Raw genomic sequence first — 72,089 nt, forward strand, 5'->3', positions numbered from 1 at the left:
AGTCACACTGTACCATTCTCTGTCAGTTTGCAGTTCTCCTGGTTTTTATTCGTTATTCGAACGTTTTGTCTAAGTCTAACCAACCTTTTCATTGGTCTTCATTATTTATTTTGGATTGTTTTTAAATTATTATTGTTACTTCTTCCAAGTTATTTTTTCTATTCAGGCCCTTTCCTATTTATATACCAGTCTCTCATTTAATTTGGACCCTAGCTACCAGATAGTTGCTGAAATTCTTAACTGGAGAGCTGCTAAACAAACAGCTAAATAAGTCAAAAAACACAAATAATAACAAATGAAGACCAATTGCAAATTCTCTCAGAATAGCACTCTCAGTGATCCCCGAGTTTGTAGACTTGAAAATTCAACATATCAGTAACGGGAAATAACTGGGGATGATGTCATCATGCGTTACCAAGTTGAGACTGCATACCAAGGAGAGAAACAACACAAAAATATACAATCCAAAATTAAACTCAACGTAAAACAACACAAGTGCCCAATATCTAAGTATTGGCTCGGGGACAACATGTTGCTCACTAACACCTTGGATGCTGCTCTCAGTGCCCCCAAACCAGGTAGTTATTTTTGAATTCCTGGCAAGTGTAGGTTGAAGAAAAACAAGATTTACTACCAAATAAAGCCAATAGTGTACATAGAGGCTGCCTAATAGCCAATCTTAGCCCTTATTTGGCACCTCCATGAACCTTTATGATGCTTGTGTTGCTCTCCAAGTCTTTTTACATTTGACTGTGGCTCACGAGTAAAGCTGGACATACACGCACCAATATTGTTTTGTACGATATTCGGTGCGTCTGCAACAGTTACTTTAGCTCTGAATGCCTAGCCCACAACAATGTTTCACGCTGGATACTTAGATATGGGGCACTTATGTTGTTTTACTTTGAGTTTAATTTTGGATTGTATATGTTTGTGTTTCTCTCCTTGGTATGCAGTCTCAACTTGGTGACGCATGATGACGTCATCCCCACTTCTTTCCCGTCACTGATATGTTGAATTTTTGAGTCTACAAACTCAAATAAAATTTGAAAACTTAATCTCGATTTGAAAATATGGCTTGACTTTGCCGAGGACAACTCCCATTGAAACTTGCAAGCTTTTAGATAACAAATATTTACATTTCAGTTTTTTTTGCACTTATAACTACATACATAAACAGTTCTCTACAAAAAATCTAGATGCTAGACTTACTAAAATAAAGTTTAAAAGACATGTATTATCCTGCTGCCTGTACCGACCTATTGCCTGCCTGACCATCCGATTGCCTTCCGTTTTTGCCTAAGACGCCTGGTTCGGCACTCCTGCCACTCCTTCACTTGGCTCCAGTCCTGTTTCATCCCCAGCGGCTGTGTTCCTTAGTGGGAGGTGTAGGAGAGGTCCTTCCTCAACGACTTCTTCCAGTGACGTTTCCTGCTTAGTCGTGACAGTTACGCAATTTTATAATTTATGCAAATGTTAATGGGCTTAGTTCTTACTTGCATTGCCCCGTTGTTGTATAAATTACTAATTACTAAATCTGCTTACCCTTTTGGGAAATGTAGGGGTCGTGTTATAAACAGTAGCTTATAGCTCATATATACTGTATCATTACAATAAAGAGAGAATTGCTGAAACTCAACAAAAATTGCTGATTGACAAACACATCCATCAGGCACAAGTTAAATCTTAGTATTTTCTTTAAAGAGTCCAGTATATTATTCCTTATTCATTTCTTCTTCACAAGGTGGTCTGATTAGTATATATTGATAGTATTGGCAAAGTTTGGCAGATCATGTAATCCATGCCAGTAAATTATGAATTAGATTTCATTAGTCTAGTGCAGAGGCAAGCATTTATACTGGTTTCTCTGGGTTAGTGGACTTAAAGATCTTTCCTATTATACTACGTACACAGATATGGTACTGGTAGTCAATGGAGGTGCACAGAAAGCAGATAAACTTAATTCCTAACCATTTTTCATTTTATGGTTATTGTCAATGTAATGACCTACTTTGTGTAGATGTCTGTATTGTGCAACCATTGTAAGACACCCTCATGTTTATTCACAGACAACTTGATATTGCCACAGGCACAATCTATATGTAATATTGTGTAAGGACCATTGGGTTTGGGGGAATTGGGGGCAACACTACTGCATTATTGGATGAAAGTGAGTATTGTGTACCACTATGAACTACTATGATCATGAAATGTACAGGCAGATGTCAGGCAGGCTGGTTTTTATCTGCCTGGGTTTATGCAGTGGTCCAAGGTTTACACAATGCATATTTGATATGTAAGATTTATTTTTGTCTTTTCATGTTTAGACAGGGAGGATATACAGTAGTTATTACAATAGTGAGATTAAACTAGAGTAAATGGGAAACAATTACATGTCAACAATTACATGTCAAGCATTAACCACAACCACATCCTAAAATCTCCTTGTGGTAGGTACCTAGTGGTATGTAAAAAAACTTTATATATCAATACATATTTTTCTTTCATTTAATTTTTTTATACTGGTTAAATAAATGTTTCCTGTCCAGAGAGGCCCTATTTATATTTCAGAGGCACAACCTGAAAATACACAAACCATTATTATAAATGTGTTTGTTCATAAGGCATCATATTATTTTTATGTTGAGCAGTAGCTAAAAAAAAATCTGTGGAACGGACATGACAAGGGCTGGCATGTTCACTCTCTGTACTCAGGTTACAGGTGTTGACACAAGGTAACAGTCTTCTTTAAAAGGAGGTCATCCAACGTCCTGCCTCAGTGTAATTTTCAGCCAGGTTCACAGTCAGATCTTGCTCTGGGAGGAATGGAGAGCTTCCAAAGAATGCAATGACAAACTATCAAGTGGTACTTCAACAGGGTATCTAGAATATACATGCTGAACAAAATGTATGGGTTTGCAAGTTTGATTTTACTCAGTTTCCTTTATCATTAGGTTCCAGAAAAAGTACATTTCCAGATATTAATTTCTCATAATTGCTAGGGATCTTTTTGTTACACAGACTAAAATTTTGGAGTACTATCAAAGTTTTATTCAACTGTTCTGTACAACTAGGAAGTTGCTTTTTACACACAACATCTGTAGAGATATCAGCAAATTGTTAGTTTGAACTAGTTTCATAATACAAGAATGACTGATATTCATTTATTAGAAAACAGTTAAACTCCCATAGGAGTTAAAGTACAAGAACCTGATATGGTCTTCAGCTGTTTTCTTGTAAGCTTCAAGGATTAGAACTAATGACAGTGCGTGTAAACATGAAGTGTGGACAACCTATAGAAGATATAATGAAGTCAGCATCTATTAGACATCTGTGAAATTAGATAGAGACACTATATATGCAGTGTATTAATAACAAGCTGTAAAAGCCATCAAGTTTGCTAGAACTGGGCTATAGTCTATGATTAAGTATCTTGTAGCACAAAACATGAAAGGTTTTTTTATATGTAAACCTTTTTGGAGTGCTTGCTTATATCTTTGTGAAAATGGTTTGATCCACTACCCTTGGCTATAGGTTTGTGGCCTGGCACCCAAATCCAATATTTCAATTGCTGAGTCCACACAATGTTGGGCCTTTTGTTTTCCCTTGACCCCAGATACCATTATAAGGTTCTCCTGGGTGAACACACAACATATATCAAACATACAGTATACTGTATTTTTCCTTGATTTCTTTACTTAAATTGGTCTCCCACAATACCCAGGGTATTAATTCTCCACATAAATAAGCACGTGCTCAACCACTATCACAGACTTCATGCCAATTAGTCCAAGAAACACATTTCTCCGCACATACTCCATTCTTTAAAATCAAAGGAGTAGCCATTTGCTTCCAAAAGGGGCTTCACTTCCATCCCATCAAACAAATTCCTGACATACAGAGCAGATTTTTAATTCTAGTAGGGGAACTGAAGGATATATTAATAAGGTTAGTGTGTTATTATGCAACAAAAGTCAAAATTTTGTTGCATCAGCAAGATGAATTGATACTTGCTGTTGACACAGAAATTAACACATCTAACTCAACATAATAACATAGTAACATAGTAAGTTGGGTTGAAAAAAGACATACCTCCATCATGTTCAACCATAATGCCTATATATAACTTGCCTAACTTCTAGTTGATCCAGAGGAAGTCAAAAAACCCCATCTGAAGCCTCTCTAATTTGCTCAGAGGGGAAGAAATTCCTTCCTGACTCCAAGATGGCAATCGGACCAGTCCCTGGATCAACTTGTACTAAGAGCTATCTCCCCTGTATTCCCTCACTTGTACTGAGAGCTATCTCCCATAACCCTGTATTCCCTCACTTGTACTGAGAGCTATCTCCCATAACCCTGTATTCCCTCACTTGTACTGAGAGTTATCTCCCATAACCCTGTATTCCCTCACTTGCTAAGAATCCATCCAGCCCCTTCTTAAAGTTATATAATGTATCAGCCAGCACGATTGATTCAGGGAAGGAATTCCACAACTTCACAGCTCTCACAGTAAAAAATCCTTTCCGAATATTTAAACAGAACCTCCCTTCTTCTAAACGGAGTGGGTGCCCTCGTGTCCGTTGGAAGGACCTACTGGTAAATAAAACATTAGAGAGGTTATTATATGATCCCCTTAAATATTTATACATAGTTATCATGTCACCTCTTAAACGCCTCTTCTCCAGTGTAAACAGACCCAACTTGGCCAGTCTTTCTTCATAACTGAGGCTTTCCATACCCTTTACCAACTTAGTTGCCCTTCTCTGGACCTTCTCTAACTCAATCATGTCCCATTTGAGTACTGGAGACCAGAACTGGACAGCATATTCTAGATGGGGCCTTACCAGCGCTCTGTAAAGGGGAAGAATAACCCCCTCCTCCCGTGAATCTATACCCCTTTTAATACAGCTCAAACCCTTGTTTGCCCTTGCAGCTGCTGCCTGGCATTGCTTGCTACAGCCAAGTTTATTATCTACAAGGACTCCAAGGTCCTTCTCCATTATGGATTTGCCTAGTGCAGTCCCATTAAGGGTATAAGTGGCTGCATATTTTTACATCCCAGGTGCATGGCCTTACATTTATCCACATTAAGTCTCATCTGCCACTTAGCCGCCCAGATTGCCAGTTGGTCAAGATCCTGCTGCATGGATGCCACATCCTGGATAGAATTGACTGGTCTGCAGAGTTTTGTTTCATCTGCAAACACTGATACATTACCTTTAACACCTCCCCCAAGTCATTTATGAATAAGTTAAACAAAAGTGGACCCAGTACAGAACCCTGAGGGACCCCATTGAGAACCTTATTCCAAGTAGAGAATGTACCATTAACAACCACCCTCTGTACCTGATCCTGTAGCCAGTTTTCTATCCACATGCAAACGACTTCACTAAGACCAATAGACCTTAGTTTAGAAAGCAGTCGTTTGTGGGGAACGGTATTAAATGCTTTGGCAAAATCCAAATAGATTATATCAACTGCACCCCCACTGTCCAGCTTCTTACTTACCTCATCATAAAAAGCAATTAAATTGGTCTGACATGACCTGTTCTTCATAAAGCCATGCTGATTACTGCTCATAATGGCATTCTCCAGTACATAATTTTGTATGTGATCCCTTAACAAGCCTTCAAATAACTTGCCCACCACGGATGTGGGCAACAACTTTTAAACCTAGAAGAAACTCACAAAACAAGCCCTACTCCTGTCATGGCCATTCTCCTGTCATTCCTCATCAAACCGGTGATCTAACCACAAAATTAAAAGCATTACAGCTTTGTGAACAGATACACCAGATGAGCTAATCAGAAATTTTATACAAAATGTAAGAAAGCTGATAAACTATTAGCAAAAAAACTTGGCATCAAGTATATTATCCCACCAAGATTAAGACAAGCTTGGGCAATTTAACAGCCTATCCATACAACATTCAAATATTTTCTGTGATTCGAATTATGGTTTCAAAACTCTAATTTAAAAAATGTGCATCTAAAAGCTTGTACGTTCATGTAAAAGTCAATGAGAGTTGTCCTAGGCAAAATGTATACATTGAAAATGATCAGCAGAATGCAAATTTGGTGGATTTAAGGTTTTTTTCACGGTTTAATTCAATTAATTATATTAAAACTTTTCATAAATAAACATTTGAGTTTGGTAAAATTTTAAGTTTATTCAAATTGGTTTACTATCCTTGCTATATTGAATATTTGGGAGTTTAGAAAACTCTTTGTAAACTATTAGAAACAAAATTCTTACAGGCCAGTAGGAATTTGAGCAGACTGAAATTAAATTCCTTAGAAACCAACATTTGTTAATATAGATGCCAAAAAATCAAAGATATTTATCAGTTTATAATGAGAAAATATCTAAGATGTCTAAGAGATGAGGTCTGCAGTTTTCTATAGTTAAAAAATTATTGACAGCAGCTACTAAGCTCAACATTGCTTTAAGTGCCAATAGGATTTAGACTAGCCATCTAAGCTGCCACAGCCATCAAAGTTAACAACTGTGGGAAGAATAAAAAAATCCATGTGCTCTCAGAAAAATATTTCATAAAGCCTCCCTTACATATATTTGCAATCGAGAAAACAGTAGGGCACAATAATTTGTGGAGCTAAAGTCCCTGTTCCCAGCGATTGAGACTAGAAAGCAGGGGAAACTGAAGAAGCTGCTCGGATGAGTAGTGAAACGTGTTCAATGATTACCAAACAAGTCCAGTTGCTTTAAATTTATTTATACTAGATACAGGGGAAAGAAGAATTTTGACATGGGAATCAGCATTTCTGATGGCAGTATGTAGCGCTACTTATGTAGGCAGCGCTGTACAGTAGAATACATTAATACAAACAGGGGGTTATTAAGATAATAATGGATAAATACAAAGTATAACAATAAATACAGATAAATACAAGATAAATACAGTTGCAACAAGTTAAGAGGCAAAGACACAAGAGTATGGAGGTCCCTGCCCCATAGAGCTTACAATCTATATGGGAGGGTAACTTACAGACACAAATAGGCAAATATAAGAGCTGTAGGTCACAGTGGGTGACACTACAATTTAAGTGCTGGTTCCCAGATCAGGTGCTGGGTGAGTTTAAGTTTAGTTTTAAAAAGACTGGGGGAGGATTCTCTCCGGAGGAAATCAGGGAGGGCATTCCAAATGTAGGGGGCAGCAAGGCAGAAAGGTTTAAGGCAGGAGACAGCAGTAGTAGTGGGGGGCGCAACCAAGCGGTTGCTCTGCGGGAAATGAAGGAGTCAGCCAGGAACGTACAGAGACACAAGAGAAGAGATGTAGTTTGGAGCAGACGAATGGAGGGCTTTGAAGGTTAAGAGAGGGAGTTTGTAAGATATTCTTTGTTTAATATGAAGCCACGATAAGGACTTTAGCAGGGGAAGGGCCTGAACTCTCCTGGATGAGAGGAGGAGAATTCTGGCAGCAGTATTTAATATAGACTGTAGGGGGGAAAGATGGGAGTTAGGGAGGCCAGTTAGTTGCAGGTTACAGTAGTCACGACGGGATAGGATAAAAGCATGCATGAGCAGCCTAGCTGTTGCAGTAGAAAGAAAGGGACGGATTTTAGCAATATTGCGTAAGAAAAAGTGACAGGTTTTGACAGTGGTGTTAATATGGTCGGAGAAGGAGAGACAGGAGTCAAAGATCACCCCCAAACAATGCGCCGAATCGACAGGGTTGATGAGGGTGCCAACAATAGAGATAGTAAAGGGGGAGGGGGGAGGACCAGGTTTAGGCGAAAGAACATTAGTTCAGTTTTTGTTAGGTTCAGTTTGAGGTGCGTTGGTTCATCCAATTGGAGATGGCCAGGAGTAACTCTTGACTCCTAAATGGTTCAGTTCTTAAACTCAATACCCTCAGTTAGGGTATGTTCAGATAATAAAGACAATAAATAAACAATACCTGTCACACCAAACAAGGAACCTAGAAATATTACTGACATAAAAACTGCTTTGGGACATGCCTTCTTGTATTAATGGTGACTGTATAAACTTCTCGGGTTTTTTTCAGTCGATGATTGACAGCTCAGGACAAGAGCATCACAGCTTTTGATGTCTCATTTTACTTATGTTTTTATAAAGGCTAAACTGAAAATGGGAAGCGTTCTAGTTAAAGGAAAATAAAACTACAGACTGTTAAGTGTTTCCCAGGCCTAATGGTGGAAAATATGCCCCTTGGGAGAAAGGGACGTGGATCAAGTACAGTGTACAGGAACCTGACACCAAAGCTTAGAACTTAGGAAAGACTGAGTCATCTTAAGTCTTAAGGGAATACTTTTGGGGAGAAAGAGAGGAACATTCTATTTGAAGGGCTCTTTTCTATTTTTATGTTTATCATGTGGAAGAGGCAGTTATAATCAGCAGATGTATTTCTTTGTGAAAAGATTATTGTCATCCAGTAAATGGTTATCTTTACAAAAAGCGAGTTTAGGGGAATTGCCATGCATTCTTAAAGAGGTTAAAAGAAAATGTTATTCTAAGCAAGTTTCCAATATATATATATATATATATATATATATATATATATATATATATATATATATATATATATATATATATATTCATTAAATGTTTTAAATAATTCTAAATCTGTTTGTAAATGTAATTGCCTTTGAAAGCTGTATTTTCCTATCCTTTTTAGAACTGCTGGTTCTGTCTGTTGAAACAATGTAATAGATGTCAGACTTGCATGCTTCTTCACAGGTCTCTTAATCAGCTGGCTTCTGTGACCTTGTTTCACAAGTGAGAATCACCAGAGACAGATTGAAGTTGTTTAGAAATATAATTTCTTTCATTAGGCTTTCATACAACAGATTTTTTTTATATTTTATTTTAGAATTTAACATAGGACCAGTCATGATGTTCTTAGTTTCCCAGGTTGCCACAGCCATGTGACTTGTGCTGTGATAAACTTCAGTCACTCTTTACTGCTGCACTGCAAGTTGGAGTTACAAAAGTCTGTGTTTATGGGGAGGTATAGTATGTTGGGTTACAGCATTCATACATCACATGACAGTCTTTCACAGGTCACGCTATTTTTTACACAGGAAGCCTGTTAGGTTTTCAGTGTTTTGAGTGGAGTGTCCTACTCATTTGTTCATAGCTGTTTCATAGCTGTTTTATTATCATTTATACATAACAGCGTAGCAGCTAGCATGTTTTATTATCATTTATACATAACAGCATAGCAGCTAGCACGTTTTATTATCATTTATACATGACAGTGAGATTTTGTTGTTAATATAAATTGTTAATGTTATCAGTTGTAAATTGTAATAAAGCAGTGGCCTGTTCCACATCCAATTTTTTTGTATTTTGTAATATTGTTGTTTTATTTAGATGAAGGTGGTATCTGAGTAAATGGTTATATGGATAGAGCAAATTGACATGGTATGATCATGAATGTTATCTAACTATCACAGTGTAAATAGCATTTTTGGCCAGAAAAAGGCTTGTGTTTGTATGTTTTGGATAAAATCTGCTCTCTGACATGTGTATTGCATTTATTACTTTGACTGCACACATGCAATAGGTGCAGGCATTTTTTCTAAATAAGGGTAATTTATGGTAAATAGTGCTATTGCACTCTCACTAAAGTGGAAGCAAATGTTGCTTGTATTTATAACATTCATTAAAGGTACTTTTATGCAGAAATGCTCTTTGCCCTTTTGATGTTTGCACTCAGTGCTATTTTTCCTGTGTAGTGAATTACGTGCAAGTTCACCTAGCGATGCTGTGGAACACTGGATTTACTGCTATCCTGAACTTTGTGGTAGTTTCATGGTTTCCACAGTGCACTGCATCAATAGGCACACAGATTTGCACCAAAAACAAAAACACACTAGTGGTATTTTAATGCTGCATGGCATAAATGACATAATCCCTGCCACTTGCATCCGATTTGTAAAAACACGCACTTGCAGTTATATTCGTTTTGACTCATCAAGCACAATTGCTGGGGAAACTACTTCCCACGTGGCCACAATTATGCTGAAATTCCAGGGAGAAAAAAATCTGTAATGAAGTTAAAAAAAAACATGCTATATGTTCAAAATTGAACTTTGCACACTGCACTTCAGTTCATAAATGACCCTACTCTTGTTTCATCTGCTAAGACTCACTGTAGGGTAAGTAATGGTGTTTTAAAATGAATGAAATGTTTAATATTCTTGTTAAGATATTCTTTTCACTGTCATAAATCATGAATTCATTTTATTCTTAAATAATTGAACAGAAATATGTTGAAACATTTTTTACAAACACTTTTTATAGGATTTGTCCCCTGCTAATTTGTTACATACAGTACCTAGAATACATAGCACAGTTGAAAAACATGTCAGATGCTTTTAGTGTATTCCTATGGTTGCATTTCCCAGGCCAAGGTGACAGCGCACTAACACCAAACATTGTGATTCTGATTCTGTCTAGTGGGTACTGTATAACTGATATTCAAATTCTCATAAACCTGCAATCTCACAAACAATCTGAGAGCACTGAATCCACCATCTCATAGAAATAATCTGATCGCACCAAAGACGCAGGTTTACAACCAACTGTTTATGCCAAATTATAGCTGTGAGTATTTCATAAAGTCTGGTATATGAAAACATTCATTGCTTTACCTTGAGGTTGCATCTGGTTCTTGTTAAGGGATCTCTTTTTCACATGTTGTTTTACTGCTAATCTAAAATGAAGTTGATTTATTAGGGTAGTTAACACACCTCCTCAACACTTGAAGGAGCTCTAAGGGCAGCAGAAAAAAAGGCTTGTGTCTTGTACCTACTCCACACTCAACACACAAAGGGGTAACCTTTTGCCCAATGCCATTTCAGATGGTCTAGGGATATTCCTCTGATAGATGTTGATGGTGATATTATCCCCTCTTACTTAACATCTGTAATTGGTAGTAATGGTGTTCTCATATAATATTGTATCATACACATAACATACCTTACACCAGTGATCCCCAACTAGTGGCTTGTGAGTAACATGTTGCCCACCACACCTTTGATGTTGCTCTCAGTGGCCTCAAAGTAGGAGTCATTTTTAAATTTCTGGCTTTTATAATTTCTGCCCTGGTGCATTCCTATATACATTGTGGTCTTGCCCGCTGATAGCTAGGTTTTGGGGGAAAGTGATACATTTTCTAGTACATACTCTTACCTCCTGGGATTGGTTGAGAACACAGTCCTTGGTAGGAACCACCACACCTTCCTGAGACTTCTATATTTCTGTGCTCGTAAGGAGGTAGACCAGGTAACCATTGTTGATTATGTGAAAGTAATGTAAAGAGAAAATTATGATTGTATGTATGTTTTTAATGGTATTAATTTAAAAGGTTGTCATTTGCCTACAGAATCTAACTTAAAATACGGGAAATCTCTGATAAGCAAAGCCCATTCTCTCTATAAGCTAACTTTTCTGAGCAAAGGTTGCCCAGACAAGTTTAAGTAAATATGGGGTCCATGGATAGATGAATATACTACACCTTTATCCCAGGGCAATACATTACATGATAGAATATGCCTCTGACTGATATATAACAATGCTTAAACTACAGCAGTGATCCCCAACCAATGGCTCGTGAGCAACATGTTGCTGACCCTTGGATGTTGCTCTCAGTGCCCCCAAACCAGGTAGTTATTTTGAATTTCTGACTTGGGGGCATGTTTTGGTTGATTTACTGCCAAATAAAGCCCCCTGTAAGCTGATAGTGTGCATAGAGGCTGCCTAATAGCCAATCTTAGCCCTATTTTGGCACCTCCATGAACTTTTATGATGCTTGTGTTGCTCTCCAAGTCTTTTTACATTTTACTGTGGCTTATGAATAAGAAATGGGGATCTATACATTTGCTGGATACTCTTCTTGCTCTTGGTTACCTTGTAATGATATGAAACTCATATGCAAATGGACATCTAAACTGGTCCTGCACTGTTCCTTTATGTTCAAGTTTGAATAAATAAACCCTTTTAAAATACACAAAACCTATGAAATTTAATGGGTGGAAATGGATTGGCTGTTGGTGGCTCTGCTTTGCAATGTTTGGGGACCTTAGTATTTATATTAAAAGAATGGCAGCAGTTTAAAGGAAAGGAAAGGAAAAATCTAGCTACCCTGCAGGCAGCAGGTTGAATTTCCCCATTGAAAGTCAATAGGTAAAATCTGATTGGCTGCTGGTGACTCCACCGACTTTTCCTAACCTTGAACCGCAGTTACCTGGTGCCTAATCCTGCAAAGTTTGGGGACCCTGATGTTATTACTGTGAGAATGGCAGCAGGTTGGATTTCCGCCAAGGGCATCCAACAATCATCATATTTTAATTTTTTATATATATATATATATATATATATATATACACACTTTATATACACAGTATATATATATATATATACAGGAACATAAGGAGCACACCCTTCAAGCGATCAAATGCCCTAGGTGCTGGTCAAAAATAAGTAATAATAGAACAGAGTACCGCACACATAGGAACTTGTGAAAAAACAAAAAAGTATTTATTGAAAGAAATCCGACGTTTCGAGCACGAACTGTGCTCTTCCTCAGTTTTGTCCCTGAGGAAGAGCACAGTTCGTGCTCGAAACGTCGGATTTTTTCAATAAATACTTTTTGGTTTTTTCACAAGTCCCTATGTGTGCGGTACTCTGTTCTATTATATATATATATATATATACTATTTTCAGTAGTGTGCAAAATCTTGACAGTCAGTTATGTTCCAGTAAGGTCAGCTAGCATGAAATGTGAGTTTCACATTTGTGATATCTAACTGGACATAAATCTATATGTGGCAAACATAAAAATTATTTGGCAAGGACTTAAGAAGTAGACATCAGCAAATAATATATCACAGCAGCTGCTTGTTGAGCTGACTAATATATATACAGATAAAAATTATGTACAGTAGGTAATATGAGAAGATCACATGCTTAGAAGGGACTACCAACTCTCTGCTAGACAATGACAAATGTGTACAGAAGGTCATTCAAGGACTGCAGAGTAATGTAGACTGTCAGTTTTCCCACTAGAAGTGTGAATGCTATCTGCCAAAGAACAGCAACAAAAGACAGTATTACAATTTATGTGCTAATTTTGTTGTTATGTTTTTACTACTTTAAAGGTGCAGAAACATACATTGCTATTATGTTTAAATGTATTACTGGTTTTCAGTGGAAAGGTATTTTCCTGTCATTATGTTGCTTGGGCTGGAACAACAAAAAGTACCATTTGCAATTACAGAGACTGATTGTCATTTACACCAGCCCTTATATCACAGTCCTTATAACAGAGTTTACAATCAAAAGGTGGCCATACACTGCCAGATCTGCTTGTTTGGCAAGGTAAACAAATGTGTAGATCTGGGCACAATTGGGTTATTCCAGGCACTGGCCCTGGGGCCGACAATTGAATCATGCCCTAGGACCTACAGAGGCTGGTTGGTCAAGGACCACATTAATGTGCCACTGCAATCCTCATCTGATGGGATTTTCAAACCGGTTTGACTGGTATCTGGATGATTTTTGGGTGGGCCCATTGGGGGCCCCATAGATGGATCAATAAGAAGCAGGAGGGAGTTCACGGCTTTTATTGGTTTGTGTATGGCCACTTTAAGTTTCCATATTACATTGTAACAGCACACTAGGATCAGTGTTAAAGAGGAACCAATTAACCTGCCTTTATGTTTTTAGAGTGTGGGAAGAAACCAATGGAGGCATGTGTGAAAACCTACAAACTCTTGTGCTCTAAATTAGTCTCACTTGTGTTACTGACATGAGTATCAGAGCAGAAGAGAATCTGACTTTTACCTAAAACATAGCTATTACTTTAAAGGGATGGTTCTTCAAGGTAACTTTTAGTATGGGCAATTCTAAGCCACTTTTCTATTCTTTTTCATTATCATTTTATAATTGCCTAATTTTTTATTTGCCTTCTTCTGACTATTTTTAACTTTCAAATGGGGGGGGGTTACCCCAGCAGCCAAAAAACTATTTCTCTGCAAGGCTACAATTTTACTGCTATGTTTTATTAGATTTTTTTATTCAGATTCTCTCTTATATACCAGTCTCTCATTCAATTCACTTCCTGGTTGCTAAGGTAATGTGTACCCTAGCAACCAGATAACTGCTGAAATTCCAATTAGTGAAATAATTAAACAAACAAATAATAAAATAAATAAAAGGTGAGCAACTCCTTTAATACCAATTATATATTTGTTGCCAAGCTGGAGATGAAACAAACTGTATTCCACATCGTTAAAAACAAATCGCCCATGTTTGGCTGGCCTTTGCTATTTGTGGCCACATGCTACCTATATATAGTAACATTTTTTGTATGTCAACAAAATTACAATCTGCTGACACCCATTTACATGTTAAAATGACAGCCTTTTAATTTCATAGGATGGTACCTGACTGAGAACAGTAAGTCTGACCATGTTGTTAACATGTCCTGAGCTTGCCAGTGATTAGTTCTGACAGTATTGTTATTCCTAGCGAGGGATTTTATATTAGTTCTATTTTAGGAGGAGTGGAGCATTGATTAAATATCAATTCCCATTGCCAACATACTAGTCTCTACAGTTTAACTGTTTTATCATTCACAATTAGTGATGGGCGAAATATTTCGCCAGGCATGGATTTGAAAAAATTTGCCGCACGTCGCGGGCGTCAAAATAATAGCCGCAGGTGACGAAACAATAGCCGCGCGACAAAACAATAGCCGCGGGCGATGAAACAATAGCCGCGTGACAAAACAATAGCCGCGGGCGACGAAACAATAGCCGCGCGACAAAACAATAGCCGTGGGCGACGAAACAATAGCCGCGCGACAAAATAATAGCCGCGGGCGACAAAAGAAAAGCCGCATGCCAAAATAATAGCCGCGGGCGACAAATTTTTTTTGTCACACAACATTTCCGCCGTTTCGCGAATTTTTCGCGGATCTTTTGAAAGATTCGCAAATTTTCCGGCGAAGCGAAACGGAACAGATTCGCTCATCACTATTCACAATAACATAATGCTTAAATTAGTATGTACCCCTCCTATGTTTTATCTTACCTCAGTATTGCTAGTTCTTGTTTCAGGCATTCTTCTACTGCATGAGACTTGGCATTGACACAAGCAGCAGGACACATGTTCCTTCATGGGTTGGCTGACTGTGGATCACTTATGGCTACTGGAAGGCTTCTTCTATCTCCATACACTGACACTTTGCAATCCATACTTGTATTTGAAAGTATAGCTCTAATCAAATGCTAAGAAGAAGATCCACAAACATTTTATATGGAAAATGTCTTATCTGAGTAATATAGCTTTAATATAATTACTGACATATCCCTTCTGCCTTTTATTCATACATAGAATTTAAACTTTCCATTGGGTTGACAAGTTTGAAGCCTACTGCAGGCCACCAACTCAGTACTAATCATCCAGATGCTCCGTAGTATGCATGTCTGGACTGAGATTCAAAATAGGCCCTGGAGTTTCAAGTACACAGATGTCCAAGTACACAGAACAGCCCTTCTTAGACCCTAATAATAGTGATCTATGACACTAAAGTTATAGCTGCAAACCAGCCTGTTGATTTATTATATAGAATCCATGTGGGTAAACAAGTTAGGGTATATTATATAGAATCTCTGTGACTGGATGGCACTAAGAAAGTACAGTACACTGAAGATACAATTACAGTACTAGGGCTGAGTACCAGGCTATAATTTAGAAACTAGCTGGATGTTTTTCCAGGGTTTGTTAGTTCCTGAAAGTTGGCATCTGGCTTATTATAGTGATGTAAGTGCAGCCATATGACTTACACTGAATATACTCACACATACAAAATCCGAATGAATGAAGGTTCATATCATTTTATGTGCATGGAGGCCCTGATCCTGACCCATATCCATGTACTATCTATCAAGCAAGTTTGCACAATACTGTAGCTCCTCTTCACCTCCTGTTGTTCTAATTGTTCAGCTGTTTGCCCAACAGTACAGTAGAAAGGTGACCATATATTGTTTGGCCCCTTTTCCGCTTTTCATCCATAACTTGCATAGCATACCTGAGTGCCTGCCCTTACTGTAGGTGCAGTCTTTGGGAAAATGTTTAATTCAGGTTTTACCTTTTTAACGATCCACTTACCACCAGGCCTGGACTGGCAATCTGTGGATGCTAAAAGATGCCTTACACAGTCACTATCTATTGGGCTGGTGAGAGGCTGTTTGGGCCTCTGTGTACTTGAATTGCCTAGGTTTCGATCCCAGTCCAGCCCTGCTTGCCACCAGCACTAAATACATACAAAAATACAGGCTTCACTGTCTATAAACAGTTTCTTGTTATAAAAATGAAAATGTATTGACAAAAGCTAATGAACTCCAGAGCAGTATTTATTCTTTGTGATTGGCTCATGTCCTGCATGTCCTACAAATGCTGTATATCAGGCTCTATTTACTAATGAGCTTTGTGTTGCTGTCTTTTATCAGCTGATAATAAAAGGGCTATTATCTTATCTCTGTTTTACATTACATCCTGTCCGTAATTTCTGAAACTTCCATAAACAACTGGACCTGCTGAGTCCTGCTTATTTTTGTAGGTTGTGTGCATTAATTTCACATCGTTATTCTTTCAGTTTGATCAGCTTGCATTTAAATAAATTTGATATGCTGTCACGTATTTGTACAATGTCCAAAATGTGTATTCAAATACATATTCTGCTGCTTAAGTAAAATAAAAGTAAAACAAACATATAGCACTATTATGTATGCAGCGTTGTACAAAGAACAAACAAATAACAATACACTAATAAATACAAATAAATGCAATGTATGGTTACATTAAATTAAGTGCTAAAGAAACAAGAGGAACTATGCCTCATAGAGCTTACAATCTAAGTGGGAAGGTACTGTAACTCACAGACATAAATAAAAGGATCTTTGCAAAGGGGAAGAAGCACACCAGTGTGTTGGCAATGCCTTTAAATCATTTATTTGCAGAACTGAACAAACAGCACAAGCTTTTCGGGGGTGACCCCTTCTTCAGGTGCACCTGAAGTACACTTCTAGAATGAATAGAAAATGGATCAATTTTGTTGTTGTGAGCTCTAATCTCACATTTTGATTTTGAAGTCTGCCCCTATGTATGTGCTCCAAGAGGTAGTCTTAAAGTTTTAAAGTTTATTTTTAAAGACAGTAAGGGAAGATTTTCTTTCAAGGAAGTAAGGGATGGCATAACAGATGTAAGAAGCAGCAAGGCAGAAAGGTTAAAATCTGGAAACAGGAGTGGTAGTTGGTGGTGGGGAACTTATGGAGACACAAGAGAACAGATATAGTGAGGCACAGAGGATTGAAAGGTTTTTAAAGGGTATAAAAAGGAGTTTATAAATTATTCTTTGTTTAATAGGAAGCCATGATAAGGACTCACTTCACCATAGGAAGGGTCTGTATCGTTTTGGATGAGAGGATGAGAATTCTACCTTTATCTTCCATACTATGAGGCAAATGATCTTTGTTTTCATCATTGTTACAGAAAGGCAAATCAGTATTAGCCTCCAATCTTATCCTAACCACATTTTCTTCTTGTTCACATCTGCTTGAACTTATTGTACAGCACTGCGGAATATGTTGGCACTTTATAAATAAATGTTAATAATAATAATAACCTACACTAAGGGGCACATTCATGAAATCATGAGTTCGAATCCCGAATGGGAAAAATTGGGATTGGATACAATAATTTCTGAAGATCGCAAAATATCACGAAAATGCCTACGAAAAAATCGTATTCCCTTACGTCCCATACGGCAGCAACCCTGAGATTCATTCTCCTTCCCTTTTGGTAGGACAAGTGGAACAATAAAGTTTAATTTCCCCACACCTATAAAAAAGGGGTTAGTAACAACATGACCTCAGTGTTTTTTTCCTACCTGCGGTAGGCGAGTAGATTCATGTCTAAATTTCTTTTCTTTCTTTTCTTTCTTTAGATTGCAGCTGCCAGATCCCTAGGGGGTCTGTTGACCGTAGGCATAGTACCCTAGGGGTTAAGTGCCGGGGGTGAGGGAAGCCCTTAGGGGATGGTCCGCTATCCCATGTATGCAGCCAAGGGCTGCCAGTGCCCAAGATGGCCGACCTGTTTTTCTGACAGGGAAATTGAGCGATGCTGAGTGTTTCCAGCAAGGAAATCTCCGGTTATGCGCCGAGCATAGCGCTAAAAGCAGAAAGATGTATGCGGCGCGTGTCCCCACCTGTGTCTGAGGGAGCCGGAGCAGCGCCGCTTGTGCAAAGACGCGTTGCAGAGTGCACGCTATTGTGGAGGGGCGGGCGCCTCCTGATGACGTCAGACGCCGCCGAGTGAGCTGCAGAGGCAGCACAGGTATTTAAACCTGGCGTCTGATGCCCGCGCTGCCTGTAGAGACGCGGTGCAAGCAGCACAGTAGCACCAAGGGTGTTGTGCAATCTGTACAAGGCTGCAGCCTCCTGAGTAGGCTTTAAGGTAACCTTGTGAGCCCTGCTGAATTCCTATGCAGGGCAGCGATTGGGATGAATACATTTATGCTTAACCTTGCTTTTTTAATTACAGATGTCCACTGTGGATGAAGTCCCTGCAAAAAAGCATAAAAAAGCAAAACATCTCCAATGCAGAGCATGTGAGGATCAACTACCTGATAATTATTCCAAAAGATTTTGTGTCACCTGTTTAAAATATCTGGCTGACAAGGAGAGTGGTAACATCCCTAGTGGATCAGCGGATTGGATGAAGGATTTCATAAAATCTACTATGCAAGAGATGTTGTCTCAATTTAAACAGAATACTACAGCGGCTGCCTCTAGTTCTGTGCCCACATCTCAGATTACCCCGAGCATGGTTTCTTTAGATGATACTGAAGGGGATTCATCATCTTCGGAAGAAGAAGAAGCTTTATATCTTTTTCCCGCAGAAAATACTGCTAAACTTATAAAGAAAGTCAAAACTACTATAGACAGTTTGGAAGGTGTGGATACTGAATCTTCCTCATCCCAGCTAGCTAAAAGAGCTAGAGCATTTCCGGTTCATGCTTTCATGAAGGAGCTTATGACTAGGGAATGGAAAAACCCGGAGAAGCCTCCCTCCATAACTAAGAGACATAAATTACTGTTTCCCATACAAGAGGAAGAGCTTAAAAGCTGGGAAGCTCCACCTAAGGTGGATATCGCCATAGCCCGATTATCAAAGAAAACATTGATTCCAGTTGAAGACGGGTCAGGACTTAAAGACCCTATGGATAGGAAGGTGGAATGCATGTTGAAGCGTTCCTATTCTACAGCTGTGGCTTTATGTAAACCTGCTCTAGCAGCATCAGGTGTTGCCCGCTCTTCCAAGTTTTGGATCAAGCAGTTGGGAGAAGATATAGAGAACCGGGTATCCAGAGATACGTTATTAGAGTCCCTCACCCAGATAAGCTCTGCTGTGGATTTCCTCTGTGATACGACTATCGAAAGCATTAAACTGTCTGCTAAAGCTATGGCGTTGTCAACGGCTGCTAGAAGAGCCTTGTGGCTCAGAACTTGGTCGGCTGATGTCGCTTCTAAGAATAGCCTCTGCTCAATGGGATTTGAACCTGGTCACTTCTTTGGGGCGGAATTAGATAAGTTATTGGAGGCCATTTCTGGTTCCAAAGGGAAACGCCTCCCACAAGAATCAAATAAGAAGAAAAACTTCTTTTTCCGTTCTAGAAGATACTCCCCTAAGAGAGAGAGCACATCACAGAGAACCAGAAACAGGCAGGAACAGAGTTCCTTTCGACCTTTTCGTCCCTTCAGGAATCCTCTCACAAATAGAAGTGATAGAGCCTACGATAAGAACATCACACAAAAGAAAAAGAACACCTTCTGACGCCAGAGACTCCCTTCCTGTGGGGGAGAGACAGGCTTACTTCATTCGGGAATGGCAAGAAACAATTGCAGATCCCTGGGTTCTTCAGTTAATTACCAATGGCTATCGAAAAGATTTCAGTGCCTCTCCTCCTTCAAAATTCAAGATCACACCTGTAGCAGATCAAGTCCAACAGTTGGCCCTAGAGGAAGCAGTTCTGGACTTCATATCCTCCAAGGTGCTAGAACCTGTTCCCCTTGCAGAAAAAGGCCTGGGAACATACTCAAGGGTTTTTTTAGTTCCAAAGCCAAATGGCAAGTTTCGGACTATTATAGATCTGCGCTTTCTAAACCAGTTTATAGAGAAAAGATCTTTCCGTATGGAAACCGTGAGATCAGTAACAAACGCCTTGGACTCATTAGATCTCAAAGATGCATATCTCCATGTTCCGCTTTGCAGAGCTCTCAGAAAATTCCTACGCATCACAGTCTACCTCAAGGGAGTTCTACATCATCTGCAGTTCACAGCTCTGCCTTTTGGTATAACAACAGCCCCGCGCATATTTACCAAGATTGTGGCAGCAGTAGTGGCAGTCCTGAGAGAACAGGGAATCACAGTTATTCCTTACTTAGACGATTGGCTAATCATGGCCGTGTCAGATTCGTTACTAAGAAAGCATCTAACCAGAACCATCCAAATGCTTCAGTCTCTAGGATGGATAGTGAACTGGGAAAAGTCATCGCTAACACCTTCACGTTCAATCTACTTCCTGGGATTACTCATCGACTCAGAGAAGATTAAGGTTTTTCTTCCCCCAGACAAGATAACCAGAATTTCACAGGAAGTCCAAGGGGTGTTAACACACAGCTTATCCTCTCTTCGGGATCTGATGAGGATATTAGGCCTCATGACCTCATCTATAGAGGCAGTTCCGTGGGCCAGGCTACACATGAGACCCCTGCAGTTGGAAATTCTGTCGAGATGGGACAAGAAGATTTCGTCTTTGGACACGAAGATCATACTGTCCAGGGAGACAAAGACACAGCTGAGGTGGTGGCTTCAGGAGAAGAATCTTTCTCAGGGACTCTCCTTTCAACAAACAGAGTGGTCTCTCTTAACCACCGATGCCTCTCAGGTCGGTTGGGGAGCTCACTTCAGGCATCTCACAGCCCAGGGGTGCTGGAATCCAATGGAAAGTTCGATGTCATCAAACTTCAGGGAGTTGAGAGCTGTCTTCAAAGCCATACAGGTGTTCCAGCATCATTTGAAGGGGAAGGATCTGAGAGTCCAGTCAGACAATGCCACAACGGTGGCTTACATCAACAGGCAGGGGGGAACCAGGTCCCTTATCCTGAACAAGGAAATTCACAGGATTCTCTCCTGGGCAGAAAGAAATGTTCCCAAGATTTCGGCAGTCCATATAAGAGGGGAACTCAATACGCTGGCAGATTCTCTGAGCCGGAAGTTTTCAAGACCAGGGGAATGGTCTCTAGACCTGAATATATTTGGAGAAATCTTACGGAGGTGGGGTCTCCCATATATCGACTTGATGGCTACCAGGGAGAACAGGAAGCTCCAGGTATTTGCTTCACTGTACAAGAAGGATCAGCCACACTTCCTGGATGCAATGTCATTCAGGTGGGAGTTTCCCCTAGTCTACATTTTCCCTCCATTGCCTATGATCCCCAGGGTCCTACAGAAGATTCGGCAGGAGCAGGTGGACGCTATATTAATAGCCCCCTTCTGGCCCAAGAGGAGTTGGTTCTCTCTCCTATGGAGAATGGCTCAGAACAGATTTTGGATTCTCCCTCAGACTCCCTCATTGTTGACTCAGGGAACCCTAATTTGCCAAAATTTGGCTATGCTACAGATGACGGCCTGGAGACTGATTGGGCCATACTAGAGTCCCAAGGTCTAGCCCCTAGTGTTATTAACACTCTTATACAATCCAGGAAGAAGGCCACTAACAGAGTCTATGCCAGAGTCTGGAAAACCTTTAAAGATTGGTGCTTGAGGAATCAAGTCAACTATTTACTCAAGTTTCTCCAAGAAGGATTCGATAAGGGCCTGGCGGTCAACACGATTAAGGTTCAAATTTCTGCTCTTTCAGCTTTGTTTAACAAATCCTTGTCGTCCCTTGCTCTTGTTAAAAGATTTGTAAAGGCTATTTCTAGGATTCGCCCCAGAAGGCTTCATTCCTGTCCCCCCTGGGACTTGTCCTTGGTGTTAAACTGTCTAAGCCAGAGTCCGTTTGAACCTATTCAGGACTGTTCTCTAAAATGCCTGTCATTCAAGACTCTGTTTTTGATAGCCGTTACCTCTGTTAAGAGAATAGGGGAGCTGCAGGCCCTATCCATGAGAGAACCGTATCTTATATTTTTTCCTGATCGAGTGGTTTTACGGCCCCTACCTAGTTTCAGACCTAAAGTTTTCTCCATGTCTAATATCAATCAAGAGATTGTGCTCCCTTTCATAACCCAGACTGCTGATGGAGATGCTAGTCAACTGCCTCTTCTAGATGTAGGAAGGGCAATCAAGGTCTATGTTGAGCGGACAGGAGAATTCAGAAAAGATGAAAACCTCTTTGTATCCTTCTCAGGGAAAAACAAGGGCCGCAAAGCATCCAAACCCTCGTTATCTAGGTGGGTCAAGGAGACCATTCAGATGGCATATATCAAAGATGACCGTATACCACCCCTTAGGGTCAGAGCACATTCCACAAGGAAGGTATCTACATCATGGGCAGAAATTGCTGATGTCTCCATGGAGAACATATGCAGGGCAGCGACCTGGAGTGCTCCAAATACCTTTATCCAACACTACAGAGTGGATGTCTTAGCCTCTCAGGAAGCTTCCTTTGGCAGAAAGATAATCCAGAAGGCGGCATAACCGGAGCCCGCCCTTAAGCTTGCTAATTCTCAGGGTTGCTGCCGTATGGGACGTAAGGGAATGAGTAAATTTATACCTACCGAAATTTACTTTTCCCTTAGTCCCTTCGGCAGCAAATATTCCCCCCCTAATAAATCCTTATGCATTATTGTTGTGTACTTCTTATTCACTGAGGTCATGTTGTTACTAACCCCTTTTTTATAGGTGTGGGGAAATTAAACTTTATTGTTCCACTTGTCCTACCAAAAGGGAAGGAGAATGAATCTCAGGGTTGCTGCCGAAGGGACTAAGGGAAAAGTAAATTCCGGTAGGTATAAATTTACTCATTAGTCACGATAATATTGTATTGGTGATCTGAAATTTTTGTACCGAATGATTGTAAACAGCTGGAAAACCTTTCCAACTTTGATCCTTCTGTGCATGATTTTGGAAGCCTCCCATAGGAATCAATGGCACTCTGCAGCTCCAACCTGGCCCAAGGAAAGTCTCCCATAGGGCTCAATGGCACTCTGCAGCTCCAACCCGGCCCAAGGAAAGTCTCCCATAGGGCTCAATGGCACTCTGCAGCTCCAACCTGGCCCAAGGAAAGTCACGATAATGAAGCTTGAATGAATCTGAAACTTGGATCTGATACTTGGCGCGACAATACGATTTTGTCGCACAAATTTGTCGCAAAGTATGAAAAACTCGAGCAAGGTACGAAAAAGTCACCAAAAATATTATTATTATTTTATAATTACAGAGAAAAAGGACATTTTAAAAAAAATTAATTATTTGCTTATAATGGGCCTTCCCAATTAGGAACTTTCTGGATAACAGGTTTCCAGATAATGGATCCCATACCTGTCCATATGCATGGGGCGCAGGGCACAAGTTCTGTTATTCATACATCCCTGAAGCAGGTTGCACAATATTTTTATAAGAAGTACAGTATAACGTGCCTCCTTACTGTCAGGCTATCACAGTTCTTTTCCATGCTGGAATGAATGTCTTAATCCTTTATGGTTTAACTCCATATCTGCAACTCTTCTCCTGTCAGATGGTGAAACAAGATATGAAATTGGCTAACCATACCACAAGGAGTGGAAAAATGTTTATCTATTTTCAGAAGCATGCACGTACCATACAGACAGAATTCTATGTATACACAAGGATTTTACTGTTTTACTTTGGGGTTTTTTCTGTTTTTACTGGCAACTGATAATATGGATCCCTCTGTAAAACATAACATAAACCCTATTTAAAATTAAAATTTGAATTTACTTTATAGTTTTGTATATGTTCAGTAAAAATAATGAAACACTAAGCATTTTGAACACCACTTTGTTCAGGTCGGAAAGAGTGGTGGTCAAAACTTTTCTATCTGCCCCAAATATACATGGAAAAGGTTTTGGCTGTGGAAAGCATGGTCTGCCATAGAGTGAATGTTTTCCATAGATTCCATAGAGCAATGCCCAATAAACATAGAGTGGGACACATTGAATAGTACAGGTATGGGATCTGTTATGCAAAATGCTTTTGTAATTTTGATCTCCATACTTTATCATAATATGAGATTAGAGCTCACCACAAAAAAAAATCACCCACTTTCTGCTCATTCTTATGGAGTTTTTAGAAGCGTATCAAATAGTCAACTCTAGCTTTCACCCATTGATAAATATGCTTCTAACAATCCCATAGGAATAAATAGAAAGTTGGTGAATTTTCCTGCGGTGAGCACGTCTGCCCTAAGTCTTCTTAAAAATCTTTTACACATGAAATTAAGTCAAAATTTTCTTATTCTTATTTTTAAGAAACCACGAAAAAGCTAATTTCCACAAATGGCAGTAAGTTATTCAAAGATCTAAGGCTGATGGCAGACGAGGCGTAGGGCGGATATTTTCGGAAAGTGGAGAAGTCTCGCGTTTTTATGCTACATGTGCCTGCATCAGAGTGTATTCCATTCATTCGGGTGCAGGCACATGTAGTAGGCGTAAGGCGGTATTTTGAGCAAGCGCTTTTCCACTTGCCGAAAATATCCGCCCTACGCCTCGTCTGCCATCAGCCTAAACTTGAAGCACAAATTAAAAACAGTTGCAAAAACAGCGACTTTTTCAACTTGTCACGCAATAACTTTATTCACAATAGCTATTGTCACAAAATGGCCAGCATCAAAAAATCCCAAACCTCCAAAATTATGAAACAAAAAAAGACTTCCAGTTGTTAAAGAGACATCTGCCATTGACTTCCACATGATCGCAACAGGTTAAAGATAGAGTATTTTCAGATTCAGAATTGCCGCAGTTTTGTCACATAATAAATCTCGGAAAAAGTCAAAACTTTTTTTTTTTTTCCAGCAAATTTTTCCGGGTTTCCGGTGTACCTAGCACTTGCATTTTGGTTAGTGATGAGTAATTTTTTTCCCACAGGTATGGATAAAAATCTGAATCGGGAAAAAAATATCCAATGGTTAGTAAATGGCCCCCTAAATGTTAAATCTCGAGGTCAGAGTTTGAAAGCAAGAGATGGCTGCTGAACTTTTTGACTGGTACAGCATCTTTACGACAAAGGAAAAATAATTTACCAATATTGTATAGTTATTCTTAATTATAGAGAAAGCAGACTCTGCAATAGCTGGAAGACAACAAGGTATAGGGGACCCTGTGGGGCACAAAATGAATGATAACATTATTTAGCTTTAACCACCAACTTTTGGTTATCGCATTGCTTATTATATTTACTGTCCTTCAGACACGCAATTTCTTTTGGCCTCTTAACAAATTGCATGCTTTTGCAGAAAAACATTATATATCAGCTGATAAAGATCATTTCCTGCAGGCACAAATGAGAGTATATAATTCCTAATGCAAGTAAACAAGTAAACTCAGAAAAAAATATTATGTTTGACTGACCAAAAGCCTAGTTATAAAAGTTGTCTGCCTTTTGTCTTAGAAAGAGGTACTGGTTTCTTTTAATTTATTTGAAGTGTCATTAATGCTTAAATAATGTGTTCTTGCATGAAATAATAAACTGGAACATCTGATTTTCCCATTTTCAGTTACTGTTTGCGTGACCAAATGTTCTGTTTAACTATCTGCCTGATTCCAATTGGTTCCCTTCCAAAGTGACTTCATTAAGTTCTGGGAACTCGTCCCAGCTCTATACATCATTGAAAAATGAAATTCATGCAGTGACACAAAGGGTTAATAAGCGCAACATCAATTTACATTTGTCTGTAACTGGTCATAAAACACTTTCTAAGTAGCTACAATGTGTTTGGAAATATCATGGGACAGGGAAAAGCAAAGTTCTGCCAAGGAAAAGTAAATAGAAGCAGCAGTGCTAAAATGTTGGGATTACAAAATGGGCTTTACCTTGCAGTATCTGTAGTAATAAGTCAAATCAATTGGACTTGATGTGTTTTTTTTTGAAGACCTTTTGCCAGTTATCCAGCTGGCTTTCTCAATTCAGAATGACCAAAAGCCTAGTTATAAAATACATCAAGTCCAGTTGATTTGACTTATTGCTACAGATATACCATGACCTGGAAGAATGAGAATTTTCACAAACACTTTACCTTGCAGCACTTTCTGAAAATATATAATTGCAGGGATACAATTAGTGGTAAAACATGCATGCATGCCCAGCATGCACCATTTCCCCCCCTGAGATTGGCATGAAGCAGTGATCCTTGTGAGCACAGTCCACATGCTGCTAACTTGGTGCCTCATGGAGTCATACCTCCTGCCTCCACCACTGCTTTTACCTACAGTAATTCTTAAAATGCCATGCCTGATGTTCTGCACATAGAATCCTGCACAGGCCTGGACTGCCAGTCTGTGGATTCTGACAAATGCCAGAGGGGCTGCAGTAAGATATAGACAGTCACTATTTAATGGGCTGGCGAGGGGCTGTTTGGGCCTCTGCATACTTGAAATGCTAGGGCCTATTTTAAATCTCATGTCTGATCATGCAGCAAACATTGCTTTGCATTGGTGCATCAGCCATAGAAGTCAGTATTTTACTTATTATCCTTTGAAATTCTGGTATAGTTTTTTTTCTTTTGCTGAAAAAAAATGCTGCCTAGTTTGGTGGCAGTTCTAAAGCTTTACCCTGTAAATACATGAAAGTCTGCCTGAATATATCCATTATTTATAGGTTTGCATCATCTTAAATGTATTTATGATTTTGAGCATACAGACCATTCCTTCCTCACATAGCTGATAAAAAATAAATAATGCAACAAATGCCATATTCTCATACCAGCTTTACCTGTCATTTAATGAGGATATATAAATAAATTGGGATCATAATTCATAGAAAGCTGCTTTAAATGTGCAGAGCTTGGTGGATTGCATGTGCTACTGACAGCAGCAAGGCATCCAGAAATAATTGTTTCGATAGTAATTATAGCCTGCTTAGAATATATGAAGTTGTGAATGCTAGTGGGAAAAAGACTAACCACGGGTTTGTTATTATCACTATGTCTGTAACTAATATTAAAGAGACAGAACCTCTGCCAACAGTTTCCATTTGTCTCTGTTGCTTACCTCTCTTGCAGGGCCCAGGGCAAAATGTTATTGGTGGGCTCCACTGCCCATAGAAACTTGAGAATAACCATCAAGCAGATAAAGTTCAATATAGTAAGGCAGGCAGTAACAGTCTGTGCTTACTGAAATAGACATGTTTCCCAGGTGTGCCGCCCTGGACCAACAGCCCTGGGAGAAGAAAAATATTAATACAGTAGAGCTCTTTCAGTTGATTAAAACTAGGGGTCTGCCATCTTATGCCAAAGTGTTTGTTGCCCCCCTATCCTGGTGGGCCCTGGACAAATGCCCCTTTTAACCATTTATTAAAACAGCCCTGTCCACTTGTACTTTGTCCTTATGATTCTTCATTTAAAGATTACCTAGAAAACGGCACCTCACCCTATTATCCACTAGCATATGATATGACATCTTAGTAATGCCTCCTGCCACTGCCACCTACACTAAATGCTCTCTCACATCAGAAAAACCCGTCTCTCAGACAAATAGAATATTTTTATGGAATCACATCCACCAAACCTTGGGCAAGATGATCATTTGATTTTCATGCACTTTCACTTTTTTGGGGCTTAAAGGTAGTACATTGTTAGTGGGGATTATAAAATGATGTTTTCCATACTAACCTGACCATTACTGACACCTGTCTCTAGTGTGGTTCTATGGTCCTTAGCATTGCCTATTTAACTACAAAGCAATCGGTTCTGTTTTTAGAAAGGTACTGCAGAGTACAGTGTATCTGCTAGGACCGGGAAGGCTGCCTGATTTATAGATGTCTCGTCACATTTATGGAAAGTTGTGAATGTGATGGTAACACAGTTGTGCGACCTTAAAGTGAAAATGCTGTGACCTATAAAGTCTGTCTTGCTAATGGCTTTTCATAAGCTGACACACCATTCCTACTGAGTCACACATCATGCCTTTGAAATTGTTGTGGGAGATTACAGAGGTTTCATTCTGAGAATTAACTCCTGCTGAACATGGACACTGCAAGTCCCTGCTTACTACTAATCAAACCATACAGCACAGATTCCTAAAAGCAAAAATTCTACAGCTGAATTCAGAATTTACCCCTGGGTTTAAACTCAGTTTTAGCTTGTCTATATGCATACTGAAAAGCAGAAGGTAGAGAAGTGTATTACAATCTATTATGCTGCAATTCTAGGTCACCCCATGTAAGAGTTGGGGGCACCATATTCACCAACTTGCTGCTTTATGAAGACTTTTTTAAAAATGTTTTTATTTAATTTATGGACACTTTTAATACATAACATTGGGTTTGATATGGGGATGCACCAAATCCATACTTTCTGTCTTCAGATTACTATTGAACCATACAAAACAGGTTTGGCCAAAGTGTATCTAAACTAATACAGCATTTGAAAAGTTGAGCAAGTAAAAAATTGAGGAATTGGGAAAATGCAGGAAAGCCTTTGTTGAAGTCAATTGTTTAAAGCCCTTACATTCACTTTTACAGTGCAGGGGGTCTATTGCTACTAGAAGAGTCAAATTTAAAAATGGAAAGTTTCCAAGTTTCAAAATGGAAAATAGGCTCTTAGAGTTACCAGGAGTGGATTTATACCACCCCTGGTAACTTGTGGGGCATTGGTTTAAAATTTGGAGTTTTTTTGCACTCAAAAGTTTGAAAATTGATACATCATTCTCCGGGGAGTCAATTTAGTACAATCTTAGAAAATCTCAATGATCCTGAATATATTTAAGTATTTAAAACCATAAATTGTTGACATTTGTTACACTTGAAAATCTTAAAAATGTAAACAGAAAACTTTGCTAAGCCCAGCAGAAATTCTATTATAGTCAGTTGTAAGGATATAGTCAGAATTCAGGCAAGTTGATATTTGACAGTCAGGATTTTACAGCCTCATTGAAACTGAATGGACTGGTGTAATTTTTATTCGCTATCAGTTTTTGACTGTTTTATTAAATAAGGAAAAAATTTAATGTTTTTTAAGTTTGGATTTTGTTTGAAATGAAAAATTTAGCCAAATCCAAATGCCCAATAGACCACTGTGCTGTAAAAATTAACAACGGGGGGTCTGAGGGAAGGGGTGGCTTGTCGAAAGCTGACTCAGGCTGTGTTTAAAGTAGAATTGCCCCTGAATGGGGGTTATGTAATAAAAGACACTAAGGGGCCCATTCATTAAACCACAATTTTTTGGAGGTTAAAATCACAATAGCAAAAAATTTGGAGTAACCACGATAATTTCTGATGTTTGAAAATGTCACAGAAATTCTTTTATCGGCTGTACAAAAATATTGTTGTTGTGTTCCAAAAGTCATGGAATTTTCGGATCCGAACGTTTGTAAATGGCTTTAAAACCTTCAATGCATGATTTTGGAAGCCTTCTATAGGATTCAATGGCACTCTACAGATACAACCTGGCCAAAAGAAAGTCACAATACCAAAGCTTGAATGAATTCTGAAATGTTTGTAGTCTTTTTCGTGGAAGTTAATGCTTTTTAAGTATGGATTTTGTTTGAAATGAAAAATTTAGCCAAATAAAAATGCCCAATAGACCACTGCGCTGTAAAAATTAACAATGGGGGTCTGAGGGAAGGGGCGGCACGTCGAAAGCTGCCTCAGGCTGTGTTTAAAGTAGAATTGCCCCTGACTGGGGGTTATGTAATAAAAGACACTAAGGGGCCCATTCATTAAACCACAATTTGTTTGGGACTCAATGGCACTCTACAGATCCAACCTGGCCAAAAGATAGTCACAATACCAAAGCTTCAACGAATTCCAAAAAGGTTGTGTTTTGCGAAAAATACTACTTTTTCGTGGAAGTTAACGAAAACCATGAAAAAGTTGTGGAATTTTAACAAAATTATCATGGACATAAAAAATACGATTTTTTCTCAAAAAAAAAATTGTTCTTTAATGAATGAGACCCTAATTTTGTCCAGGTGCAGTAACCCATAGCAACCAATAAGCAGGAGGAAGCATTAACTGGTCACCTGGTAAAGATCTTGTTGGTTGCTAGGGGTTACTGCTACTGGGCAAACCTTGTGCCTTTTATTACATGTGAGCATTAGTAACATAACTCACATAACCACAGTTGTAGAGTAGCAGTTCCTGCGTATAGATAGAAAATTGTAACGGGGGTAACCCATCTACTCCTACTAACGAAGCACTTCCTAGCATCAATAATGTTAATGTCAGTTAACATAGCACGGCTCAGATTTTCCATGGAAGACAAGTCACCCCGTGACTTCCAGTATTTGTCTAATCAGCCGTGTGAACACTTAGTTTCTCAGCTCTTCTTCCCTTTCTCTCTCACCAAGTGACTTTTAATCGTCTCCTTGCTCTTAAAATAACCGTAGAGTTATTTTCTCAACTTCTCAGAGTTCAATTTCCTTTCCTTCAGAAGACTCCTATCATTGCTTGACATAAACAACTGGGTGCTGCTTTTAGTTTTTACAATGCTATTTCACACTTTAAGAAAGAAAAAAAAAAAGATTGCACTACGTGAGATGCCCTTGGATTTAAAAACATATTTTCATATATTTAACTTTTTAACTGTTATGAGGTCAGGGGGCCTGAAAAATGTAGGAGTGGAAAGTGATAATTTCACCTTTAAGTTTGCCACTCAATTTGTCTGCATGTCCCTTGCTGTGGAATATTCTTCTGTATTTCTAAATATGCTGGTGGTATAAAAATAAAATAATAACTCAACACTGTTCTAAAATTAAAATACTGAAGTAAAAGCTTGTTAGATTTAAATAAATCAAAATTAAATTTATTTCTAGATGCATCTTTAAAGAATTATTCTTACATATTAATGCAACAAGGGCGTTTTCGGCCCCAGGGCCACCCTGAGGTGGCTCGTGTAATGCTGCCCCCCCCCTCCCCCCAACGCTTACCTTTTCTAGCTCTGGAGGGGGTCAAGGGACTGAATGCTGCAGCCAAACACATTCTGACAAATTGACACATCTATATGCATTGCAGGGCATTATCTATATGCATGCACAATAGCACTAGCAGAGCTGAATTTCCAGTTTAAAAAACAGAAATTTGGCTCATAAATTTACCAGGAGTGGCTTTTTGCCACCACTGGTAACTTTGGGGGTGCTGCCCCCTGAGGCAAGTTTCTCAGCTCGCTTGATGGCAGCATTGCCCCTGTAATGCAGACAGATGTGTCACATTGTCAGAATGTGTTTGGCTGCAGCATGCAGCAGCACTGAACTCTAACAACCCTCTGAATTTGTATCACCCACTGCAAAATGCAAGGACTCTCACAGGCCACATCCAGATCAGACTGTGACATGTGGGTCGAGACTAAGGCCTTACTCAAAATCAAAATGTGAAATTAAAGCTCACTACAGAAGCGTATATAAAAAATGGCAAACCCTAACTTTTACCCATTGATAAATACACTTCTAAAAATCCCATAAGAATTAATGGAAAGTGGGTGAGTTCTTATTTTCCTTTCCCCCTTCCTCTGCACTGCAACAGTGTTCTTAAAAAGGTATGATAACTGGGGCCACTGTAATGCGTAATATGTTTGTTTTTATACTACATATAATTAATCATTTGTTTAAAGCAGCTATTGTGCTCAAAACCGTTTCATACTCGTTTAAATATTGTGCCTCAGGGTCGACTGGGCCTCATATGGTGGGGCAGAAATTTGCGACCCAGGACCATTGCCCTGTTTCTCCCTGCTGCCTGAGCCTGAGGGACCCCACAATACCCTGCTGGCTGGGAGCTGCGGCCCCCCAAGCAAAACAAATCTTCGGAGGAACCCAGGATGCACAGCAACCCACCCCCCGATCTGGTGTCCCCCCACCTGCCTGCTCCTCTCCCCCACTCCCCCCTCACTCTCAGGTAGGTAATGTCAATAGCACTGTTCAACATACCCCTCACCTGTGCATGTACTGCTTAATCTGTCTCTACAGCTATAGAGGAAGCAGACCCTGTCGCCGGGACCCCCGTCCTTCCACAACTAATCAGTCTACTTCCTCTATAGGCACGTCACTGGTGCTAAGAATGGCATGGAAAAGACAGGTTAGGCTTTTAAAAGCAATTACACTTACAAATGACAACAGAAAAGCTGCAATATTTTTATCAGGAAAAAACTTATTTTATTATTTTGGCGAAGTTCTGCTTAATTCATTATGTAATAAAGTCTTCCTGCACTGCATGCTCCCAGCAAACATCAAAATACAAAATACAGAAAAAAGTAGTAGGACATCAAGACAATATTTTTAAGGAAAACACCCTTTATTGCTGTACAAACACAATATGTACCAGGACAATCTCCTTTTGTCAAGATTTACTTTATCTGAAGTAAGGCAACTTCGGCGACTTTGGCAAATCGTGCTGCCGCATGTGCCATCCCACCGGCGATTTACATTCTAGCCGGTGGGATGGCATTTCGGGGCTGTGTGTTACAGCCCTAATGTTACAAATTGTGGCAGTGTTTGAGGAGGAAGACTTGACCATAGATTTTATGATGCATAACAGCAAATGGGTTAAAAGTGGTTGAATCCTATTTATTACCAGTCATAGCCTTCCCCATTTTCCACCCCAGTCAGGAAGCTCAACAGAGATAAAAGGACTGATTTACTAGATCAGGTCAGCAACACAATGAGGCTAAGGTAGATTCCATTCACCATGAACGTTGATTTCCAGGACTTTCTAGTTGGGCCCTGGTACACTTCCTTGCAACACAACAAAGAGTAAATAGACTGCTGGCATTCCTAGGAGCAAAAACCAGTTGCATACTTTTTCAAAAAGGTGCAATGTAGATGATTTTGCACACTACCATAGGTACTAAATTGCACTAGAGAAGTTACCAAACACATATTCTGGTCTCCCTTCCATTCAGGGTTAACTTGTATGGCATTTCTGTTCCTCCAAAATATCTATTATATATGTCTGTCTGCAAAAAGCACCCTAATTTTTACAGTACCTTCAGTTAAAGACAAATTTAACCTAAGTAATTAGCTTTTTTTCATCCAGCAGCAAGTTAAGCAGTGAAAGCAAATACCTGTTTGGTTGCCATTGTTTACTGCCCAGATGCAAATCTGCCCAGTCTTTATAAATGCCCCCCACGTGTCCCTTCCCCTGACACCATCCTGTATTACTATTGTCCCATAGTTGCAGCTCCAATAAGAGATAATTATGTATACATATGTATATAACTAGTGGCTTAATTACAATCCAGCTGACCCTGCAATGTTGGAGTGAGCAGACAGGGGTCTGATGTTGTAGTCCTCTTACCCCAGTCCCTCTCTTACATTAAACGTTGCCAGCCACAGGTGGGGGAGTGGGGGGGAATGCCATGTGCCCCTCCATTGGGCTTCTCCAAAGATTTTTTGCAAGAGGGCCCAATGGTTTCTAGTTATGCTACTTTATATAAGTGCAGGTCTGAAGGGCCCAACAAATAGTGGGCATTTACTCCTGTCTGCATTCAAGCAGAGACAGCTTTAGCCAAGATTTTACTTCCAAAAAGTAAAATACTGCCCCAGTCATTCTGTTCATACCCATTCATATTTGCATTGTAGCTAAGCTCATACGAGATTAAAATACATTATTTTAGTAACTTTACAACCAGCAGTATAATCATTCCTGTACTGAATGGCTTCTAAAAGAAAATAATCTTTTCAATAAACACCATTTAGGGAAGAGACTTCAAAGGCTTCCTTTGTCTGCACAAAAATCTGGATTTTACCCTCTGTTCTGGGGGTAAATATACTTGCCTTAGAAATCATTAAGACTAAATAATTTCCTTCTTTATGGAAAGGCTTACAATGTATTTGCCTGCATGATAGATGTGATGGATATGTTTTCTTTCCCTGCTGCTGCAGTTTAGCCCACATCTGAGCTGACTATCAGGATACTGCCAGGTGTGGGGCTCATAGTACACATGAGCTCACTGTGTAGGTGCTGAAAAGTGGAGTTGCTGGAATAACAGCAAATGAGTAAGAATGCTGCAGCTCCAGCTGTGCCTCACTGCATTGGCATGCTACCTCCTGCAGGGTGATGGGCCTCCCATTATTTATTAACCCATACAACTGACAAACACACTTCTCCAGAGGCTTAGGGGTCATGTTTACTGTATGTGTGCAAAAAAAAATGACATATCTCATCATTCGCTAATGTGTAATGTGTATTGTGTGTTTGAGCTCAAAAACGGGAATCCCACAGTTATTACTTTAGAGTAGTACCAGGATAAGAAACTGCCCATCTGCTCATGTCCACTCTGACAGGCACTGCATCCGCCTTGGTGCAGACACACAGTGTAGATTTTGAAAAGAAAATGTATATACACATGTGTATGTTTCTGTGCCAAAATCTGCTCCATGTATTTGAACCCAGGCCAACACAGTGCCTATCAGTGCAAAGACAAGCACGAGTAGATGGGTTTTTACACAGGCATTGAAGCAGTCACGTCTGGCAGTACCCTTATTAACAATGAGCCAATTAGCACCTGGCAGGAATCCATAGCAACCAATCAGTGATTACCTTGGTTCTGCCATCTGCAGGTAGAGCAGTGAGAATAAAAATGTTATTGGTTGCTATGCGTTACTGTCTAGGTGCTAATTTGCCTAGTGTTGCTAAATGACCCCCCCACTAGAGGAAAAGAGAAACACAAAGATAGGAACACAGTATTCCTTCAATTATACTACCAGGGTAATGCTAGAGCGCCAATGGCAAGTATAAGTGACCCTCCTTTTTATCCCACAAAACCCTATGTCCTCCTAAACCCCAAAGGCACCCTTTTACCCTGAATGCTTATTTTGTTTTGTCTGCAACCATCCTTGGAGATGTCAGCTAACCCATGTCATTAGGGTGATAAGAATCCAGTCTTGGATTTATTAAACCTTGATTCCTCTTTTTGAACCTTGACTCCATTTTCTTTTCAGGCAGTTCAAGAACCTACTAGAAAATTATTCTCTTTTGGACCTGGTGATATCTAATAATACTGAACTCATCGCTAACATTTGTGTGGATGAGCATTTAGGGCAGGGGTGCCCAAAAGGTAGATCGCAGTCTACCAGTACTTTAAAGTTTCTGGTAGACCTCGAGGTGGAATGCAGCGGGATGACATCCTGACACTTCTTTTCCCCCCAGCATACTGGAGCTTTTGAGTGCGGCTGCTCAAGCCATCCATCCCCACCGGGCCGCTGTATATATTTGTTCCCACTTTATTAGTGATGAGCGAATCTGTTCCGTTTCGCTTTGCCGAAAAATTTGCGAATCTTTGAAAAGATCCGCGAAACGGCGAAAAATTCGCGAAACGGCGAAAATGTCGTGCGACAAAAAAAAAATGTCGCCCGCGGCTATTATTTTGTCGCGCGGCTCTTGTTTCGTCGCCCGCGGCTCTTGTTTCGTCGCGCGGCTCTTGTTTCGTCGCCCGCGGCTCTTGTTTCTACGCGCGGCTCTTGTTTCGTCGCCCGCGGCTATTGTTTTGTCGCGCGGCTATTATTTCGTCGCCCGCAGCTATTATTTTGTCGCACGGCTATTGTTTCGTCACGTGCGGCGAATTTTTCTGCGTCAAAATTTTTCATCCGTTTCGCGAAACAATCCGCCAATGGCGAAACGCGGAAATTCTCCGCGAATCCATGCCTGGCGAAACTTTTCGCCCATCACTACACTTTATATATGTTTCTGTGTGCAGACTGCAAAGTGGGCCATGAAGAAGTAAAAACTACTACAATCCTTTCACATTAAACTTGAAATTGGAACTTAAATAATGTGATGTGGGCATTAAATGTGAATTTGACACTGCATTTATATATTGCTATGTGTATTTGTTAACCATCGATTGATACTTTTTCTTGCTTATTGCGCCAAATGATAGACGTCACACTATTTTAACTGTGGTAGATCTCATGATAGAGGCCAGGTGGCAAGAGTAGATCACAGGGTGACAAAGTCTGGGCACCCCTGATTTAGGGACTTGTGATCATAACATGGTCTCTTTTGACATAATTTTGCAGCTCTATAAGGGATTAACTAAAACACTCAATTTTAGATGTGCAGACTTTGCCAAGGGCATCTCTGCAATGTGTCAACTGGGAAAGGATTTACACAGGGTTAAATATCTTTAAAATATTACAGGTCAGTATATCCCCCTTGTAAGCAAGGAGAGGCATCGCAAAGCAAAACCTTTATGGCTGAATAAAGTTGTTAGTGTCGAGGTTGGTAAGAAAAAACGTGCTTTTAAAGCATTCAAGTTAGCTGGGACAGCGGAAACTTTCATCAGGTACAAGGAAGCAAATAAAGCATGCAAAAAAGCTATCAGGCAAGCTAAAATAGAGATGGAAAGGGATATTGCAGCTAGGAGTAAAAAGAATCCAAAATTATTTGTTAAATATGTAAATAGTAAAAAAATGAAGCAAGAAGGGGTGGGAACCTTATTATCCGGGGGTGGGAGGTTAAGTTGGTTGATGGGAACAGTGAAAAAGCAGAAATACTGAACTCTTATTTTTCATCTGTCTATACATCTGAGGAGCCAGATAATGAAGGCTTCCGTTTTAATATGCCCAGTTCTAGTAATATAGCTACTGACGCATGGGTCACTCAGGAGGAAATTAACATTGAACATGAAAAGTTAAACAAAGGTCCAGGACCAAATGTTATTTATCCCAGGGTCTTAAACAAGCTTAGTGCTGTGATTGCCAAACCTCTTCACTTAATTTTTAAGGATTCATTGAAGTCTGGTATGGTGCCGAGAGACTGGCGAATCGCTAATGTGGTGCCATTATTCAAAAAGGGATCCCGTTCTCAGTCTGAAAACTATAGGCCTGTTAGTCTGACACCAGTGTAAGTAAGCTTTTGGAAGGGATAATAAGGGATAGGGTACTTGAATACACTGCAAATCACTTTACTATAAATTTGTGTCAGCATAGTTTTATGCGTAACAGATCTTGCCAGACTAATTTTATTGTCTTTGATGAGGCCACCCCCTTTAGATTAGAGGAATGGAACTTTCATTTGATGCAGCGTAGGTGGTTTTTCACAGTGAAGGCAGTGAGGTTGTGGAATGCCCTTCCTTGTGATATTGTAATGGCAGATTCTGTTAATGCCTTTAAGACGGGTTTGGATGATTTCTTGAACAAGCATAGTATCCATAGTATACTAAAATCTACAGTTAGTATTGATATTGGTATATATGGTTTATGTATGTGAGTGTATAGATAGGTCAGTATAGGTTTGTGTGTGCTGGGTTTACTTGGAAGGGTTGATTTTGATGGACTCTGGTCTTTTTTCAAACCTATGTAACTATGTAACATGAAAATTATTTTAAAAATGTCCGTAATGGATCATTATCATCTTTATGACATGGTATTAGTTGACATTTTTGTCCTGAAGCTTCTAAATGGCACTTGGCAACTGGTACTCTGGTACTGGATTGTTGGTCAGGTGCAGTAGTGAAAATGCAATGCTCTGCCTATTAGGGCTCCCTAAGGGGTCTTACACATGGAACTCTGAATGTGTGTCTACTAAAGTGCATATTAATGTTTTAAAACACAATAACGTGGTTTTTTTTTTAGAAACTGCTAAGATAAGTTATAACAATTAGTGCTCAGACTTATACATTGGGGAGACAAAACAACCTCTCTGTAAGAGAATGGCCCAACATAGGCGGGCAAACTCCTCAGGACAAGACTCAGCAGTCTATCTACACCTCAAAGAAAAAGGTCACTCTTTTGAGGACAGTAACGTGCATATTTTGGACCGAGAGGACAGATGGTTTGAAAGAGGTGTGAAAGAGGCCATTTATGCCAGCCTGGAAAAACCATCCCTGAACAGAGGAGGGGGCCTGAGACACCGCTTGTCACCAACATACAATGGCGCGTTGACATCCTTACCCTGGCAATTTCACAACAGTTCACACTTCCAGTCATGTACTTTGAAGGATTAACACCTTCATCAATGAGAATCTTGGTACCATTGTGATTGGATCATACCTTCTTACACCTGTCAGTTTCAGCTAACACCTAACTGAACAAGTTCAATGGAACCATTGTGATTGGATGTCTGTGACTCTACTACCATCAAGAGGAATTCCCTACCAGTCATTTGAACTGAAGAAGCCACTCGGATGAGTGGTGAAACGTTTTCAAGAAAAGTCCAGTTGTTTTAGACTTAATTCTACTAGATACTGAATTACATAGGGGAGTTCTCATCTCTTTTGTTTTCTGCCCATGTGACATAAGCCTTAAACAGAAATAAATACTATGTCTAACCAAATTAATCATTTTCAGTTTTAGTGTTTACAGGCCTTTATATGTAACCTTCTTTCTTTATAACATTAGTCTTTTCTGTCAGTTTGTTATAAATGCCATTTTCTGTAGTAGATATCCTAACTGAGCAAAGCAAATCTTTTCTTTTTAAACACCTTTGCATACGAAGAATCTCAGTAGGTCACAGAACTGCAAGTTAATAATTTGTAATTCCATCTCCTCCCTATAAACCACTGGGATTCATTTCAGATGGACAAAAAAATGTTACATGCTAATAATACAGGATATTTAACAGAAGAAACTAACCAGGTTCAGCAGTCTTGGTAGAATGCCAGCTTTAAGTAAATGAATTCCAAGATATTTCATTAGCAATTGAACATTGTCATCAATTATAAATCAGCCACATGATTTAGATCTAATTGCTGCAGGCTGCAGTGCAATCTGGCAATCAGTTAATACAACAACTATGGAGAAATTGACTCTACCATGGGAATTCTGGCCAGTCCCATGGACTTAATAGCAGACAACCATTATTAACCCTTATTTACCACAACCACATCTAAGTGGCTTAGATTGTACTTGATGTGTTCTGATTACTACTAAAGCATATAGATCAGGGGTCCTCAAACTTCTTAGGCAAGGGGCCAGTTCATGGCCCTTCAGACAGTTGGAGGGCTGGACCGCCATCAAACCCCCCCACCCCCTCCGTGTCAAACTATGGCCCACTCCCCCACTCCTGCATTCTCATCCAGCACCACCACCAACCAGCCTCCCCCCCCCACTCAGTTCGTCCAACAGTCCGTCCACCCTCCCACTCAGTCCTATCTCTTCCAGCTCCCCCCAGTCTTCCGTCCGTCTTGTCCTCTTTCCCGTCCTCCCTCTCGGCTCTCCTGTCCCGCTCCCCACTAACTCCTTCTCTCCACTGCCAGGGGTGAGGATGCAGCGGGGAGCCGGGTAAATTACCCTGGGAGGCCATATCCGGCCCACGGGCCATAGTTTGAGGACCCCTGATATAGATAGCGCCAGTACCAAATGTCACACACAGTTTTGTTTTGTTTTTTCATTTATTAAGAATGTTGCATTTCAGTTCAAAATATATATTTTCCTTCTTTCATAATGTTGACAACTGCTATAATACATACTATACAGTTTCTCTGCTGGGACCTTTGGGGCACTGCCACATGGGGTGAAAATCTGCCCATATGCTGCAAAAAGCTTATTTCAGTTCTGAAATGCATATGCAAGCAGTTTTGCCCCGAAATCTCCTTAGTGTGCCTGCACACGGCCGACCCAATGGTTCCAGGTACAGGCACATCAATAAGCTTTTTCGAGAATGGGCACACTAAGGGGATCTGCCCTGTGTGGCAGTGCCATAGCACCTGCAGATCATCAGAGGGTGGCCAAAGGGATGCTGGCAGTGCAAGGGTCAAAAGTAAAATTTAATCTGGTCACAAATCTGTTAATTGCCAGCATCTGAAATTGGAAATACAGCTGGTGGCAAAGATTTGTGCTAACACAAAGGATATATATAGGAGCGATTTGGAATGGGAGAGCATTTCACAGCACAGGTATCTGCCCACCCTAAGATATTCATTTATATAAAAAATAAAATATCCCCATCAGTTTGTTTATTGTATTATTCATTATTGGTGAAATGTTACTATGGATTACTCAAGCAAGGTAGAGCTTAATTTTGCCAATTCTGGTTCTCCTTCTGTTGCATTATAAAAAAAAAAAGCATGTGAGCTCTTATTAATTTAATGCAAACTCTTTGCAGAGAGTGCCCTGGGTGGAATCAGACCTTGGACCCTAGCACTATAAGGCATGTGTGTTAACCATTGCATTACTGTGCTGCTTGCCTGGCAAGGGCCCTATATCATACACTAAAGATACCAGCAAAGCACAAAAATAAACTTCCTTATAAATATGACACATAAAGGCATATTTCTCTGTGAATAGCCCTGAATTTAAAAATAAGCAAATGTTACCTTATTTATTGATTATCAATAAATATATAAGTCCAAACACAAGTGTGTGTATTTAATAATAAAAATAATAATAAAATTCAGTTTTTATTTACTCCATGGTAAAGCAATTCATAAAACAAATACATTAAGATCAGTAAAACATGATTGTGGGTTTATAAAAAATACATTTATATACACCGAATAAGAAAACAGATAGCTTATCCCCTCTCTAGGGTAAAAATCGACCTCCAGTTAAACACACCCAGTGATGGTGTTCATAAAGATTTTTCCTTAGTGGTTGTTAGTTTTAGGGTTAGGATTATATCTCTTGGGTGGAAAACACTTGCAAATATCTATTGACATAGCAATAAGAACAAGGGTTATATGTGTAATCGCATTCACTTCTAAACAATAGAAAGGAGGGATAAATACATAGTACTTTTCCTAGTACATAATAAATAGACCTTATTTATTGAAAAAGCCAAATAGAAACCTCAAACTTTCGGGTACATTTTAATGGGTCGCAAAGCTTGACAAACTCGACTAATGAGTTCAAATTGCCTGGGACAGATTCCACTTACTTCTACCTGACCTCACAAGCGTATACATGCTAAAGATTTACATTCACTTTTTTTTGGGTTGTTTTATTTAATAAATATTGAAAATTAGCTTTTTTTTTAACCATTAATCAAATTCATGGTTTTTAAAGGAGAAGGAAAGGCTAAGTCACTTGGGGGTGCCAAAATGTTAGGCACCCCCAAGTGACTTTAATCGCTTACCTTGTACCCCGGGGTAGCTGCAGCGAGCGCTTCCTCCTTCCTGCTTTGTTTTGCCGGCAAATTACCGGGACCGGCGCATGCGCAGTAGAGTGAAAAGCTGACTTCTCTGTTAAAGTTCGGCATGCGTGCGCGAGCAAAGCAGGAAGCGCTGCAGGTACCCCGGGCTGGTGCTGTTCTCTCCGAACAGGGGCACCAGCCCAGGGTAAAAGGTAGGCGATTTAAGTCACTTGGGGGTGCCTAACAATTTGGCACCCCCAAGTGACTTTGCCTTTCCTTCTCCTTTAACACAAAAATACTTGAATTGCAAAAAAGAATAGGAATATTGATAAATAGCTCCCTAAGTGTTAATACATGGGGGCCCATTTATCAATGTATAATTGGGTACGATTACAAAAAATTCATATTTTTTCTAACTTTTAGAACTGTGCGTATTTTTTGAAAATTTTTTCGTTAATTTCCGCTAATTTCTTGTACTTTGCGACAATTTGTGTACGAAAGTTTTGGAATTCATCCAAGCTTTGGTATTGTGACTTTCCTTGGGCCGGGTTGAAGCTGCAGAGTGCCATTGAGTCCTATGGGAGACTTTCCTTGGGCCGGGTTGGAGCTGCAGAGTGCCATTGAGTCCTATGGGAGACTTTCCTTGGGCCGGGTTGAAGCTGCAGAGTGCCATTGAGCCCTATGGGAGGCTTTCCTTGGGCCGGGTTGAAGCTGCAGAGTGCCATTGTGTCCTATGGGAGGCTTCCAAAATCATGCACTGAAGTCAGAAAGTTTTTCATACCGTTTACGATCGTTTCAATGGATCTTACCATGGTATTTTCGTACAACCATGATGCTAAATTTTCGCACTTTTAACCCACATCAGAAATTATCGGATTTAATCTGAATTTTTTCTATCGTACTTTTAAATGTCCAGAATTCGGACTTTGATAAATGGGCCCCATAAGCTACACCACCACCATCAGCAGCTTTTCATTGTGTAACTTTTTTAGAGACTGGTTAGGAACAACGTACAGTAGGTCAAAGATTTTTCAGTTGCTACCTATTTAATAAACAAGCTCTTCTGTGTGTAGAATTTCTATAGTTCTAGTATGGTGGTTAGCAAACTTACTTTATAGTGCTGGGATTGTAGGTTTTATTCCAGCCAGGGCACTGTTTGCAAGGGGTTATTATGCTCTCCCTTTGCTTGCATGTTTTTCCTCCCACACTCCAAAAACATACAGGCAGAATAATTAGTTCCTGATGAAAAACTGACCATAGTACGTGAAAGAGATGTATAATCCCTGTACAGTGCTATGGAATATGTTGGATTTATATATAACAGATGATAGCATTAACGAAGAGGGGTTGTATATTGTCACTTATATGCGTCATGTATCAAGCTTGCTATAACTAATACATTCATTTTGGAGAACAGGGCCACATAGTAAAAGAAGAACTAAACCCTAAAAATGAATGAATATGGCTAGAAATGCAACATTTTATATACTAAACTGACTGCACTAGCCAAAAGATTTAGTATCTCTATAGTGGTAATGATATATATATATATATATATATATATATATAGCAAGACAATGAGCCGCACACACAGGGATTTTGTTAGAAAACAAAAATTTTTTTTTGTTTTCTAACAAAGTCCCTGTGTGTGGGGCTCATTGTCTTGCTATATACATGGTTTTTGCAAGCACCCGGGGCATTTGATTATTATTAGGGTGTGCTCTGTTCTTTTCTGTATATATATATATATATATATATATACTGTCTGGGCCAGTGCACATGCTCAGTGTGCTCTGAGCAGCTGTTGAGAAGCTGAGTTTAGGGGTCTCTGCAAATTATCAAGCAGAAAATGAGGTTCGCCTGTCACAAAAGCTGATAAACTAAAGAACTGATTATTAAATTCTGATGCTAATTGCGCTGGTTTCAGAGCTACCATGTTATGTGAATCGAAATTAATTACTAATCAGCCTTATACTGTCACATTGACAGTCTATATATACAGTAAATTGTGAGTCGGCCCCTAAGCTCAGTATCTGCCAGGAACACAGAGCATGGGCAGGGAATCAGCAGAAAAGAAGATGGGGGGCTACTGGGGCATCTCTGAAGGCACAGATCTTCCCTGCCAAAGGGCTGTGGTTGCCTTGGTCTGGTACAGAAGCCCAAAACATAATGTACAACATTTCTGGCCTATTGCTTTAGTTGAGCTTTACATCAATATTGTTTCCCATTCTAAGATTTTTTTCAAGAAAACCCTCCTTATAAACATAATGCCCCCTATACTTAAAGAGATCTCCTGGTTTAGGCTGCCATGTTATGCACCTGCATGTGATGTGTGGCACACATATGCACATAATGAGTGAGAGGGGGTACTTTCCCATTATGTGCCTGCATGTGCCCAAACATGGCTGCTAGCATCTGGAGTCCCCTTCTAGTGCAGGTAGCATAGCACTTGCAAGGGATGTTTTCTTTGGTTTTGATAGGTCTCTTTAATTCCCTAATGTGCCCCAATGCACTTCTTCCACCCATTAGTCACTTATCAAAAAAAGGTAAACGGGGATGAAAAGCTAAAGTTTGTTTTGTTACAGTGGCTTACAATACTATTGCAAATTTGCCTATTTTTAACGTTATAAATGTATTTGTATTAATAATACTGTATAACAATTTTTGAATATTATATATTTACTTCAAACAATTTTAAGAACTGCATTTGGTTTCTGTTTATGCGCACTGTTCAATAATGTGAAATACTTAAGAGTTGCACTTTTCCCCTAATTCAGAGGTAGATGGCCCATTCTCTAAAAGGACAGCAATATACCAATAGCATGAAGGTGCATGAAACCACTCTGATTCTACATATAAACTTCTGACTTATTCCTGGTGCAGGATATAGTATTGGGGCAATTGTAGTGGTTATTGCCTCTAACCTTTCCATTTTTAGCCTGCCCATGAGTAGCCCAAAATACTCTAATCACATTTATAGGTGGCAGGCAGATGTTTGCCCCAACTCATCTTTATTTTTATTTTGTCAGAAAGTTATTTGCAACTTACTGGAGATCTGTGTTTTCTATCAACACTTCTGACAGCTTTGTGATATGTATCTCTTAATTGGATACTTCTCATCTGGCATACTGGGATAGCAATTAGTGCTTTTGAATGAGAAAGCTAAGAGAGAGCGGTATGGTCAGTCTTTTGGCTTATCCTAATTGGAATCTATTAATAGGGCGAACCTTATATCCAGTTTTCAAACTGTAAATCTAGAATTCAATTATCAGATGCTTGAGGGTCAGTCAACCCAACAGCTTTTACATTCTCTAAACACTGAGTGACAATACATAGTAACAAGATTGAGATAAAATGTCCCTATGGAGATTTTTTTTTTCTTCTTTTAAATTATTCATCAAAGCCCTGAGCTACCTCGTACCCTCTAAACTGTAAAGAAAGTGTGGTTTACAGATATACAGCACCTCTACCTACCACCTTTCTCATCTGGTGTATTAACACATTGGAAAAAAAGCTGATCAGCTGTTTTACACACCTTGTATGATCAGCCTGACAATGCACACACAGAGAGGGCTCTGGCACAGATAGGCTAAAGTATGCGTCCAAGTATGCATCCAAGTATGCATCCAAAATCCACTCTGTGTACACTGACAGGCTAAATCTGTGTGCCATTAGCCTAAAATAATGTCTTTAAAAAAGTTTTTATAACATAGTATAATAACACCATACAGGTGTGGGATCCATTCTCTGGAAACCCTTTATGCAGAAAGCCCTGAATTATGGAAAGGCCACCTCCCATGAACTATTAATCAAATAATTCATATTTTTAAAAATATAGCATTAAAATAGCAATAGAAGTAGAATAGAAGTAGCAATAAAATGGTACCTTGTACGTGATCCTAACTAAGATTTCATTAATCGTTATTTGAGGCAAAACAATTATATTGAGGTTTATTAATGTTGAATTTATTTTTAGTAGAGTTAAGGTATGGAAATCCAAATTACAGAAAGATCCATTAACCACAGGTTCCGAGCATTCTGGATAACAGTCAGGGTCGGACTGGGGGGTGCAGGGCCCACCGGGGCTCCCGCCCCAGGGGCCCTGCAGGTGCCCCAGCCGCGTCCCCTAACCCCCCCAAGGGCCCCCCTAACCCCCCCGAAGGGCCCCCGCCTGACGTCCTCCCCGAGCGCGTATAAATTGAACGCGTCGGGGAGGAACAGTCAGTAGCGGGGAGCGCCGGCAAAGGTCGGACTGGACCGCTGGGGCCCACTAGGGCCGGGGCCCACCGGGATTTTTCCCGGTGTCCCGGCGGCCCAGTCCGACCCTGATAACAGTTCCCATACCTGTACAGCAAAAAGTACTGTACACTGTTGATTTAAATGTAGAAAGATATAATTGCATGTCTCCTCTGTTATCTCAGGCTGCGCCTATCCCATATGTGTAGTGACAGGAACAAATGCATTCAGCCGTTGGATTGCATTTTTTTAAGGGGTCAGGTAAGTCAGACTGACCATTTGATAAAGTCTGGCCTTGGATGAATCTAGGTTTAGGTTGTGGGATAAGATTGGACTTAGCAAACTTATGGTTATGATCATATCATTACCAGATACATGAAATATGGTGATTTAATTAACTGCCAATGTGCCCAAGTGCAAATCCAACAACACAGCCCAAATCAACACTAGTTTTGCAATCCCTTCCCTCTATCTATAAAACCTCTGCATTTAAAATAGTTAAGCCCACCTCTCACAGTATTTTTGTTTTGTCCAATAATAAGGTCTATGCAAATACAACCATAAGCACTCACAGAACTGCTGTTCTGAGTCCTCAGTGAAAAGAAACACATTTCTTTCCTTCTGTATAGATTATCTACTCTGTCAGACTTCCTGCTGTCAGAAAAATCCTTCAGGACATGGCACAGGTCTGCTCAATTTGCTCCTCTCCCCCTCCCTTTTCCTGCTCCCCATCCCATCTCATCTCTCTTGCCCTTCATCTGAGCTACCAGCATTCAGAGCTGCAGCATGAAAGCTACTGAGATCAAGCTAAAATGGCAGCTGCTATCTTAAACAAACAGAGGGAGATTCTAGGGCTGTTCACTCAGTTATGGTGAAGCTTGCTACAAAATAAATATAGTGTTCTCGCTTGCACTATTCTTGCACTTGAAGAAAATTTTGTAAAAATAAATACATGGCCCAAACAAATAGAGAAAACTGTTTTATTAATGAAAATACACCATCCCAAAAGGTCAGTCTTCTTGTGCATACCCGAATGTGCGCATCTAGAGGCATGGTGGTGTGTGCACAATGACACATAACAATGTTCACAATCAAAACGTTCTCTTATTCATGCATAAGTAATTCTATCACCACAACTCTAACATGTGTGATATATAAGCCTTATAAGGACACTGAAAGATACAGCTAGTGGCTGGTTATAAACCTAGTTGTGATTTTTGTGATCCTTTGAGATATTGACTGACTACTGTTTACCATCTTCTGCCTACCTACTGAACTTTGCCTGCCCTGACCTCGGCCTGTTTTGGATTTGTGACTCTCCTGTCTCCAATCTCTCCCACTACTGCACTTAGCTCTGTCTGAACCTCAGACTCTGCTGTGCTTATGGTGAGGTGCATGAAAAATTCTCTTCTCCGTTGAGCTCCTTTCATTGGGTACATTCCTGACAGCATAACAGAGCCTATTTAGCCATATGTCCAAGTCCTTTACTTGTTATGTAGCAGTATTTCAAATTTTAATATGATTTTACAGTCAGTTTTGGAAAAGTGTTTTAGGTGGACTGCTAAATTTCTATGAGCACTTTGTGGGAAGACTTTGCCTTTGGGAAAATAAGACTTGAGTTTAGTTATCAAAAGGGTGCTTATCTTTAAATGGCATCAAAATATAACAGCTGAAAATTTAGGGGCTGATTTACTAAGACACGAATTCCGACCGAATTGGAAAAATTCCGATTGGAAAACGAACATTTTGCGACTTTTTCGTATTTTTTGCAATTTTTTCGGCGCCTTTACGACTTTTCGGAAATTATCGCGACTTTTTCGTTACCAATACGATTTGCGCGAAAAAACGTGAGTTTTTCGTAGCCATTCCGAAAGTTGCGCTTTTTTCGTAGCGTTAAAACTTGCGCGAAAAGTTGCGCTTTTTTCGTAGCGTTAAAACTTAAAAGGCGCGACGTTTCGAGCAAGTTTTAACACTACGAAAAAATCTCAACTTTTTGCGCAAGTTTTAACGCTACGAAAAAATAGCAACTTTCGGAATGGCTACGAAAAACTCGCGTTTTTTCGCAAAAATCGTATTGGTAACGAAAAAGTTGCGATAATTTTCCGAAAAAATCGCAAAATACCGATCATTACGAAAAAAACGCAATCGGACGTATTCGGCCCGTTCGTGGGTTAGTAAATGTGCCCCTTAGTCTTCCGGACTACCCCAGGGCTTCTCCCAGATTTTGATCCACCACAAGGTTAGCACCCTGTTACTCACAGTTCAGAGATCAACTTCTCTCTATCAGCCAGGCCACACAGCATACTTCCTAGTCAACTTAATTGCTGCACTTTCTCAAACATTGCCTTTCTCCAGGCACAGATGCAGGCACCTTGGCACTCTCACTCAAACTCAGGCCTCTTGGCACTCTCTGTTTGTCTCAGGCTCTACAGGCCCCTTGGTTCTCTTGTAGGCTTCCTCTCATACACTGCGAACAGCCAGCAATTCCAGGTATTGGAGATCACATTTAACCTCTAGCCTCAGATGCCACTTAATTAAATGACTGAGAAGATTTTTGATCTGGAGCTTTGCTCAAAGAGCAGCAAGACTGGGTGCACTAAATGACTCCTTAAGTTTCTCATCAGATTTGCAAAAACATCTTTATTAATTATTTGTCTTTTCCAGTTCTGTGTGCTTTTCTTGGCATTCATTCACATTTGATATGCTACAGATTTAGAGTTGTATATTTTGTTTTAAAATGATATAAAAATAGATCCTAAAAATATAACCTTTTTGTTGTAGTATGGAGTGGGTGTTGAGTAAAGAAAATAGTTTAAACTGACATAAATTCTAAAAAGAAGCTCACAACTTTGTGTATAAACATACTGCATGTAAACATTTTCATAACTTCACAGAGGCCTGGGTTTTTTCTCTCTGTACCACTCCTGCATCCCATGATTCCTTCTTTCTCTCTCTCTTTCTTTTCTGCCCAACAGCTAATACTTTGTTACATATCCAGGTAACTCATGACTTTATTTGGGCAGTGGGGAAAAATCTCTTTCTTAACTGTAGCTTCATTAATCCCCTTAGTCTACTCCATCTGAGTTCCATAAACTTTGAATGTATTATCAATGTAAAATAGTTATCTATATTGCCATACATTCTAACCATGTGCTCTATGCATAGTAAATCCTAGAAAGTGAGGGTAGGCATGTAGAGCAGGTGAAACAGAATCAGGGCACATATTATCCACACACACCATCTATTGTCCATGGCTTGGAGGGCACAGAACATGAGGATGAGGGGTGGATGATCTGCTAGATCCAAAAGACAGGAAGAGGTTGGTCAGGAGCACATCTTCTACATGGTTTCCCATATAGAATCAAAGAATCCGTAGAATCAGGACCAGGATGATTATTGGGTGGTCACCTAGCTAGACACATGGTACAAGAATAACATCCTGCCTTGATTTGAACCAGTGACCTGCAGGTTCTGAGCAGTCTGTTATATATCTGCACTATATGAGCAGACAACTTAAGTCCTGTTTCACTGCTTGGTATCATTGAATTTTCAGGTAAGCATGGCTTATTCAGCAGTTTAATCTGGCCAGAGGTGCTTATAAAATCTCCAGTTCTAAACCTACACACTGCCCGTTATAGGTCAAGGTTACATGTTCCTAGGTGCTCTGATTCTGTTGTTGTTTCCTTCTTTTCTGGTCCTGTCCCCTGTGTAGTTTCCTGGTTTTAGCCCCGGCTTGTTCTTGACTTCAAGTTTGTCTCACAATTCTATGGTTCTGACCTGGCCTGCTTGACAACATCCAGCTCTTTCCTTACTGGCTTCTTCCTTGCAGCATTTGTTTGGCTCCCTTGCCCTCCCAGTGTTACTGGAATCTCTCTTGCAGTAAGACCTGGCAGCACCTATGTAACTGAATGCCAGGGCCAGGTCCAAGACCAGTCACTCCTCCTGGGGTATGGATCTGCCATATGTCACACAAGGAAAAGCTGGGGAAATTCCTTGTACTCAGAGAGAGAGAAGGAAAAATCAACTAAAGAGTTATGAACTCAAAACTGGTGGCGGCCTTCCCCCTTTCAACTTCTCAGACCACCACTAAGCCCCCACACATCCAACAATGACATGGTACAAGTAGCAGTGCAGATGGAGATGGTGGTGATCTGGTGGAGAAATTTCTCAAGTCTCAACAGACAGTAGCAGGTCTGGCAACAGCAGTAGCCAAAGTAACAACCAACATGGGTTAGACAACATGGTCGCAGACTACATGGTGTCTGTAAGTATGCACAACACCATTTGCAGGAATGATGCCCCCAGGCTCGATCAATGGCTAGAACTGGCACAGTATGTTCTGGAGGTGATGCCTTGCTCCCCTGCAAGTGTGTATTCTGTAATGCTTCTGTAATGTATTCTGACACTGCTATTCACTAGCAGCGTGGATATTCTGGGGTTCATTATGATGAATAAGGCAGGCAGTCAGTTACATTTACCTTCAATTGAGCACTTCCTAAATGTCTACTGTACTCCTCACATTCCCCCTCCCTTCTTCTGTGTAGCCTGTGCATGAGCATGGACATTAGGCCCCAAATCTGGCATTTACACAATATTTTGGGATAATACAAAACTTGACTTAATAACAGTGTCCACAAAATGAAACCTGACTGCTTGCTGTGATTGTGAACTCCAAGACTGAATGAAACAAAAGTTACATTTATTTTGACTTGCCTAACATGATAGAAAAGGAAACAGGTCTTGTTTAAATGAGTGTTAAATCTCTGTTGTGGCCTACTACCAAGAGCCACACCCTAGACCAGCCTCACTGGTAGTGATGGGGGAAAGAGCAGGGCTAGTCCTAATCAGAGTGTTGTTATATGGGATTCAGTTGGATAAGTGGATAGGGTAATTGGTTGTCTGAATACCTACAGTTCGCTGAACCAAACAGTTTGCTATCTTCTATGGGTCAGGGTTCAGCATGCAGTTATCAGGTTGGGTATTGCAATAAGTAGTAAAAATAAATCTAAAATATTTTAAATAAGTTAATTCTCAAAAAAGGAATCAAAAAGTAGTGGTACCTTATTATTAGAGGAAGGTCAGTTAGTTCATGAGAGCTGGGAAAAAGCAGAGATTATAAACTGTTATTATTATTATCTGTTCATATAACTGAAGAACCAGGTAATGAAGTTTTCCCAGTTCAACTAATATAACTAACTCTAGAGGAAATTCAAAAGAGACTAAAAATTTTAAAGGTAAACAAAGGCCCAGAAACAGATGTTATTCATCCCAAGGTACTAAACAAGTTTGGCACTGTGATTGGCAAACCTCTTTGCATAACTATTTAGGATTCCTTGAGGTATGGCATGGTGCAGAGAGATTGATGAATTGCTAATGTGGTGCTGTTATTCAAAAAGGGATCCCGTTCTCAGCCTGAAAACTATAGGCCTGTTAGTTTGATGTCAGTGGTAGGAAAGCTTTTGGAAAAGGTAATAAGGTATAAGTTAGTTGACTATATTAAAAATTACAATACTATGGGGCTGATTTACTAACCCACGAATTTGAATCCGAATTGGAAAAATTCCGATTGGAAAATGAACATTTTGTGACTTTTTCGTATTTTTTGCGATTTTTTCGGCGCCTTTACGACTTTTCGGAAATTATCGCGACTTTTTCGTTACCAATACGATTTGCACAAAAAAACGCGAGTTTTTCGTAGCCATTCCGAAAGTTGCGCAAAAACTGCCGATTTTTTCGTAGCGTTAAAACTTGCGCGAAAAGTTGCGCCTTTTTCGTAGCGTTAAAACTTAAAAGGCGCGATGTTTTGCGCAAGTTTTAACGCTACGAAAAAATCGCAACTTTTCGCGCAAGTTTTAACACTACGAAAAAATCGCCAGATTTTGCGCAACTTTCGGAATGGCTACGAAAAACTCGCGTTTTTTCGCACAAATCGTATTGGTAACGAAAAAGTCACGATAATTTTCCGAAAAAATCGCAAAATACCGATCATTACGAAAAAAACGCAATCGGACGCATTCGGCCCGTTCGTGGGTTAGTAAATGTGCCCCTATGAGTATGTGCCAGCATAGTTTTATGGGTAATAGATTATGCCAGACATATTAATTGCGTTCTGTGAGGAGGTGAGCAGGAACCTAGATTCTGGGATGGCAATGGATGTAATCTACTTTTACTTTGCTGAAGCATTGGATACAGTACCACACAGAAGGTTACAGTTTAAATTAAACAACATTGACATGGAACGTAATATATGTACTTGGATAGAATTGGCTGGATAGATTACAAAGAGTGGTGGGAAATAGAGAATTTTCCAATTGGACCAGTGTATATACATTTATATTTATACATGCTTACACATATAAACATGTGCTAAACATGTATTAATTTATCCAGCTGTGAAAGTATATTTACTGTATGATCCAGGGATAATTCCAGGTGTCTATTTTGGTTGGATTTATTTGCTAATGCTCTTTTGGGGAAATATGAATCCATCTAGGATCATCAAAAATGCAATTTACTTTAGTGTTATGTACTCACCACTGGCTTTTTTTAGATGGTGGTGGTAGAAGTCTAGAAAATAAGGAAAGCAATGCTTGTTATTTTGTGTCATGAGGTGGGGGAGTAAATGAAGATCTTAGCAACTAGATGCCACTGTAAGCCCTGATTTCATTTTAACAAATTATTTCCTTTTTTTTACTATGAGAAAGTACTTCTTGATCTAAATATTCTCTAGTAATGTTGTGTAGTTATGTACTGTCATAAGCATTCTTTGGATTGTAAATTCTTACTAGAAGGATAAGATTAGTATGTGAAGGGACACCAAGTGCCTCCTCGCTACTCTATTAATATTATGACAGCAGAGACCTTGATAGTATTCTCTTGTCTCTCTGTATTGTATATCTAGCTTGCCTGTAAAGTATGAAGATAATGATAGTCAATTTTTTGTAAGTTATTTTAATGTAATATTTTTCCAGATAAGTCTTAAAGAATGGAAGGACTAATTCATAAAAGGGGACTTGTCCCCCTAAGAAATAATTTCAAATTCTTAAAAAAAAAACTTCACTTACATGATATTAATTATCTAAATCTTGTTTTCATTAGCCCTGGAATTACACAATTACAGAAAGCAGGCAGGAACCATTTTGTTAGTAAGAATAGCTTTGCATTATGCCAAAATCTTGTTTATGTTCCAGCATGGTGGACCTGATGCCCATCCACTGGCAACATAATAAGACATTGAGGAGCGAGGGGGAAAATGAGGACTGTAGTGGCATTTATGAAGTGCTGAATGATAAGTAAAAATAAATGTCTGCCTTGCCTCATGTGTTAGGCATAGAGGTGGGACATCGTTTGTTGTCCACTAACCTTACAAAAATTTGATGGATTTGTCAGATCGCACTGAAATTTGTCTTTAGGAAAAGTAAAATCTTAACATCTATGGCCACCTTTACCTTAATGCAGTGAGCAATGTTTACTTTCGGTTGGAATTGTCATGTTTTCCACAATCAGATACAATTGTACACTGCATACGGCTCATCTGGGTCTGTTCAAATGGATGCAGCTGGAGGTGTGCTTTCCTGTAAGTTGAATGCAGTTGCACTGAATATTTCTACAGTCTGCCTGGTGTCAATTATGGTGTTTGCTCACATCAATTCCGGTGTTTAGCATGCCAATGATATCTGCACCTGAATCTTTAGGGCTTGTGCAATGCCATGTGTCACCAGATGCAGCAGCACTCAATTTGGAACGAATGGCAGGAAGCACTGATCGTCACTGAGTCCAAATATATGGAAGTGCTCAGAGTACATTTGGAGGCAAGTACTTTTAATGATGGTGGTTTAGACACAACTCACAGTGGGAAAAAACAGTAATTGCCCACTGTGGCTGTCAATATAAATGAGCCCTAATGTTTAGTGATGATAAATTTTACAAGTCAAAGTCATAAATGTAAAGAAAATGTATTTATATATTGTATTCTATAGAAAATGTATAGAACAATGTTAGTAAAATAAGCATAATTGATGAATTTAAGCAACTTGTGGCGCTTTATAAATAAAGTTATACATACATTACATAGGCAATACATTTTAGTATATAGTTATTTACCTCGCATTGCCTTAATTCTCGAATAGAAATAACACTAACGCATGATTCACAAACACATATGAAGCGTTAAACGTGCTAAATATTGCATTATTCTGTGTGAAGATTAACACCTACTTGGGGCAGGCGGTACTTAAAGAAAATTGTGGTTCGTGAGCTTTTGGCAACACAACATGGACTTTGCAGTGGGATTTTTTCAAGTCTGTTGCAGCCTCCAGTTTTCAGGGAAATGGTCATTTTCAGAACAGTAGTTTTCCAAAAGTAATGGTTACATGCGTAAAATCGTGTGCTAATATAGCAAGCGGCGAAATATATCGCACACAGCGGGAAATAACGCACACGGCAGGAATTAATGCAAGAAAAATGCTCATCGCGAGTTAAATATCGCAAAGAACACAGCGTCTTAATTATGACACCTGTCCTTTTAGTGAATCGAGCATTGTCGCAAAAAATAAGAAGCAATAAAATTTTTAACGCCTGCTATAAATAGCGCTCGTTTTATCGCCCTTTAGTGAATCAGCCCCATAGTATGTAAGGGCTATTACTAAACATTCACTACAATATTTTAAGCTTTGATAGTATTCTCAAATTAACTATAGCAATATAATGCCAGGGAAGCCATCGGGGGATGGTTAAGACATCTTTCAGGGGCCCAGACTACTAATAAAGGGGGTGGGGCTGGGGCAGATCTGGGGCAAAGCTTGAGCTATTTGCTGGTTTTTCGCATTAGAGGGGGCCGCATAACTAGTGCAGAGAGCACAATATTGCTCCCTGCAGTGGAAGAGATGAAATTCTGTTTTAAAAATTTTAATTTTGCCTGTTTTAGTTACCAGATGTGGCTTTCTGCTGCCCCTGGTAACTGGCCAGGCTGTGCCACCTCAGGTGAGTTATTCAACTCACTTCATGGCATCAGCACCCCTGGATCCACTGCAGCAATTTATATAGAGCTTCTTATTTGACAGCAGATGGATGATAAAAAATACCTTTAAATGTTGAACTATTTAAAATGTGATCCTTAAAATATTTTATAGGCTATTTGGATTGCCCTAGGCAACCTGGTCAGCTTGGCCCACCCCAAACAGCACCCATTCCCCCCCACTTGTGTAAATGCACGCATGTGCACGATGTGCACACAGAGTGGCGGGGTTGACAGGGCCGCTGCACTTGGGGGAAAAGGGTCCGGAACTGGAGGTAGGTAAAAGAAGAGGTACCTGCCTGGTGCCCACCCACCTAGGCGCCCTAGTTCCGACCCTGGTATCTTGTCAAAAGGTCTGTAGACATTAGAACAAAAATTCAGATGAGTTGCGTTTCCTTGAGCCTCCCAAACAAGAAGAATGGTCGTACACTGGCTTATTTAAAGCAGTGCCTGGCCAAATAAGAAACTACAGATGCAGCCATGCTTGTCTCAGATTAGTATTGAATATGAGTTAACCATTTCTGTGCAAGTATCTGTAGTGCAGCAAAAAGCATGATTGCCATGCTTGCCGTGATTGGCACCAAGTGAATATTAAATCCCCTAGAACCTGCTGTGGGCAATTAAGGGATTTATTGCTACTGACAAGATCAGCATGCAGTTTATTGGAAGAAAGTGTGAATGGTGAGTGAATGTTCGGTAACAAGGGCTGGAGCCTTGGCATGGTTTTACTGCTCACATGTATAAACGTGCTAATTCTACCAGTTGTAAAAGTATATGTATTGTATGAGATCCAGGGATAATACCAGGGGTCTATTTTGGTATTCTAGTACCTCTTTAGGATCTGTTTGCTTATGTTCTGTTATGGAAATATAAATCCATCTTAGATCTTTAAAAAAATTAATGGATTTTGTAGATGGATTTTTCACCCTTGGGTTCACTAAAATAAGGAAGAAATCACACAATGGCCATACATATGAAAACAAAATGCTTTATTTATGCAAATCATTTCCATCAGAGGGTTAATATGCAGGGGTACCTGTGCCTGGATTGCCTAGGGCACATATTACCTTATCCCAACACTGGTTTTGGGTGTTAGAGGGACAAACCTGGAACACTGATGTTTTAAAAAAAGTTTGGTATTAAGTAAAGAGAGTGGGAAAGTCTCTCGTGATTTTTTTTAAACATTTATAGTTGGGGTAGATTTTCCAATTTCAAATGGGTGCCCATGCATAGACCAATTCTCACACTTCATTTAACAAGATACAGCTAAGGCACTCTCGAGCCTTGTACTTACTCACGCAAATACAAGCTCCTTGCTCTATACAGAAATTAATTTACTAAAACTCATTTTTTTTATTTATATTTGTCATTTCCACGACTGTCAGTAATTTATCAAAAGATCTAAATTGAAAAAGCATTAATGAAAAAAGTTGTGGGAAAGTCATGAAAACCGCAACTTTTTTGACTGTGACCTTTTCATATTGTCGCACAAAAGCCAGTGTCAAAAAAACAGAGAACCTCTAAAACCACAAAGCAAATAAATATCTTCCAGTTGTAAAAGGGACATATGCCATTGACTTCTACATGATCTTAACAGGTTTTAGAAGGAGTATTTTACATTGTTGCAGTTTTGTTGCATACTAAATCTCGGAAAAGTCCGTCTTTTCATTTCAGTTTCTGGCGACAAAAAGCTACGGTTTAATAAATGCCCCCTAAATATGTAACCAGTAAGGCAGTGCAAGCTTAGGGCAATATATCTAGAGGGTGAAAGTACTTAGAAAATGGCTCCATAAGGCAGACAATATTAAGTTCCTATGCACCACAGCTTCCCCATAAGTTTGTAAATACAATGTATTTTAATACTTTAAACATTAAAACAATGTTAGCGTCTGCATTAATCTTAACAAGAAATCCACACCTAAGTCTGGGAAAACCAAGTATCTGAAACATAAAACCCCAAGAAAAACTTCTTACTCAGGGTCATATCTTCATACTGCAGGAACTTGTGACACATTTGGGTCTCACCCACAGATATCACACCTACTGGCGGGAAGTGATAACCCCTCAGCTCAGCGAAAGGGAACTGGGGAAGCAAGCTGGTACTCTGATCTCCTTCACAGTTTTACTGTTTGTATTTATTGTGATGGTAACCAACCATATTACAGAGTAATATCAGTGCTGTGCAACATTTTACATGTGCTGGACTGATTCACATACTGCAGTGATCCCCAACCAGTGGCTCAGGGGCAACATGTTGCTCACCAACTCCTTGGATGTTGCTCTCAGTGCCCCCAAACCAGGGAGTTATTTTTGAATTCAAGTTTTGGTCGAATAAAAACAAGATTTACTACCAAATAAAGCCCCCTGTAAGCTGATAGTGTGCATAGAGGCTGCCTAATAGCCAATCTTAGGCCTTATTTGGCACCTCCATGAACTTTTATGATGCTTGTGCTGCTCTCCAAGTCTTTTTACCTTTGACTGTGGCTCACGAGTAACAAAGGCTGGGGATCCCAGACATACTGTATGCTCAAGGGCTGTGTTTTTTATCCCACCTGGCTGAAAACATTTTCTAGGTAGAAAGCTGAGCCAATGTGTGTGGGTAAAATCCTTTTTTGTTATGTGATCCAGTTGTTAGTAAATCCCTCACGGCCATGTTGTCTAATATTTACTTGGCCTCTGTGTAACAAGATATACAACCTTCTACAGGAAGGCTCCTGAAAGGTCACAACGGCCCATAATTTGTGGCACACTCTATATTAATATTACTATGGCAGCTTAAATAAATCTCAACTTAAACGTAAAAAAATAAAAAGTACTATAATACAGATTTATTTAATATCCACTACATTTTAGATTTTTTTTCTTTTAAATAGCAATAGTTCAATGTTTTTTTCATTAATATCACACTTCATTTAGGGGCATATTTATTATGCTGTGTATAAAATGGCAGGCTACGCCAGGCTACGGCGTAATATCCGGCGTTCAGATGACGATCTTTTCCATTTATTTTACACAGCTTTTCACTCCGTTTTTTCGGAGAATTACTTTTACACAGCATAATAAATACACCCCATATTATTAGTGTTGGGGGTAAGAGGTCCCTCTTATCTTGCTTTTCTGTGTAGAAATGCTGTTATTTTCTCAACGAATTGTACAGAGAAGCAATTAAAGTTGTTGAAGCATTAACATTTCTGGACTGAGATTCAAAATGGGTTCTGGCATTTAAGGTAAGAAACAGTCCAGCTCAGGCAGAATATAAAATACCCATCAATAGCAGCCCCATTGGCATTTGAGTTTTCAGATTGCCATTCTCTGCATAATAGATAAACAAGGTCTTTATTATTAAGGCTAGTGCTGCATGGGGGGTGATTCTCAGCCTGTGGAAAATGCAGAACAAGGATCAGTCCCTATGCTGGGACCTGCCTGCTACCTTACCTGCACCCGGAGAAATTGTCTAAACCTGGGTGCAGGCAGACACTGTGGATAGCAGCTGGAAATGCAAAGGGAGAAGCTGGCTTTTGCCAGCGTAGGGGTGGTTCTTGCCCTGTTTTTTTTTCTGCAGGCCAAGAATCAGCCCCATGTGGCACTAGCCTTAGAGCAGTAAAGCAATGGAGCTCTTCCCGTGCTAGTTGTACTTATAGATTCAGTACTAAATTAAATTAAATGGAAATTAAGTAGGAATTATTTTGGTAAAAATCTGAACTTCCTGGATATGAAACTTATTCTCTAAATAGCTATGTATTTTTAGGGCAGGGAGTTTTATTCAACCCTAAGTGAGATCTAAAATTAAAGTATTCTTCAGTTGAACTACATATAAACTGATATTGCCTACAATACATGCCTACAAGGCATCAAAAGCGCAAGTACGCCTTTTAAAACTGGCACAGTCATGCATGTGCCCCTTACGCCTACCAAATAGAATGTGATGATTCACATAGATGCACATACCCTTTTATTAGCAGGGGCAGATTTTTGACAGTGGCAGGTACAATGGTTATATAATAGGTTTTAAACAAAGTGCTTAAAACATGGCATGTAGCTTTCATTTTTACGCTATGAACACTGCTATATGTATATCTAAACTATGTAGTCACACATGAGATCATTTGCGGTGTGTTTCCTTACTCTTAATATGCCAACAATATTTCATTACCCAAAATAAAAAAGCAATTTCTATTTGGTCATGTTTTGTAGGTGTGCATTTGTCTGTTCAATAAATGTAAGTACCAAAGCTAATCAGGATCATGACCATTTAAAGCTGGTCATACACACACCAATAAAATCGTTTTGTGCGATTCTTGGACCGCGTGTGGTCTCCGAATTATTTCACCTATAATTTTTGTACCATGGCAATCAGTCGTTTAGTCAGTTGGACAGGTTAGAAAATTTTGGTCAGATAACGATAAAATCTGTGTATATATTGTGTATCTGACGATATCCCTGGGGGACCTACGATGCATTTCCAGGAAGCCACTTTTGTACAGTTAGTGTCTGCTAGCTATTTCATGTTCAGAACATCCTCCGATTTGTTATTTTTAGGGCTTTATCCTACAGTTTTGGTCTAAATGTTAGTTTTAAATCATTACATTTAAACGTACGTCAGAATAAGACTAAAATCCGAACCAGCTTAAGAATGTATTTTACTAATTAGCAACTGCAGTAAAGCCTTTGATGCAGTAATTGGGTTCTGAATAAATCAGATCTGTGATGTGGAATTGCCTTACAGCCATGCGAAGCCTGTAGTGAAGTGTAAGCGCTGCGGTGATCTTTCCTTGAGTTTCTATCCCACTCACCAGCGGAGTTACACAAATACCAGCTTTGCATAAACATCCCCAGCCACTGTGAAGCAATTCCTTAGTGTTTTTATGGTTAGCATTACCATGATATCTATAATGAAAAACAGGTCAGATATCTTCTAATCTAAACACAATCAGCCAAATTGCAATGATGACAAAAGAGCACTGTGTTATTTCTGTTTAGAGAGAGCCTGAAGACAACTTGAAATGCTGCATTTTTTCATGCCTTTACAGAAATAAAGTTCTATATTCATCCTACATAAAATTTAAAGGGCACATGTGCAGGGGTAAGAAGTCATCAAGGTACCAACAGTTTGGTAGTCTGTATTTATTGTATAGTTTTTGCCTTCTGTTTTGCAATTACACTATGATTTAGATAAATTACCACTATCCATGTTGAAACACTAATAGCTGTCACTATGGCTGTAAAATGGGAATATAATATGAAGTTTCAACATATGTCTTTTAAACAGCCTTCAAAGTAGAGTCAGATGGATGCCCTTAAACCACCTGGTGTCTCATTTCATTATTGCTACTTTGTATTACTTACCTTCTTATTCAGTTCCTCTCCTATTCATATTCCAGTTTCTCAGTCAAACTAATTCCTGGTTGCAAGGGTAAATAAGACACCAGATAGCTGCTGGAATATCAAACTGGAGAGCTAGAGCCAGAGAGGGTAGTTATGTGTGGGAATTGGGCCAAGGGAAGCATGAACTTATTTCAGATTATTTGGTTTAGGATATTAGCATTATTTATGAAATCCTACATTGATGTTAGAGTTAACAGGCAGGGCCCTATTTACCGTATATACTCGAGTATAAGCCGATCCGAATATAAGCCGAGGTACCTAATTTTACCTAACAAAACTGGAAAAACTTATTAACTCGAGTATAAGCCTAGGGTGGGAAATGCAGCAGCTACTGCTAAGTTTCAATAATCAAAATAAAAACCAGTAAATTACATAGGGTCTGGTTGCAGGTGGCCTAATTTGCACACAAAGGACAGAGGGTGCTAGTCTGGAGGGACCCATGGCACCTGACTTGAGTATAAGCCGAGGGTGACTTTTTCAGCACATTTTGGGTGCTGAAAAACTAGGCTTATAGGCCCAAAGGGTCTGTGCCTAGAACTGCAGCATTAATGGGGCAGGCCTCAGGATCCCCTCCTTGTTTAAAAAGCTTTCAGCCTACCAATGGCCTTGTCTAAAGCTGCTGAGCTGAGGAGAATCAGTGAAATAGGGCCCAGTCGGTGGTCTGCAGCACTGGACAGCAGCACGGCACTGAAACTGATAACAGGAGAAGCCCCTGGTCCAGAAAATACATGTTTTATACTACTCTAAATGACAGGAAGCTGGATAGCTTAATCCAGTATTGCAGTATTAACTCTGTAATAAAGAAATTACATACTTGAAATTCACATTTCCTCGACATTTGAAATAAAATGTGTGACTAGGTAACATTATCTAGTAAATTCCTATTCTTTATTATATTCCATTGACGGATATAGGGATCACATGTATTTATTAGATATTATAAAAGTTTATTAAACTAAAGAACAAGCTAAGCCATTATAATTAAAATAGGACTTTTCTTCTTTAATATGTTTCCTAATTTAACTGTGTCCTTAAAGAGGGAAAATAAAAGAAAAAAATAAAAAGCAGAAGAATTTGGCATCTGCAAGTTCAGTGAAATAAGTTTTTGGAACGCAGCTAAGATTAGGTCATAGAATACACTTTCCTGTTCCCTGAAGTGCAGTGATATAGAGAACCTAATCCATTGCAACTGGAATAATCTCCCTCCAGTCATTTATCACATGCTTGACTGGACGTGGACCATTCCTCGTCGTTGGGCAGCAAGTTCATATCATGCATCTTCTCTTTCTGGACATATGACTTTGTCCCACGCCAGGAGATTCAGGCATGATGCTTTTATCTATTCTCCTGTAAAAGTAATTACTATGTTGGATGCTTCCAAGGATAAAATGAAGCCAAACCTTCTGAGGTGGCTGAAATACGATTCTACAAGTTCTCCCCTGCGAAATAAAGTCTCTGAACTACTTGAAATAATATCTTTGCAGATGCCTAGTCGCGCTTAGCCAGCCCTCAATAACCAGACACATTTTGAATCCCCCCATTTCTAAATTGTTAACTACTTATAGGAAAAAAACTGCTCTTCAAATTTTAGATCTTAGGGCTCATTTACTACGTGCATGGCAGGGTGAAAAGTGAAAAAAATAGATCCCTTATCCATTACAAGCAAATAATTCTAATTTTTAAAAATGATTTCCTTTTTTTCTATAATAATGAAACAGTACCTTGTACTTGATCTCAACTAAGATATAATTAATCCTTATTGAAGGTACAACAATCCTATTATAATAATAATTTTTTGCTGGATTTAAGTTATGGAGATCCAAATTATGGAAAGATCCCTTATCCGGAAAACCCCAGGTTCCGAGCATTCTGGATAACAGGTCCCATACCTGTACAAAGTGGACTGATTTTTGGACAATTGTACCCTACCCTACAGAATGACTGCAGGTCCCTGTGCTTCAAAACAGACATCTGGAACTCAGAGAAGACAGAAGAGGCACTTGCCTAGGGTGCAACGGTGGGGGAACGCTAGGCACGTGCCTGTTCTGTCATCTACCCCTAGGCGGGGACCTTGTAGACAATATGCACGAGCATGCATAAGCACACTTGTTCGCACATGCGCGTCCATTCGCTCATTTACATATGCGCAGCCACATGCGTTTGTGCTATTGCCTGCAATGTAAATTTCTGTGGGTATATTATTAAAATTTTGTAATCGAACCAAATTTCCTTGAAAGGTTATTTTTTGTTCAATTACCTGATTTGACGCATGCGAACGCTCCGAGGGTATTCTCGCCGTTTTTTCGCGCGGCCGCACAATTTTCCAATCGCCCGCGCGCAAAAATTCGGAAAGGCTCTGCCGCTGTTTACAATGGTTCGTTACGAAACTTTTGTGGCTTTCGGATCGCCAATATGATATTATCGTGACTAATACGATTTTTTCGTAAGCATTTTCGGGATATTTGCGATCTTCAGAAATTTTTGTTTCCAATCCGAATTTTTTCCATTCGGGATTCGAATTCGTGGATTAGTAAATCTGCCCCATGGTGTATGAGTATTAAGTATTTGAGTATTATTTTACTGGGCCAGATTCGCTCATTACTAGTTACTGGGCAAACTTAGCACCTTTTATTACATATGGGGGAGGGTGATGTATTTAAAAAACGCCTTTCAAAATGAATCTACATTTCCATCCCAGACACCAAGCTGTTATTTAATGTGATATCTTCACCATAAAATCTCCTGCAGGCTTTCATTCCATCATGTGTTGGACTCTGCTTGGTTATATTTGCTTATATACCAGATATTGGATGAAAGCATGGTACACAATAAGTTAACCTTCCTACTTCTTTAAAACAATCTGATATAAACCCTAGTTAAATTCAGGCCATACTTCCTTAATAAGCTGTATATGTGTTAGGGGTTTCCAAACAGGCAGCTGAAACTGCCCAGCAGAGAAATGAGTAACAGAGGCAAATACATAATGAACATGGGAAGAAGATAATAAGAACAGTAAATAAATGGAAGCACTGAATAAACTAAGAAAGGAAAAGTGAGAAGGCTTTATGGTTGTTCTGCAATCCTTAAAATTATTACATTACCCTTTTTAATATTTAACCCATTACAATAACTGGCACATTAAATAAAAAAAAAAAAAATGTGAACAAAAGCTTCAGAGTTCTGCTGCCGTATCATTTCCTTCACAGAACACAGGCTTGTTGTTGATGATCACTTTATTACTTTACAGTGTATGGTTTCCTTTTATTATACAGAAATAAGAGCCCAAAAAAGAATGAGTACTTTGTTACATGAGTGATCATGTACTTACCAACAAGCACATTTAATCATTAGTTAACCATGGTACTCCCTGCACTGATTTGCTGCTAGAGCAAACCCAACCTGCAGCCAAACTATTAACTCCAGTAATCTCACCCTAGGGGGCTGATTTACTAAGACACGATTTCGAATCCGAATTGGAAAAATTCCGATTGGAAACGAACATTTTGCGACTTTTTCGTATTTTTTGCGATTTTTTCGGCGTCTTTACGATTTCTGCGTAAAAACGCGAGTTTTTCGGCGTCTTTACGAAAGTTGCGCAAAGTCACGATTTTTTCGTAGCGTTAACACTTGCGCGCAAAGTCGCGCCTTTTTCGTAGCGTTAAAACTTAAAAGGCGCAACATTTCGCGCAAGTTTTAACGCTACGAAAAAATCGCGACTTTGCGCAACTTTCGTAATGGCTACGAAAAACTCGCGTTTTTACGCAAAAATCGTAAAGACGCCGAAAAACTCGCGTTTTTACGCAAAAATCATAAAGACGCCGAAAAAAATCGCAAAATTACCGATCATTACGAAAAAAACGCAATCGGACGCATTTGGCCCATTCGTGGGTTAGTAAATGTGTGTGTGAGTTGAAGTAAAGTCTAGGAACCCATCAGAATGGGTTTAGGTCAGTAAACTTGCTCTGAGACTGGAAACTGCCCCAAGCATCTTCTGCTATAGAACCAGTATTATTCTTTTTGTGGGTTTTATAACATAGACTATGGTAGCAATCAATCAAGAGCCATCAATATGCTGTAAAATATATCCTTATGAACAATGCTTAGTGATATCATTAGCTATAGTAATCTTAGTCACACAAGTCACTAAAAAATGTGTATTATAATATATAATCTATCCCCTGATGTAAAATATGAGGATATTAAAAGTCACCTCACAGTTTCATGACCTGTATAAAAGAACAAGGCCACAATGGTCATGAAACTCTTCAGTGACTTATAATATCCCTATATTTTAAAATAAGGGGTACATAACTGACTGTATTATTCAGTCTATTTTCTGTACATATAGGTTGGGCTGTAGTAAGTTCCCATTGAGCACCTCTTCTAGTGAGAGTGTTCGCCTAGGGTTCGCAGATTGTGTAATCTTTAACAATGTACAAACTATAACTATTTTAGTAGAATTTAAAGAGCAATTGAAAGAGCTCAATATTAGTGAACTGTATAATGTCAGCATTTTGTGGGACCAACTGACTAAACCAAAAAGTATTCCCTATTTCTGTCTCTCTTTCTTTCTCTCAGAGAAAACTAGTTCTAGTAAGTTCTAGTTAGGATCAACTACTGTATAATGTTCCAACAAGGAAGGAAGCAATGAATAGTCAACAGGCTGGGCTGAGGGGACATTCACAAAATCAGCAATTGAACCCAGTGAGAGTGTCCTCATTGCGCTGATTCTCTCTGAACACATTTAACATCTTCATGATAATTTGGCATGAGGAAGCCTCTGCATTACTGCCAATCTACCAATGAGATTTATTAGGTTGCTTTGAAGATCAGCAATATAGCAGCTCTCAAAAACATTAACACAAATATGCAAATAGAGAAAGCCTCCAAAGCAAAAATCATATATGCCTTTGTATTTTACTTAATATTTAAGGAAAAATAAAGATCTACAAATAAACCCTACTAATAAATGAGTATAATGTCCTGTTAAATGCCTTGTGCATTGTGTTCACTGCACAGCAACTCCATAAAGTTTAATGTATACTCTGTTCAGATCAGATGGAGACAGCCAAAGGGGTAATCTGTGCCCTGTATTAGTTATTGCAGGGGACCCAAGAGCTGCACACAGTGCAGCACCTTAATTATTGTTAAGCCTGTTCCTATTAAGCCAAATTAATGAAATATTAATTCCTTTTAAGTAGTGGTCAATTTTACCAAATGAAATAATATAAAGATAATATTAAGATACTCTACATAATTCTGTATGTAGATACTCTACATGCATTCTACATAATGCATAATTCTCTACCAGGATTGCTTGTTTTAAAACTAGTTAGGGTTACGGTAAATTTTATCTATGGGTTATTTCCAGTATGTGGAACACGTGACATGGAATTGTTTGTATGTGTAACTGGAAGCTTCTGAACTGTATGGAGTCCTCTCTCTATTCTGGGACCTCAGCCACTGGCAGCTGACACACTCAGATAGAAGCCTTTTTATATCCCTCTTGTGATCCCTATCAGTCTGAGCAACTCAGGGACTAGGGTCTGCACAATTAGGGTCATCTGATGGTGTATTTGAGTTTCAGTTTCAAGTTTTATTGTCATATACAAATAACAATGAAGCATCATTACTGTAATGAAATTTTTTTGACCCGTGTTCCTCCCAACTTTACATAGACAAAAAAAAAATATTAAATACAAATACTAATACAAATATTAAATATAATAAAAGTGTGCAATAAAGGTACAAGTATTTACAATAAAAAAATGCAATGAAATATTTGAAATTGTGCAGTGAGGATTTAAAGTGGCTTTGCTTAAAATGACACTGCGAAGAGTCCTGTAGTTATGGGGAGTGTGTGCTGGTGTGTGCAGAATGTCAGCAGTTCAGAAGCCTGATGGCTTGTGGGTAGAAACTGTCTCTGTATCTGCTGGTGCGGGTCTGGATGCTCCTGTACCACCTGCCTGATGGTAGGAGCATGAAAAGACTGTGGCTTGGATGGCCGGGGTCAGAGAGGATCCGCTGCAACTTCTTCCTACAGCGCTGTCTGTACAGGTCCTGCATGGCCGGCAGTTCAGTCCTGGTGATGCGCTTTGCTGATCTCACCACCCTCTGCAGAGCGGTCCAAAGCATTACAGCTGCCATACCAGGTTGTGATACAGCCGGACAGAATACTGTCAATGGTGCATCGATAGAAGTTTGTGAGTATTCTGGAGTCCATGCCGAACCTCCTCAGGCGCCGCAGAAAGAAGAATGGATAATATGACAGTTGAATGGATAAGAGATAGTTCCCCTTTACATTAACTTTTAAAATGTTATAGAATGTCCTGCTTTTAGTAACTTGTCTTCTTTATTTTAAAAGTTTTTAAATTATTAGCTTTGCTGTTTTGCCTCTTTGCAACTTTCAATTGGGGTTTACTGACCCCAGCAGCCATAATGTCATTGTTTTATAATGCATTGCTCAGTAATGCCATTATGTTATTGTTGCTATTACTTTTTATGATATATATTTCTATTCGCACCTTGTATATTCCAGTTTCTCATTTAAACTACTGCCCAGATGCTATAGTAAACTGGACCCTAGCAATAGGGTCCAGCAGATATATTCTGAAACTCTAAATTTGACAGCTACAACAAAATGGTAAATATTCAAAAACCCCAGAAAAATTAAGACCAGTTGCAAATAGTCTCAGAGTATTGCTTTGTACTTCATACTAAAATGTTATTTACAGTTAAACTACCCCTTTAATGCTATCATCATTATGAAGCATCGTGGTGGTATTTAATTTTCCCCTAGATAAATGAAAATTCAAATATTTTATGGAAAGGCTATAGGTGCTATACTATATACTGTATAGCTAAACTGATTTTTCTGATTGAGATTATTTAGCATCAGTTTAACAAAACTACAGTATGGGTCATTATGAAAGACAAAAATAGACACTCATACTGCCTGGATGGTCCTAAAAAAATTTAGGTCTAAATAAAGAAAATATTGAGAACTTCCAAGTTAGGAAACCAAGCCCATGTTCCCTGTACTGCCCCATGCTGCCCCTCTACTTAGGCTTCTGATCTCTCCTCAACAGCCTCTTACATGCACTCCATGGGGATACATGCAACTTATGTGATAAGCTGTTAGTTGCCCCTGCAGGAATGTTATATGGACCATGGTCAGCAATTTTAACTAATAATAGCTTTGCAGAAAAACATAATGGTATGGTGATCCTTAAGGACCGTGACACACAGGGAGATTAGTCGCGCCACAACAAATCTCCCCGCAATGCCATCCCACTGGCTAGAATGTAAATCGCTGGTGGGATGGCATACACAGCGGCGCGATTCTCCGAAGTCACCAAAGTTGCCTTAAGAGGAAACTTCTGCAACTTCAGCAAATCGCGATGCCGTGTATGCCATCCCACCGGCGATTTACATTCTAGTCAGTGGGATGGCATTGCGGAGAGATAAGTCGCCCCCGACAACTAGACTATAACTAGACTAGAATTGCAGGATTCTGCTGGAGAAATTCTGTTAACTGATGCATTTTGAAAAAAAAAACATGTTTTGCCATGACAGTATTCCTTTAAACAAATCCCTACTTGAACATAAAATAAATCATCTTGGTTCTTAGTTACTTTGCAGGGGGTTAGTATAATAATAATAGTTTATCTTTTTTTAAATCATTTTGAGTAAACACTAATAGCGTGACAACAAGTTCCAAGACTGAATGTAGAATCTTGTAACCGTTTATAGAGGTTCTTTCATTCTTTATTAAAAGCATTTTATTCAGTTACATGTTTTATTGTATGAAATTATCATGAATATGTTTTGACCCTGAGCCTAAAACAGCAGCCACAGGAGGGCAAAGGAAGAGATAGCACCCATGCTGGCTCAGAGCAAATTTAATGCAAGTTTGGAAACGAGGCTAGGCAGAGCTAGGTTAGTCCAGTAAAATTGTATGTGGCTTTGCAAAAGGTGCCTTAACAAGAGTGGAAATCAGCTGGGCACCTGCAGAAGGTGCATACTATTAAGCAGGTATCAAATCAAGAAAGCAGCTGAGAGAGAGTTGTTGATGCCCATAAAGCTTAAAAAGACTATCTCTAAAGAGTTTGGACTCCACCAATCAACAGTCGGATGTGTTCAAATGGAGGACATTCAAGACTGTTGTTTCCCTACCCTGAAGCAGTCGACCATCATAGATAACTTTATTATTTATTTATAAAGCGCCAACATATTCCGCAGCGCTGTACAATAAGTGGGTTTTATACATTGGACATACAGAGTAACATATAAAGCAATCAATAACCGATACAAGAGGTGAAGAGGGTCCTACCCAAAAGAGCTTACAATCTACAAGGAGAAAGGGTTGAGACACAAAGTGCGGGAATGGGCATGACCAGTTGTGAGAGGTGTGGCACAGGGTATTGCTAAACTAGATTAGGGTAAGCTTCTCTAAATAAATGCGTTTTTAGAGATCTCTTGAAGGCAGAGAGATTGGGAGAAAGTCTGATAAATTGTGGGAGCGAATTCCAGAGAAGGGGGGCAGCCCTTGCAAAGTCTTGAATGCGAGTGTGTGAGGAGGGAATGAGAGAGGAGTTGAGGAGCAGGTCAGTAGAGGAGCGTAACAAGTGGGTTGGATGGTACCTAGAGATGAGTTCAGAAATGTAGGGTGGGGCAAAGTTATGAACTGCTTTGAATGTGAGAGTCATTAGTTTGACTTTTATCCTGGATGGTAGGGGAAGCCAGTGCAGGGATTGGCAGAGTGGCACGGCAGAGGAGGAGCGGTTGGAGAGGTGTATGAGCCTGGCAGCAGTATTCATTATGGACTGGAGTGGGGACAGTCTTTGGAGGGGAAGGCCAATTAACAGGGAGTTACAGTAGTCCAGGCGAGATATTATAAGAGAGTGAATAAGAATTTTGGCAGCATCTTGGGTGAAAAATGGTCGTATTTTGGAAATATTTCTTAGGTGAAAGTGACATGATTTGATAAGTGACAGGATATGAGGAGTGAAGGACAGGGCAGAATTAAGGATAACCCCAAGGCACCGGGCCTGGGAAGATGGGATGATGGTGGAATTGTTAACCTTTATAGATACCTCGGGAACAATGTGGGCGTTGGATGGGGGAAAGAGAACCAATTCAGTCTTAGAGAGGTTTAATTTAAGGTAACGTTGGGACATCCAAGTGGAGATAGCGGACAGGCAGGAAGAGACATGAGTTAGAAGCTCTGGGTTGAGATCAGGAAAGGAAAGATAGATCTGAGTATCGTCAGCATAGAGGTGGTACTGAAAGCCTAAAGAATTGATTAATTTGCCAAGTGAGGAGGTATAGAAAGAAAATAGCAAGGGACCCTGGACAGAGCCTTGAGGAACCCCGACAGAAAGAGGCAGGGGAGAAGATGATTCCCCATTGTAAGAGACACTGAAGGAACGATCTGAGAGATAAGATGAAAACCAGGATAAGGCAGTGTCACGAAGGCCAAGAGAGCGGAGAGTCTGGAGGAGAAGAGGGTGATCCACAGTGTCAAAAGCAGCAGAGAGATCGAGAAGTATCAGTAGCGAGTAGTGTTTTTTGGCTTTAGCCGAAAGGAGGTCATTTGTTAGTCGGGTTAGAGCAGTTTCGGTGGAGTGTTGTTGTCTAAAACCAGATTGTAGGGGATCCAGGAGGTTATTGTCAGAGAGGAATAGCGTCAGTCGGTTGTAGACTAGGCGCTCGAGCAGTTTGGAGATGAATGGGAGCAGAGAGATAGGTCGGAGGTTAGTAGGATTGGAGGGAAACTTCAACTGCAACCTAATAGTCTAATAATTTGAGAGGTTACAAAGGAAACCAGGGTAATTTCTAAGCAACTAAAGGTCTGTCTGACATTGGCAAATGTTGATGTTCATGGGTCCACCATCAGCAGAACAGCAATGGTGTGTATGGCAGGGTAGCAAGGAGAAAGCAAATGCCCTCTCCCAAAACCACTGCTGTCAGTTTGCTAAAAATCATGTGGATCGGCCAGAAGGATACTGGAAGGATGGTTTGTGGCTGGAGAACCTTATCCCATCTGTGAAATATGGTGGTAAAAGTGTTCTGGCTTGGGCCTGTTTGCTAAATCTGGGCCTGGACAGCTTTCCATCATTGATAGAATCTAAATACACAAGTTGTTCTAACAAAGAATGGTTAATGAAGAATAAAGTGAATGTTCTGGAATGGCCAAGTCCTGACCATAATCCAATTGAAATGTTGTGGAAAGACCTAAAGCGAGTGGTTCATGTGAGGAAACCTACCAACATCCAAAAGCTGAAGCTGTTCTGTATGGAGGAATGGACTAAGATGATGTGCAGGACTGATCAACAGTTACCGCAAACTTTTAGTTGCAGTTATTGCTGCACAAGTGGGTCATTTATTTTACAAGGTTTTCTTCATCTACTTGAAAATCAGATGATGCTTTATGTCACATTCATATTAAAATATAGACATTTTTAAAGGGTTAAGTTTCAAGCAGCACTGTATATAGCACAGCTGATTTCTAGTTACAGCAACCCCTGAAAATAAACTTCACTCAGAGTGGCCCTCAGAGCACTTTCACAATTTTACATTAATTTTCTATTTATGGAAGTTTTTTTTAAATATTTGCATTTTTGACAGTTTGTCAAAATGTCTGAAGGACAAGTGTCAGCAATTCTAAAGTTGGCCATACACGAGCTGTTTTAATCAGCTGATTTGTGTCCTTCAGACCAATTCGGCAGCCATCCGCCTGTGTATGGGGACCCCCAAGTGGCTTCCCCGACCAGTATCTGCCTGAAAATTGGCCTGAAGATTTGATTTTCCCATGTGATCGGGGACTGCATTGGCTCACTGATACGGTTCTCACTCCAATGGCTCCTATACCCACCGTTGTAATTTTATACTTTGGCCCTAATGCTAAATGATTGAATTAGCCCAATATTGCTCACCTTAATGTGTATGGCTACCTTAACAGTGCATTCAGTTAACACTGTGGCTGCTAACTCTCAGTTGAACCAAAAGTCTAACATTAGCTTTTAAAAATGAATATTTGATGATATTTTTTTTAGAAAAATTGTAAAAATCTCAGAAGCTGCTAAAAATAGAAAATCAATGTGAACTGCTTTAGGGTGAAGACACACAGAGATAATGCTGATCATTTACTGATAACTGTCTCGTGCAGAGGCAGTTCTCAGTATTGTCTATGGCAGGGTATTTTCTGGTGTTTAGAAGCCATGACAAGTAGCTGCTACTAAGTAGCTCCATGTGTCTTCCTCCTTAAGAAAAAGCACCACTTGGCAACATTTTGGGCCAAAATTGTCTGTGATAATATATTTTTTTATGCATTTCTGTCCATTATTGTTTCTGTAAAAATATTGGGCAAAAAAAAATGTAGAAATGTGGCATATTTTATATTATTATTATAATATATTATGGTCTGTAGTTACTTACGCCCTTCCTGGTGGTTCTATACATACACACAGCCTGATCTAAATTCTGGTGGTGCACTTACAAGCCCCAGTAAGGGTAGAATTGGTCTGTGACTGAGTCCTCATTACTATGGAGTCAAACTTGCATGACTTAAAGAATTAGTTAAACAGCATCCCAAAAGCAGTAAACTAAAAACTTAGAAGAAAGGTGTGATATATGTTTTGGTCATATTTTCTTCTTTTTAATATGATGAACACAGAGCTCTTTCTCGCCTGCGGGAAAACACAATATCCACAAGCAAAAAGCATCCAAAGAACCCCTTTTTGTGGTGTGCATGGGAATTGCCATGGGAAAATACTTATGAACTGCATAAATGCTCGAAAATGTCAGTTGCAATTATGTACAATTACACAATTCAACTGTCTGCGGAGAATCCCAATCATACCAACAAAATGCTTGCTTTGTGGGTTTTTTGTCGCCCATAGGACATCATAGAATTCCGTGTGCCATCAACCTAAAGGAGGTAACTGTACTCATGATAAACATGCACATGGGGAAACATAGCACCCCATATGCCATCTACCTAAAGGTGGTATCTGTCCTCTCCTCATGATAAATATGCTGTAAGTTAGAAACAAAAAGGAAGCGATACATCATTACCACAAGAGGGTGCTAGCTGGTGCCAGATGTGTCTGTCAGAAAGATTACTCATTAAATAGCAGTTTTGTGGTTAAGGTATTTTTATTGTTCCATGCAGCCATGAGACATGAAACCACTTTGCTATTGGAAATCAGCTATT

This window comes from Xenopus tropicalis, chromosome 2 (genome assembly GCF_000004195.4).
Source record: "Xenopus tropicalis strain Nigerian chromosome 2, UCB_Xtro_10.0, whole genome shotgun sequence".
NCBI lineage: Eukaryota > Metazoa > Chordata > Amphibia > Anura > Pipidae > Xenopus > Xenopus tropicalis.